The sequence below is a fragment of the Balearica regulorum genome, chromosome 18, assembly GCF_011004875.1.
Source record: "Balearica regulorum gibbericeps isolate bBalReg1 chromosome 18, bBalReg1.pri, whole genome shotgun sequence".
In the NCBI taxonomy this organism is placed as follows: Eukaryota; Metazoa; Chordata; class Aves; order Gruiformes; family Gruidae; genus Balearica; species Balearica regulorum.
Window position 1 is genome coordinate 5391388 of NC_046201.1, and position 71582 is coordinate 5462969.

At 43.7% G+C, this 71582-nt stretch overlaps 2 protein-coding genes across 5 annotated transcripts; one reads left to right on the forward strand and one right to left on the reverse strand.

Annotated features, from left to right (window-relative positions):
- Positions 1-3492: 3492 nt before the first annotated feature.
- PCTP (phosphatidylcholine transfer protein) lies at positions 3493-14813 on the reverse strand. 4 transcript variants are annotated; one of them, XM_075770475.1, is made up of 6 exons: positions 14454-14808; positions 10176-10293; positions 6468-6547; positions 5961-6132; positions 5213-5280; positions 3493-4525 (listed from the first exon to the last, which is right to left on the reverse strand). In XM_075770475.1, the coding sequence occupies exons 1-6, from the start codon at positions 14601-14603 to the stop codon at positions 4502-4504; spliced, it is 612 nt and encodes a 203-aa protein (XP_075626590.1). In that variant the 5' UTR covers positions 14604-14808; the 3' UTR covers positions 3493-4501. The 4 variants fall into 4 exon arrangements, with proteins under 4 accessions (XP_075626590.1, XP_075626589.1, XP_075626591.1 ...); XM_075770474.1 differs by having other exon boundaries at positions 3493-4729; positions 14454-14803; XM_075770476.1 differs by lacking the exon at positions 5213-5280 and having other exon boundaries at positions 3493-4729; positions 14454-14813.
- A 14894-nt stretch (positions 14814-29707) lies between these two features.
- On the forward strand, positions 29708-42117 carry TMEM100 (transmembrane protein 100). Its single transcript, XM_075771016.1, has 2 exons — positions 29708-30151; positions 35077-42117. Exon 1 carries the CDS (start codon positions 29708-29710, stop codon positions 30110-30112), a length of 405 nt encoding a protein of 134 aa, XP_075627131.1. The 3' UTR covers positions 30113-30151; positions 35077-42117.
- Positions 42118-71582: the final 29465 nt, after the last annotated feature.

Sequence of the window (71582 nt, forward strand, 5' to 3'; positions counted from 1 at the left end):
TGAAAATCTGCATGAATCTAATGAGGACAGATAAAGGCAAACTCACTTAAATCTTAATGTAGAAACAGCTTTCAGCTTAACTAGTTGCACAGCTGAGATGCAGGAAATTTTTCACAAGGCTAAAATTAATACCTATATTCAAGGCCCTTCAACATAATTGCCTATTATGGCATGTTCCACTGAAACACTTATTCACAGGATGCAGTTCTTCTTACTTTGGAAATGAAGGTTTCCAGTGGAGAGTTGTTCCCATTTAAAATGTTCCTGTCTCACAGCAGGACTCCAGGATACTTTTGTAATTCAGATTCCAGATGAGAATAATTGTTTATGGTCAAGTTCTCAAAGAACAGGGAATACTGAACTAACAGAGAAAGATGACGTTCTCTTCATGTCTGCATATGTCTCCATATGTAATCCTAATTCGTATATTAATTGGCAGCTGCAGAGAAGAATTAGTAGGATGCTTAAACACCAGCTTTCTTTACATTATTGGTAAGGATTCCTCCTAAGTCTGCAGTTATAAGCCAGAGTGGTATGAAAAAATGTCAGCAAAAGTCATCTTGCTATAGAGATTTGTTCTTGCTCCTCAAAGAGCATTTATTTTCCACATAGTCCATTTAGGTTCATAACAACTTACCTCCTGTTGTAAGCCTTCCTCTCTGTTTTTGTATGGAAGTTTTCAGTGTCTTTTAAGCTTCAGGAGATGAGTGAAAAATAAAGTTTTCTGTCTAAAAGTCTAGTAGTCTTCTCTGATCAGAAGACTACATTGGGGCAGTAACTTTGGTTACGAATTATCCTCCTGTCTAGAGGAAGGCAAATTCATGCTCAGGGTGAGATTACTGTCAGCTAAGTGAAATTTAAATACCATTAGAGCCCATTTGAAAATGTTCTTTACACATAGAAAACTAACATAATGGAAAGCAAAATTGTTGGTGGGAAGATAAATGGTCTACTAGTGTGCATTAATATCAGAAGTCTCCCCCTATCCTCCCACATTTTTGTTCCACTAAATTATAAAAAAAGCCAATGACCTGCTTGAGAAATGAAGTATCAACCAGATGTTTCCTGAGCAAAGAAAACTTGTGTTTCCCTTTACACATCATCTTCTGAGAGGCAGCACTACAGCAATTGCATATCTGACATCATTCACCATGTTGACTTTGGGCTACTCAGAATCTTTCCTTTACTTTACTTTCCAAATCAAATACAATAGCTTCACAGAGAGATCACATGGAAAGAATGGGTCTGAATGATGAGAACACAATGTGGAAGAATGGTTTATATTCACTTTGTTACAACATCACTCCTTATGGAAACAGGAGATGGGTGACCAGTCATCCCCAAAAAGAATCACTTATGTGAAAAGCAACATGCAAAAATATTTTTTCATAGGAGCAGATAATTTTAAAACAAAAGTTCTATATGAGAATAGATCCAAAGCTCATTATGATTTATGGAAAATTCTGATTATTGTGCTTTGGATCAGATGCCTATTTATTGACAGAAACTACAGCATTTTTCTAGTTCTATTTGACTACTAGGAAAACTTCACTAGTCCCTATTAATCTGTAGAATGTGATACCTAGTGATGTGTTAATGGGGGTGGGATATAGAAGATGAGGCTCAATCATCATCTAACAGAAATGCTTCATTCTTTTTATTCAAAGTGCCCTATGTTTACAGCAGATCACTCTAAAAGAACAAACTTTGAGCTCCATTTTCAGGCAAGCTGGTGGAAACAGAAAGCTAACCTTCAGGAGCTACATTAACAAATGACATGTGAAGGGGGTTTCATTTTTTTTAACCCTGTGCACCAGAACTCATAATGCATAATGACTTACAACTTCCACAGCAGGTAAATTTCTGTTCGAGCTATCCAGAAAAGTCCACATGACACACGTGTAATTTATACAAGCTCAATAATCATGGATAAAGCTCTAAAATGCTTTGTGAAAGTCTTTACATCCAAAGACTGAAAAATATCAACATTTAGACAAGAAGCCAGATCACACAAAGCTGGAACAGCTTCTTCCTCTCTAGTAAAACAAGATAGGTGTAGTAACACATACTTAAATAAACTGAAGTGCCACTGCATATTTAAGTCACTATGAGAGCCCATGGGGACCTAAATTTAACAGAAGATCCGATGTTGCATTCATCTCATATCATTGGTGAGTTGCTTGTGAAAAGCTGTTTTCAGTAGCTACTGTTTAGTCAAACGTCTTTTAATTTGTAAAGTTGTGTACAGCACAAGAAACTGTCTGTGCAATGGTTTTAATGAGGATACGTGAGCAAAGGCTATGTATTCTATACTCTCAGTGTGAGGTCTGGAGGAAATCAAGTTTTCAGCAAGATTGACAATGGAGCCATTCAGCCTCTTGAATGCTCAGTCTTACTGTTTCAGCCCACTCCAGACAAATGTAAACTATGTCGTGATGACAAATAACTGTTAATGACAAAGATGCAATCATGAATTTCTGAATATAAAAATGCTTTCACTTTCTCCTGCTTTCATTAAGGACTAAACAAAATTACAGACTGGTTCAAGAAAAAGGAAGAAAAAAAATTACCTCATCTGTACATGACATCTCTGTACACATACTCAGCTCACTAGGTACACATTTCTTGTAAACATTGAAACTCTAAGTTTTAAGGTAGTTTTACAATTACAGGTAGGTTTTGTACTACTGTGGTACAGAGGTCAGTTTTGTTCAGAAGGAATTGGAAATCAATTAGTTTGCATCACTGTTGCAGGAAGATTCATCCTCAGCTAGTCCCCTTTTTAAATTCTGTTGTATCAAGTCTATAATACTTTATTTTGCTTTTTTATCTTCTTTTATGAACAATCTACCTAGTGCTGCCTTTGCTGCTTTGCTTCAGAACAGAACTTGTATCCACATCCTGTTTAAAAGCAAATCGGGTATTCTTGTGATTGCTTATGATATTTGAATTCCTACACACTTAGCACGCTACTAAAATACTTACTGAATTCTAAAGGTATCTTTTTCTAAACACTGCCAAAAAAAAAAAAAGAAATTTGAGAATTTATATACTCAGGTAAAACACCATCATATTCTTGGTATGATGGAAATAATTCATTTTCAGTACACATGAATAAAAATTTGGCTCCAGTTCCAGTAAGTGCATGTGTACAAAACTTATGGAAAGAGAATTATGCTTCAGAAGTACTCTCTTTTGATGTCTGTTCTTTATCTGCTGGGGAAAAAAATGTGACAGCTAAACTTAAAATAGATCAAGAATTGTTAGCACCGTAATATTCAATTGAGTAACGGTCTCCAAGTCTAAGACACTTGAAAAATGCCTAAACTGCTGGCAGCAAGCTCTTCAGAACACACAGAATCCTACTTAGCTCTCATGAATCCAAGTTATTCTTTCAAAAGCCTTTAAAAATAAAACAGCCCATGACATCAGCCTGTCATCTGTGACCTGACCAGCACAGCCACTCATAAACATGAGACGTAACAAGAGTACTGCATATATAGAATAATGATTTATTGGAAACAAATATTTACACAAAGTATAAAGGCAATCACTTCAACCATTTATTTTTTAACAAGACAAAGATGCCCCATTACAAGATTTGTTTAGTAACAGAATTAGATTTAGTAATGATGCAGAATGTATTAAATCCCTGAGATTGAGGCTTTCTCACCTTCTATGCTCTCCATCCTCCACACCCACTCCACCCCCTCCCAAAGCTGCTGCAAATTTAATTTCCCACTCAGTTGTGCTTTTGGTGGATTACTATCCACAGTTACAGCTTCATTCTTTACATCAGCATGAAATTTAAAAATGCAACCAAGCCCAAATTTCACATCAAGTTCATTCTCACTCAGTTGCAGGCATCCAGTTTGAAATTACTTCCAATTTAAAGTTGGTATCCAAGCTGCTTTACAGATAGGGCTACTGACTCTGAAGATACAGCTTATTCCTCTTAAATCAGACATGGAAGCCTTTTTTTCCTGGCTGAACACAGCTAATGTTCTTTTTACTTTTCATCCAGGGGTATTGAGATGTGAATGCAAGGCTTTAGGCACAAGTCTTTTTATATCTGGACTTAAAGCCATCACAAGGAAGCTTAGTAACATAGAGTTCCAGTTCCTACTGCAGACTTCTAGTAATTTACCTAGATGTCCTCAGAATCTTTTACGTTTATAGTGGGCAGACAATTTAAGAATGACAAACTTGGGTAGCAAAAGTGTTTCCTCCTCCATTATTCAGTTTCAGTAAGGAGCCACCCTGCAAGGCCACAAAGGCAGATCCAGGCATAATACATACCGAGAATTTTCAGTTCCAGTTCAGACATTTTTCCTAGCAAGAACCTTGTCTCTTGTCCAAGGATGTAATATTTCAATCAACAAAACTCCTCCAGCTGGCACACGACAATCAGCATAAGCAAAGCATGGGGGACAAGGCTAAACTTAATTACTTGCAAAAGCATGCAGCTGATGTTGGTGTTAACTTGTGCATGGCTAGCTCTTCAGTTGGAGATGGAATCAAAGATCTAATAAAATTCAAGGCATAAACCAACTAAATAAAATTATTTCCAATATTAGAGGTAGATTTTATCCAGTGTAATATATAATAGCCACTCCTGTAAGTGCAGAGCTCTAGGAATTAAACAATTCAGATCAATTTTGACCTATGTGCTCTTAGAATAATTACGGCAAGCTTTTTGCATGTCCTTCAAGAAAGTAGGCACACCACTCTGTAAATAGAAAAGTGGGAAAGTCATTCTTGCATAATGTAATCAAGAAAAACTATAAGCAAAATGAGAATTCCCACTACATAGATCGAGGCCTTCAAACAAATACAGGACAATTTTAAGATCTGGTACAAAGCAAGAGACGATTCCTTTAATCCTTCATGAACAGACTGCATTATTGAAGTTTGCTTGTGTTAAGGCTATTCACATACGCTCTGGAACATGGATTTGTTGGTTTTGTTGCACAAATTTACCTGCCTGGTTGACTAACCAATGGAATTTGATAGGAGTTAAGAAAAAAAAAATTAAGGCAATTGCCATGAGAGCAGACAATAGCAAGACTCTAAAAATGGGACTGCATAAGTGCTAGAAAGCTTTCAGAAAAAAATAATTCTACCCAACATGCAGAAGACCGATATGGATGCAGTGAATACATCATTTGAAACAGCTTAGCCAAAGATAATTGTGCTGTCAACCTTTACTTACCTTGGCAGCCCAATTGACCAGCCATGATGGAATCATGCCACCAGGATTATCAAAATAGTACATATAGACTAGAAATGAGAGAGAAGTTACCAGAAAGTTATCCAGCCATAGTCTGAGTATCAGCTCTAACACCATATGACAGAAGCTGTCAGTGTGCATGACTGAATCACAAAGTACAACAGTTCTGCTCTAAATTCTTCACAAAAAAGTCAACTTGTACTGAAGTGGAATGTGAAATAAGTATAGCCATTTCCAGTTAACCTCTGGGAAGCTGAGTGCGCCATAATGTTAATTGAGACTATTGCAACCATTTTAGGCAGCCTGTCTTATAAGGTTGTTTTTAAAGGATTAATCTCAGACAGAAGTCAATCTCTAGGCAAACCCTTTAACCTATAAATCAATGTCAAACATGATGCTTGTATCATTGCCAAGTTAACCAGACTGCAGCTAGCATCAGACTCTACCCAACTGAACTGGCTGGCAGGAAAAAAAATTGAAGGCTGGGCAGAATGAAGTGGTCAGTAGTCTATTCTTAACTACACAGCCCAACTGTTAAATAAAAGATTCTTAACAGTAGCACACTGCAGTGGACATTTCCAAAACTTTCATTCATTTTAAAGTATTCTAGTGCTCACTACATCCACTTATAGTAACGGTTTTAGCTTAAAGTTTCCAGTCTTTGTGCATTTTGCTAATACATACATTCTTTGGCTATGTGACTTGTGATCACACTTTCTTGATTTCTTACCTTTAGATCCAGTCTTGCCATCACTTTCAATTGCCAGACTTTGTTTATAGCTTTTAACTCTGATAATACCAGGCTTTTCAGGGCACTGAGGAACAGACACACTTTGAGCTAACACAACCCAGATTTTCCGCCCATCGACATCCATCTCTCGACATTCACGAATATAGACATACTGCATTCCAAGTTGAGGAGGCATGTCAAAACAACGTCAGCTTGACATATCATGAATTGACAAGTGAATTCCATTACAAATACCAGCCCCTTCAAGTTATTTCTTATGCTTCTACAGGATTCAATCCTGCAGAGTAATAATTCAGCTATGTGAGCTTTAGTAGTGTGTGGGAAGAGGCACCCACGCTCTTCTTCATGCTATACGCATTCATGTAATATCAGGACTGCAAGATCTTAGATCAAGTGCAGCTGAGCAGTACAATCAGTACATCATTGGGATCCCTGTATGACCAGGTGACAAAAACTACAAGAGGAACAAAAAGCTTGAAAGGATACATCTCTGTTTGAGAGAGGAAAAGGGTACTTCACTTCCCAGTAGATTACTTTTTCACCATCATACGTTTTCTCATATAGTTCTACAGTTGAAAAGAAAGACTGTTAGATATTGCAGTACAAATCAAAATCAGAACCATACATGTCATTAGGAACTGCTCAGATTTCTGACATGAACACATTTTACAGGCAACCCTTATGTCAAAATTGATACATATGTAAAATTCTGTAGAAGGCTTGTTCAGCAACCAAATACATCAAAATAGGTGGCCTGTTTTTCTGCTGCTATAGAATTTATTGATTAAAAAAACAAATGAAAAATACCAACCATAAAACCAGAACAGTTCTAGGGGGAGGCAGAGTCAAATTCCTTTTCAGATAATTAGCTTTCCATCTCAAAGCTTCTTCCTCACCTATGCATATTCTGCATAATTCTGAGGTACAAGTACAGTATGCTTTTTCACAAGCACATCATTACCCTTGTAAATGATCCTAAGTTAACAAGGAACTAGGACGAGCACTGCTTTATAATACCTGAAGAGGTCTTACATGAGGGATTAATCAAGTATGGAAAATCTATTAGGAATCTCACAGCAGTATATACAGGCAACAGTGAACAAGGAACTTGAGCAGGTTATGAGCCTTCATTACACGACCTTCAGTCTGCCTGGAAACTCAATCAGAAGGCAGCTGAATACAAAAAAAAAAATCTAAGAGTAGTCCCTAAAATATGGCAGTGACTCAATAGTGTGGCATGAAGGAGAAAAATTAGTTCAAATCAAACTACAGAGCTGAGTTTGAAAAACTGTCTACCGTACAGCTTCTTCCCTTGAGGCAGTAACTGCTGTTATCAGGGTAATGGACCTGACAAGCCATGGGGCTGAGCCAAGGTGAATCCCTGTCTGCTCAGGGGCTGGTCATTACATGGGTGCAGTTAAAAAGGGTGTGATCCAGAAAGGTGGTTCACATTAACAAAGTGCTCTTCTCCTTTAGAGCAGAGTTCTGCCTAGAGGTGCTATAATCCCTCACAGCCAATGCACACAGCCTGCCACATGACTTCCAGTGGTTTTGAAAATAAGGCTAGAACAGACTGACAATCTCATTGCTAAGGCAAGAAGAGTGCTACAGATGGGAGGTTCTTTCCCTATATAACATGTTCCAAACTAGGCCATTAGTACACCCTGCAAGTCAGCTGTGGCCCATAAAACCAGCCTCTCCTCCAGGTTGGAGCAGTGTTGGATGCACAATGCTCTGTGTTGCAATAAGCTACAGCATTATGCTATCCACCAGAGGTCACTGGAGCATTGGTTTATCAGCTTTACTTTCACTGCTACCTGCAGAGCTTTCCTTTTTCAAGGGAATTAAGACACTATTTTAGACTTCGATGCAGTTTTTAGCTACTAACTCATCTACCTTTGCATCTTTGCAAGCACAGAAAAAACACACACTAAGTCAGTCATGTCCCACCTGTATTCACTTTAGTCTGTCAATACTAGTGGACAACTTCTGATCAAAGCAGAATACAGTGCATTTTAATCAATAACCAGATTTCACTTAGCATTACTACAATAGATCACAAGTCCATTTTATTCATAATAGGCACAGCTGCATTTGTTGCTTTAGCAGTCAATTATTACTGTTAAGTTGTTGGGAAGTATGATCTCAATCAGGATGGTATTGCAATCAGGAGTAGCAAGTTTCAATATTTCTCAGGCCCAACCATTTTGTATCATGCCACAGAAGGATGTGATACCTCAATCGCTACTCTACAGTTTAGTCACAGCTTCCCTGCTTTATTGGCAGCTGCAGCACAAACCAGGCCTTGGGATGTCCACATCTTGTGGATATCCAGGAGCCTGCTTTGGAAATAGCCAGGGTACTAACAGCAATGCAACAACAACAGCAGGCTGATACCAACATTTCTGAGGCCTCAGGCAAACCCTTGGCAAGGACAGATCAAAGCACGACCCTCTGAAGTACTCACAGGAATCCTGCCCATATCTGCCTCCAGTCAGGCCTTCAGAAAGAGTTTTGCTGAACAGAACTAGAGGATAGACATTAACTCCTCTCATGCTTAGTGCAGGAGCAGTTACCTTTTCAACTTAAAATGCAAAAAAACCTCTGCTCACATTTTTATTTCAATGCCAGCCAGCAATTCAGCAGAGAACTCTTTTTTGGAGTGCCATTATTGCATAGCTGTAAAAGCAATAAGGAATACAAACAGTAAAACAAAGAGCAAGAAGGCTCTGAATGGAAGTTTTCTGGGTTTTCTCCCTAAATGTGAAAGGAGAAAAACCCAAGCTCATATTGTTTACACTGAAAATGTTGGCTAGCAATATTTCATCATATACAGTTCTAAATAATATGTAAGTTTGTGTCAATTTTTAAGCTTAAAGGAAAGTGTTAACATTAAGTTTATGCCCTGCAAGGGTTAACTTCTGTGAAACTCTGGACTTTAAGTACCAGTACAACTATAAATTCACAGATGAATGTATCATGGTCAGCAAGGATATAAACACCAGCTCTGCAACATTATCTAGTTTTTAGTTTAAGGGTGTAGCTTCCCCCAACTGCTTCCTTTCTTTTCTCTAAGAAGGCATTAAAAAAAAAAAAAAAAAAAGAAAAGTAGTGTTTATTTAAGAAAGATTCAGTTCTCCTAAATGCACTTAAATCAAAGACTACTGAAGTAACTTAAGATAACAGTATTTTTATATCCAGTATGATAATGTTGAGTCCCACTCCAGCTCTTTTTGTTTCAGTAATGGCAAAGTGGCCTTTGCTACAAGAAAGCTATTGCCCATTTTGACAAATAACACTTACTAATGAAGACATAGCTGCTTAAGCTTGACCAAGGAGTCAAGTATGTGGTTCTCCTAACAAAACAGTCAAAGGCAGTACCAGTAATTGCTCACCAGAGCTGTCCTAGACTTAACAGGCACAACATTTAACAGTTCTTTGGTGTTTAACACTGTTCATTGTTCAGCAAAACACTTTGGCCATGTTTTGGGTTTTATTGGCCTGAACTGATTTTCAACACAGGCTGAAAAGGGAGGGGCTCCCCAGCTTTAAAATAAATGGATTACTGGATGCCTACATCAGCTGAATCCTTGCCTTGTCACTGCTGACTTCAGATGTTTTATCATCATATGGATATCCAGGTTCAACTCCCTTTTTCAAAGGAAATATTAAATAAATACAACTAAATTAGTTATTCCTTTCTCTGTAAAAGCCCAACGTCATCAACTATTTTCTCAATACACCCATTTCTGATTGTAAAAGGTGCCAAGAACAACCAATGCTTTCAGGAAAAGACATTCCATCACGCATCAAACTGGTGGCAGCCATTGCACTGCTCCACTGCAATACGCAAAGATGCACAAAAGGTATTATCTCCCTTTTTCCCCAGAACATCTACTAACATTTAAGCCAGGAAATACAACAGCTAGAAGCTGCAAGGTGTTGCAGCATAACAAGTGATACCAATTATATGCTTTAACCAACATTGAAAGAATTCATTCCAGCTATACAGTGATTAGATGTTAGCTGTTCCATCTCGGTGTATTTGCAGAATGCAACCTTACCCCAAAAGATACTTAATTCTGGCTCAAAGTCTTTGGATGCAGCAACTTTGAAATACCTTTGAACAAAGTTTGAGTAGGAAAAGTTAACGTGGACATAAAGCTTGCTTTTAAACTGCCTAGATGAGCTTACCTTTAACATACTGATCCCATTGTTTTCTGAAATCTAAATCCATATAGACATCTGCACACAGTTTTGGGGGACAGTCAGCAAGACCACCGAAGATTTTATACTCATAAAGTCCTGATTGCTGTGGAAACAGAATGGAGAGAGGAAAAGTCACACAGGAAAGGGAAGTACTCTGCAGCAGGGAGAACAGCTGAAGGAAATTAGGTGGGGCACATACAACAAATTTGCTCAAGAGCTGTGAAAGCAAGTGTTCAAAAAACAATGCAAGATTCAGTCTTTAACCTCTCGACTTTTTGATCTATACATGAAAGTTTAAATCCAGACAGGCTGACCTGCCCTGCACAATGGCTGTTCCTTCCCTTACACCAGTACCCTTTTACTTCATAAGCAGTTCCAAAGGGAGCATGTTTCTTCACACACACACCCCTTTTCATCCCCAGTGGTCAGTGCAGACTAAATCCTGCCGCACTGAAGCTTACCAGAAGCATTAAATTGTTGTGGCAAGGTCTCCAGACCCTACACAATGTGTTTAACAGTCTCAGCCATTTCCAGGAGGTTACCAGGTACTGCAGGATCTGGAATAAGCTTTCCAGCAAGTCAGGTATGCTTCTCCTTCAGGCTGCGATACAAGAATGCTTTCTAGTGTTCATGCTTACATACAATGCACTATTATATCTGCCTTGAATATTTATCAGCTATTTTCTTTCCAAAAGCTGTCTGCACTGAAGGGGTGGGGTGCAGGATATCTCTTATGTTAATGCTTTTAATGTTTCTTTCAACATACGGAAACTCCATCTGTGCCTACAGAGCAATGTTTGTTCTATTGGTAGTACCAGTTCAGGACTAAATTAAAACAATAAGAGTATTTTGAATATATAGTCAAATTCAAGAATTCCCAAGGAAAGGGAGGGAAGGATTATACACCATTCTGCTAGTGAATGGCTGATTTGTCTTCCCCTCCCCTTCACAAATCAACCGTAGAGGATGAAGATTTGATAATAATGGGACCAAGAAGCTTAAGCTACTCATCTTCACTGTGGCTTCCTGGAAGCATCAATCCCTAGCTTGAAACCTGAACTGTTCAGCACCTGTGCAGCCCCATGCACTCATGTCATCTTTGTAAAAGGCAACAACATTTTTATTTTCACAAGAAAAACTAATTTTGAAAACATGACACTTGAAATTGAGCTGAGACCCAACAGCATATGCCAAAACACTACACTGGTACTTCAAAAATAGTTGATTTAACTTGAATGCTATTTCATTCCAGGTCACTAGTAAAAATTCTATGTAGATTATCTTGCATGTGTGTATGCTTACATTAAGTGTCACATAAGTCAGGAGAAGAACAAACCACAACTCTCCTCACTCTTCTAGTAATTTAGAAGAAAGCCTTACTTCCTCGTGTTATTGGGCTGCTCCACCACCGAAGATCAGAAGTCTTTGTATTCTTTTCCTGGATTTTGATTACAACTGCATCTTGAGAGGTAACAAACCAAGCTCACCCAAAACTTTAATTCTGCAGTCAATACACGAAACTGGCTGTTTATCAGCACACTCACCGTTTCTTTGCATCCTTTAACTTCCTCTTAATCTGTTTGACAGAAGAAAGCCATGCAGTAATTTTCTCATTTAAGCTATCAGAGCTTGCCTCAAAGATTTTGCATGGAATTGTGTGCTTTGTACCTTAGTGAGGACAAACTACACAGTTTCACACTTCCAAACACAGTAAAAACTTTAGGACCACAAACTATTACACTGTATTGCTTGTTTCTAAAGCTTGTACGTTTCACCAAATAGGCAACTAGAAGTTCCTGCAGTACTTTTTAATTGAGGATTATAAAAAGATATGCATACAATATAGGTCTTTAAAGCATTTTTGCTATAGATAGAACCTCCATCAAAAGTTAAAATAGAACTGTAGTGATGTCATTTACTGTCACATAATTCAGATGCACTAAATACAGAGTGCAAGTGCTGCACTACCTAATCTCCTGACTTAACAGATGGGATTCTACCTAAACATTCAAAGCTAGGCTCCAGTTAAAGGTAGGCTCTCAGCTGGTTCACACTATCAGTTCAGTCATTCTTACATCTATAACCTTCAAGCTCTTGTACTGCAGCTCAAGACAGATCAAGATATTATGCTGTTCTTCTCTACCAATCTATTTCTTCAACTGCTAGATAAATCACAGCATACATCATTAAATATCTTCTACTAAAAAAGGTCGTATTTTGGTAACAGTATGAAATAATAAATCATGACTTGAAAAGCAAACAGGACATCTTGCAGGAGGCAAGATGGAAAAAGACATTCAATAAAAACAGCAATTCACAATAAGAAAGTTAAAACAAGAAGGAAATGTTTCAGGTTTTCAGATGCCTATCAGCAGGAGAGTCAATCAGCGGGTTGGAATAGAGCACAGAGCAGGAAAGCCTGGGAGATCTATTTGTGTAGCCTGTGGAGAAGGTGGAAAGAGAAGGCAACAGGAAATATAATTGCTGCCTTCAGCTTCCTGGACTACCACTGCTATAGTGGACTTGCAGTTCAATAAGTGTTAGAAGCCAATTTTCCCAGTAACAACTTTAAGCAAAGACCCTTCTACTAGACTTGGTTCTTCTTCTCATGTGGCAATTTGAAGCAACCGAAAGACAAACCAAGAGACGTATTTCCCAGCAGAATTAGAAGCCTGGATTTGAAAAGGTCTCTTGCATCCTACCTAATCTGTCCATCTACCCTAAATTAGGGTCATTGTATAAGATGCAAAAAACAAACAAAAAAAGACATCTTGATGTTTTTCAGTCAGCTCAATAGTCCTATATAAAAGCATGAGAAGAAGAAGCCTGAGCTACTTTCCATCTAGCCAGCTTCAATTTCTACAAGAGCAGCAAAGCCACAGCAACACAGGCTGCCCCAGTACAAGTCTCATGGGCACCTGGTCCCATTGGTTTAGCAAATTCAGCCTCTGTCTTCCCGAAGTTACTTTGCCTTTGTTCACTGTGCAATGCATTGACAGGTCTGGGATGAGCTCCAGTCCTAACATTTCTCTTTCATCCACTCCAGAAGCAACAGTCCTAGTACCCTCCGTTTCATCAGCACATCTGATTCCTGCGTAGATATCTGGCAGACACCACAGGCTCGCCTTTGCTGCGTGCTCTCATTGATAAGCTTGTGCTGCCATTGCCAGTTACCACGCCCAGGCTGTAAGCAGGGACAGACTATTTACCACCAAAAAAACTCTGAGCTGTATGAAGTGCCTTTTTTTGTTTGTTTGTTTGAAAAGACTTTCCCTACCTTGTCTTGCCTTTCACACAGACCTATGTGTTTGCTTCATTTGCTATTTTTTTTCCTAACATGACCATGCCCAAAATGATTTTTTCAGAATACAAGATTTTCATGCAAAGCACAGCATGAAGTCCAGCTTTATAAGGAGTTGAGAGGTGGCTATGATCACAGACCTAAAGAAATAGGATATTTATATGGACTCAAAAGTCATTATTAAATCATAAATCTGCATCAGAATGGAAACACTATGTTAATCATAAGTCAGTTCTGGAAGCCTAAACTTTTGAACTTCTTAAGAGAAGTAAGTCCTTCCAAAAAAGGGGGGAATTGCATTCCAACCCTTTCTGAACTACCTCCTAACTTTAGGGGGAGAAAGGTAGAAAATCTGTTGGAAAGAAGCTTTGGAGAGAGCGAGAAAGAAGGGGAGCAGGAGTCTGCAGATCAGGAGGATGCTCTAATGTGGTAAGTGCTCAGGGCCAGTGTGCAGGGACAGGTCTCTCCCTCACACACATCCCTCACAGGGGGCTTGGAAGAGGAGTGGAACCCGCAGAGCAAACACCCCGTTAGACCCATGACTGCTCCTGTCACCGAGAGCACTTTCCACGAGGAATTTCTCCAGCCACCACCTGCTAACAAGCTTTAAAAGCCACACAGTTCGCGGGTTCCCCTAGCAGTTTGTAAGAGCGGTGTTTACTGCAGCAGAGCAGCTTTCTCCATCAGCAGTTAATAGCATTACCCTAAAAGCCGCTTTCTGGGAGCCTGGAGAAACTGATCCGAGGCCGATAGCGCCTGGACGGGCAACGGTCCTCAGCCTGACCCGTGCGGGGAACCGGCGGCTCCGGACGTGCCGGCGCCCCCCGCCCGCCCCGCTTCTCAGCCGCACTCCCCCGGCTCCCCGCCCCAGGGGCCCTGCCCCACGCAGGGCTCAGCCCCGGGCAGGGAGGGCCCGAGGCACGGCCGCCCCCCGGCGCGGGCAGCTCCCCCCACCCGCCCACCTCGTCGTACAGCCGGTAGATCCTCACGCCCATGCTCTCCACCAGGAGCTGCCAAGGCCCCCCCGCAGCCGGCGCCGGCTGGTCCAGCTCCCGGCAGGCAGCCCGAAACTGCTCCTCGGAGAAGCCCCGCGGCGGCGGCGGCGCCGCCATTCTCGGCAGCGGCAGAAGACGGCGGCCAGGCGCGGAGCATTGGCGGCCGCGCCGGGCTCAGCCAATGGCGGCCGCCGCCGCCCCTCCCTGCCGGCCGCCCGGCCCCCGCCGCGCCCCGGGGCCGCCGCGCCGCCATGACAGGGCCGTGGGGCAGGGGCGAGCCTGGGAACCGCCCCGGGGCGTGTGCTGCCCGCTGCGGTGTAGCGAGCGGAGGACGTAGGTTTATACCAATGTAAGTCCGCCGGCAGGTGTATGGGCGCATCTCTTGATCTTCTCCGTGCACCCCCAGTTTCGTGATAGGGTCCCGTTTTCCTGGCGGTATGCGGGGAACCCGGCCTTGAGATGTGCGTGCCAACTCTCTGGTGCCAGAGCGGGGCCGGGACCAGTGGTGTGTTGGCCAGGGTCTTGCCTTTTGGATTTCCCCAAGGAGGGAGACTGAATAGTCTCTATGGGCACATCTATTTTATATTTTAACAAGCAGTTTTCCTTATGGACTGCTTACATGAGAATATATGAAGAACAGAAAATGCTGTACAGCTGGTTGGTAGGGGTGTGTGACACAGGCAGACACCCACCCAGGCCCAGCCAGCCGGCAGCTCTGGTGGCAGCAGGCTCTGGCTCGGGTGGACTGGGGTGGGCAGGGTGGAAGGGAACAGAAAGCTTTGTCACTGTGCTGAGCTCCCAGGCAGGAGGAATCCACTGGCAGGGACACACCTCACACCTCACTTAGGCTCCTGCTGATAACACCACCTAGAACAATATGCTACCATGAGGCTGGCACAGACAGCCAAAGCATTCAGGGCATCAAAATGTGACTAGGGCAGGTTTACTCCCTGGAGCTGTAAATCTGTTTTCATTACAGCTTTATTCTAATTCCTGCGAGATATTCCTGCTGAACACTGTCTCTTCAGAAAAATGAAAGCAGCTCTGAGCTATGGGACGTCATCAAACCTACTGACTGACAAAGAGCCTGCCTGACAGCACTAGCCCAAAGCACTTGGTGGTAACCTCTGCACAAGGCTGGCAAAATTTAGCTTTTTCTAGCTTCCCTGCCAAGTGACTGACTTCTTTGACAAAGAGTTCACTTATGTCAGCTGTCCCTTCCAGTTCCAGTCAATTGGTTTGCAAGCAGACCATGAGGATTCCTGGCTGACTCTGGTTTGGACATACAGGCTGAGTGTCAGCCTTGCATAGCCCAGAAAACTTCTGGAGAGTTGTGGCAGAAGGCAAGATGCTATCTCATCATCCCCCTCCTAGCATATAAATTTGATGCCAGAATTTGACCTGTGGCATCTCTCTAAAATAATGTCACTAATGGTGGAAAGTCTCTGCTCATACATTACCTGCTCTCACCTCCCTGGTGAAACTGCTCAGCAGACATTCCAGTTCTTTTATTTTTGTTACATGCTTACCTGTATTATTCTTGGCTGAGCTAAGTTGACCTCGGTGGAGCTATGCTGCTCGCCCAGCTGAGGGTCTGATCTTTAAAATGGAATATGAGAGAATGGGCTGTAGGGGAGACTGATTTCATTTATCTTGCAGAAACAGTAGTTTTGCAGCAATTTTATCAGATTTCTATCTCACTTTAAAATCCGATTCATGCTCTGAAATAGGGCTCACGTGAGACTGAAAGAGTTTGTGGCTCCTGTTTGTACAGAGATGACTTTCACCCAGTGTGAAAAAGGAGGAGTTTTGAGTCAAAGGTCGATGTTTAACACGCAGCAAGGACACGTGTGTAAATGATCCTGTGAGATTACGTGATCCCTTAAGGAGCCTTGTTTGTGCAAAAGGACTGAAGTGATCACAGCTCAGCGTTGCCTATTGTTTTACGGTAAATGTTTTGCATTACACGGTTGTCTACATGGCATCAGTTGTAAGTTGGCTACAGCTGCCTGGCCACTCCCTCCTCCCCTCAGCGCTCTCATGGAAAAAGAGTGATTTATATTGCAAGGCTACACTAGGGACCAAAACTTTCAAAGAAGGCATTACTATGTGACCTTTTTTCTTGGTAAATAAGGATTGGTGATTACTGAGAAAGCACAAACAGTTCTGAAAGGAGACTTTATTTTCTATTTTCATGTAAGTAAGTGTTATTATTTATCACTTGCATGACCATGTATTATCCCTAGCTTAGGGATAGAAGCTAAACTTTGAACCCAAACCCTTTGTTATCTGCATCGCTACATAGTGTGGCTGTAGTCAGGGGTGAGTTCAGACACAGCGGGGACTAACTTCCTACAGTTCTGCCCCAACAGACGGTGGGACAGCAACTGCTTCAGGGCAGCTGGTTTTGGGAACATGAACCCAAGCTTGAGCACAGCTACCGAAGGCAGCCTAGATACAGCACGATCCAGTCCCACACATGGATCAGGGACCTAAATACTAACCGAATGAAAATAGAGGGTTACTATTCTAGGGCAATGAGGGGGAGTTTCAAAAGTGCCCACGACTTGACCCACATACTTAGTATTTCTTAGGTATTTAGCTGCTGCTGCTTTCAGCGGGAAATGATACCTCAAGGAAACTTGCTGATCCGGGCTATCAATGGGATTAATGCACCTAAATTGTCCACCTGTTTTTCAGAATGGAAATAATCTATTAATTTCACTTATTAATTCCAGCACCTAACCTTTCTGCTACTGAAATCAATGCTGAGAAATCCATTGAATTCTATGGTGTGGAATCAAACCAGTGAATTGGACAACCCCTCCATCAGAAAATCATATGTGGCCAGAAATGAAAACAGCAATGAATACTACGTTGAGGTTTTCAGGCCCCAGATGATTTTCAGTGTTTGTTTTGGATATGGGTATCCATATGTGAGAGAGTGCTACCAGCTATATTGTGTTTTCCTGCCTCTGTCTCTGTGTGGCACTGGTGCACTTTCAGAAATTCTTGAAGATGAACTAAAGATGTGGGATTTTGACGGATTCAGCTGCTGTGCAGACATTTATATACTATTGTCATTGCATTTTACTCAGAGCATTCAAAAAACTTTGCAAAAGTGCTGAGTAGTCCTGACACACCATTTATACAGTATGCACATTCATGTTTCTATTATACACAGCCAAAGCAATTATAATCTTCTGCTACTGTTGTTTCATTGACTGCATTATGTAAAAGCCTTTCTTACAAATTGTTTCATGACTTTTGCAGCTTGCAAGAAGCAAATTCTTCATCCAGAAAGCTGAAAACTAACAATAGCATCTCCAACCACAGACAAGCCTGTGTACGGCAGTCTATATTCTCCTCTCCTGTATGAGTCAAAGGGAAATCTGTTTTTTCAATAGTTTTAGAATATGCAGAAAATCTAGCTTGTCTGCCACACTGAGAACTTTATACTATATATTTTATATATTTTATATATTTTATATATTTTATATATTTTACATATTTTATATTCCTGCCTACGCATATAGGCAGGAAGGAGCACCCTGAGTGACAATCATCTCGTTTGCAAAGACCTAGCACCAGACATGCACTGTTTGAGCTGTCACAAGAGGTCTTAAGTGGCCACTTAACACTGGCTTGTAACGGCCTTCTTCATAAAGTTGAACTGAACCCCAAATTATGACTATATCTGTATTGAGTATCTAGTTTCAAGAAAGCTCCACCCAAATATAATAGCTGGAGTTCTGCTGTCTTCCTGCCTTCTAATACTAAATATTTTTTATCTTTGGTAAAGACTTTTAATATGCTGGACTCCTGGTGTCAGGACCCATCTCTCTCATTTGGCCATGTTGACTTTTGATTTACAACTTTTAGCCACAGCTTTTCTGGAAAGCAATGCACTCCCAGTGCAAATAAACTGGAGATTGTGAGGTGCAACCTGTTTTCCTGATGTTGAGGAAAGAGTGGTAATTTTAAAAATTCGCTGTAGGAAAGAAGGGATTGCGCTATTATCTGCATGACCTAAAATGACTCATTCAAAAGATAAGTGAGGCTATTTAGATCTTGACTTGGTTTGGCAAATGGTTGTCACTACCACACCCTCTACTTTCCTAACCTGTTTACAATGGTGTAGAAATATTTTTAAACATTTTCTTTAGCATGTGATACTAAAGCAGATGATATATATGAGAAGCTCTTTTTTGTGGCAATAGTGAGAACTGGTCTTCCTGCAATAGTCCTTTCTTTTCTTCCTTAACTACCCTTTAGCTCAGACTCTTGACTCACTGTAATTCCACAGAAGTCATCTATTATGTCAAACATCTGGGGGTTTTTTAGCTATACGTAGTATTTTAGGTAGATCTTGTGGATAAGTTTAGTCCCAAGGATTGTAGTGGAGTAGGACAAAGGAAGACTCATCAGACAAGGTAAAAGCCAAAGGATTTATTAACATAAGAAATTAGAAAAATTAGAAATAAACCATAGTTTTTTAACGGTCACGATAGTAACATTTGAATGAATTGGCAAGACATTCTCCCACCTGTTGATTGGATGATTTTCTGAAAAATATACTTCAGATGAGCAGAGAGTTCTGGTTTCATAGTACAGATCTTGGACTGAATGTAAAATTGAATGTTTTGTGTTACACAGGATGTCAACTAAGATAATCTGAAGGCTGCTTCTGGCCATAAACCTGTCCGTCTGTGCACCAATAGCCACTGAACACCATAGGCAAGTGGTCATTTCCCTGTAACACTTTCTTTCCCTTCTTACCAATTTTCCCAAGCTGTCTAGAGCCTACAGAGAAGCTTGTTTGAAAGGAAGTAATTCAACTGATAGCCCGTGTAGGTTAGTCGAAAGCTCACACTTTTCTTTCTACTGCTGGAGAGTCAATTACAACTGGCTGAAATGCTCCAGGTTCATTAGACTGACCATTTGAAGAGGAACAGGGTGCGCTTTTTATGCCGTATCTACTGGCAGAGCAGGGAAGCAAGACACAAATGGCTCTTGACATTTTCCACTAGGTGAGCTTGGACAAGTACTTTTTCAGCTCTTTGTCTGGATTTCCCTTCATGTCTTTGTGCTCTGTAAATTCTTTGGGCTACTCAGCTCAGGTCGAAAACAAAGAAAAGCCCTCTGCAGAGGCATGGGAAGAGATCATTCCTACCCTGAAATAAATCTCAGCTGAATCTGCTGGATCCTACTGCAATAGTCTCTAACAAAAAGCACAGTTATGGTGAAATTACATTGTCTTGTGTTTGTTACCAGGCTTCCTCCTAGCTCAGCCAGAAAGCTGCCATGTTGGCTAAAGATTCAGAGGTTCTGTAACTGACTTGTGCAAGATTCAGGATTTGACTTCTGGTGGTGTGGCACATCGCTCTGTTAATTAAAAGCACATGTCCACATAAGGAATGCAGCTCTTCAAATGTGAACCTCATGTAATTATGAAAGCAGTAGGAGATAAGAATAATTGTTTTCAGTTCCAGATGTCCTGTCTTCTTCAGCACTGCAGGGAGATTAAGTGAAAGTTGAGTAGGGCAGTAACAAAGTTCAAATGCACAGCAGGATAACTGATGCTGACCAAAGTCCTGATAGGATATAATGGAGTTCCAAGAAAATTCCATTCTATATTCCTACTCACCAAAGAGGTTTCTCTCTATCGTTATAAGCACATTATCCATTTCATGAGCCTGATTACACAAAGTGGGTGGTTTGCATAGCTATCAACCAACAGTGCTGAACTCCCTTGAGCTGTAAACTGTTTTAATGAGAGGGGAGCTACAGCATTTTATGTGAAGTAGAGGTTTGGTTCTCTGGTTTAACTGGCTTTGTTAAGGCTGCATTCCCCATCACAAAACACATACATTGCATGACATGAAAAGGATGATTTACAACATATTAGACATGTTGAAAGAGTGCTTTCTAAAAGTTCCAGTAAATGTAATCAACTGGTGTGTTGTGTCCATGTGTGGGCTTAGGGATGAAATAAAGGAAAATTCAGTGGAGGGTTAGGGAAAAGGCAAGAAAAACTAATTGACTAGGGAGCCCACGATGGTTGTACTTTGCCAGATTAATGAGTCACTGTTTGCTGTGCTGTTGAGGCCCAGGAGACTGCTAGAAACTCAAAGGAAGCCATTAAGTATTGCAAGTGTGTCTTAGTAGGCAGAGCAACAGCATTGCTCAATTTAGGAGTAAACCTCTGCTCTCTCAATAGTCTGCATGGGTTCCAGAATCACACAGCTTCTTGCTTATTGTCCCAGACGATGGGGCTGCACCTCCTCCAAAGCAGCTGCGTTAAGGCCACAGGGAGGAGATTTTGTCATTTAGGGCAGGTCCAAAAGGGGAACTATGTAGCATTTAAGCATGGCAGTCCAGCATTGTGAACCTGTAACCCCTCACTGCAGCTGTTGCTCAGTCCTGAAGTTTCCTCAGCTGTTTGCACTGAATTTCTACAGGTGCCAAACGTGCTGCTTCGGGTATGTTTGGTACTTCTTTCCTTATATCCTTGGAGAGTCATGCTCAGAACACAGCAGGACCTTAAAAGGCAGAGGTAGTCAGTCATTCCTTTTTTAAAAGGACAGAGTGGTGGTGCCCAAATTGTATTCGACCCTTACTTGCCTGAGAGCTACAAGCCCACCCTTCTAGAGGAGAGCCCACACATCTCTCAGCACTAGAGCAAGACATCCTTCCTGTCACTTTCCATCGCAGCTTTTCTGCTTCACAAAAAGGAGTTAGAATTGCACCAGATCTAGAGGAAAGCATGACTTTATAGTTAGGGTATTTATTTGTACAGAAACGTGAATTCTAAGCCCAGCTTCAATGCTTGTTTATGTGTGCTTCAGATTAGTTCCTGAAAATCCATACTGGGAGTTATTTTATGTAATACTTTCAGTGTTTTATGTAATACTTTAAGTAATAAACTTGGCATGGAAAAGTAAGAATGTACCAGTGGAACTGTTGATGATGTAAGCATGGGAGGGAGGTTCCCTATCAACATAAGAGGACCAAATACTACACTGGACGGACTAGAGCAGAATTAATGTAATAGGAATGGGGTGAAATTTAGGTCATGCACATGTGTGCTAACAGCAAGAATTTCTGATAGGTGGTAAATGGAACTGATACTGGAGAAAAATCTAGATACACTGAACAATCAGAGGATAATTATCAAATGATAGTATTTCTAGCAGAGACAGGAAAATACTTGTGCTTGCATGCAGAATACTGGTAAGGCCACATCTGAAAAAAAAGGATGATTAAAAATAAGACTGAGGGAATCTGATTTTTACCTCTGAGGACGTTAGAGGGTTAATTGCCAAAAGAAAGAAGATCTATTTCAGCCAAAGGCTTATTCCTCCATGTATAATTGTCTATGAATACATGCATCTAGAAACAAGATTGAGGTTCTTAGATATCAGCTAACAGGCATCCAACCAGAGGAGTAGGAAACCCAGTTGGTTTGAGCTGGAACTTGGCAAGTTTAATAAAGATATTACCTGGCACGGCTGCCTGCATTAGGAAGGACTGGAATTAATGGCCCAAGAGATCCTCTCTAATGACAGTTCCCCTCAGATCCAGTTTGCTTGTGATTTCTGCTGAAATGCCGATGTATTTGGATGGATCACTAGCAAATGGGGAAAAAATGCCAGTTTCTTGTATAAAGCTGTGGAGCTCTTCCAGAACCCCCTGGCTGATTCGGCTGGAGGAGATGAACCCTTGGCAGGATCTCCATCACTGGGGAGTTCTTAATGATACACAGGGTGAAATCCTGGCCCCTCTGAAGTTGATGGAAGTTTTGCTATTAATTTCTGTGAGGCCAGGATTTCACCCTGGAAAGGGAGTCAAAAGTACACACATGCTTTCAGAGACAGAGTGGCTGATTAAATACATCTGGTGCACTGCTCTTTTATCAATCATTGATAAAATAGTGCCTTTTAAATATAAACTTTGGGTAAGCTTAACCACAAAATTCAAGCGTGACCTTTTACAAGACTTAAAAGCAAAATTTGTCTGCTTTTTGTCTGAAAAGTACAGAAATCATGGTAAAAAATAACATATACCCCTACTCATCCTCTCCAAACCCCTGTAGTATTTGATGTTCCACTGAAATGAGTGATTAAAGCATAGAAAAGCCAGTTAAAATATTTCTAGATGATACATAAAATGTTATCCTCTAGGGCTGTCATCCAAAACTATGTTCTTCCTCATTTAATTCCTGAACAGTTAAACACCACCTAGGAGTTCATCTGGATTTCAGTATGGACTGTGCTTTCGCAGTACCACCCAGCACTGCCACTTCGGACACCACAGAAGGGCCAGGACAGGCAGCGAGCCCTCCATCCACACTCGCTTGAATCACGACGTGTTGATATTGATGGGGCCGGACACCCCGCATGGTGGTGTGCAGGAGGGCAGGGAGGGCTGGAAAATGCCCTCCCAGGCCCCGCGTTTAACCTGACACGGCCAGGGTGTGATGTGGAGCCTCACCACCATACCTGACCTGGCGAAGCCGGAGACACGCATGTCCCCAGCGTGCGTTATCTCTGAAATGGGCACGTGAACCGTGCAGCGCCAGCCCCGCCGGCCCGGACAAGCAAAACTGCGGAGGGCTGGGCAGCCTCCTTGCTTGCCCAGCCCAGCCTGGCCTCCCAAGGACAGCCTTCCTCCCGGCCGCCCTCCCAAACCAGAGCCGGACCTTCCCCGGTGCGTGCCGCCCCGCCCGCGGCAGCTCCCGCTGCTGAATTTGCTCCGGTCCCTTAATTGTTTCGCTCTCACCAAGAACTTTGTTTACAGTCCCTTGTGCAGCGAGCTGCATCCCCCTCTTATGCTTGCTCCGGGCTAGTGTCCGCCGCAGTCCTGTCCGGCAGTCGGGAGGTAAGGCACGGCTCGGCACAGTACGGCATGGCATGGCATGGCACGGCATGGCACGGCATGGCATGGCATGGCATGGCACTGCACGGCACTGCACTCTGTAGCATGGTCTGGCATGGCTCAGCTCAGCATGGCATGGCACGGCTCGGCTCGGCTCGCAGTCGCTGGACCCGCACGCCCGGAGCCCGCAGCCCGTCGCGGCGGCCGCGCCCCCGCTGGCTCTCGGTGCCCGCAGGGCTCCGGCCCCACTCGTGCCGCGGCAGCGCCTGGAGCCCGGCTCCCCGCGCTGGCGGGGCGGGCTGGGGTTGCTCGGACGCTCCAGGGAGCCTCTCCGCCCCGGCCGGCAGGTCCTAGCACCGCTCTCTCCTGTGTGGCACAGAGCTTTTCTGAGGGGATAAAGTATTACAATTAAAAGCTTCGGGGTGTCTGCAGCCGGGGGTGCTCCCTGCTTTGCAGGTCGCCGTGTGCCCCCGCGGAGTTGTGCCTTTTCGTTACGGGCGGGCTGCATATCAGAAAGCGTGCGTGAAGCTTTCCTTGCCTGTTCGCGTCTCTTCTCTCTTGCATAGGTGTTAGGGGATAGGCGTGACACGCAGTGGTTTGCACTAGGTGTGTGCGGCGTTTAGCAGACGCGTTTGAAAGTTTTGCAGTTTGCAGATAACAAAGTTTGTAGAGGGGTTTGGTTGGCTCCCCTCCTACTCTCCAACTATGTCTGAAAAACGAAAAAGGTGTGAGAGCTTGCATCTGGTGGTTGTATTATGTAAAAACTTGGTGGTGGAAAATTAGTGGCATCCTGAAACTCAAACAGTTGACATGATTTTACGTGTTCTTCTACCCCCATAGTTCAGGGCCTGATCCTGGAGTCTTGTAAGTAAAAACTCTAGTTCTGTATTTCCAGGAGTGTTCACATGGGGAAGAGCTGCGGGATTGTGTTCAGGATTACTGCAGTCTCTTGAATTCCAAATAAAGTCTGGCTCTCCTTCAGCACAGAAGGACTCCTTATGCTCTTTGCCGTAGTCACTTCAATGCAAAACCAAACTGAAACATGGCCATAATGATTTACTGGAATTTTACATAAGCAAAAAAGAGTATCATCTGAAGTATTATGCAAGATACAGAGAATCAGTTCCAGAGCCTAAAGGCAGAAAACTTAAAAGTATCCCACCGGTTCTGAGTAAAATGCAAAAAGGGGGAAAGGATTGTAGTGGCTGAGAAACACCATCTCTTTGCACTTGCACAGAGATACTCAGTATGTGGGAAGCCTCCTCAGGGAGCACCGCATTGAAATGATTCAGAGTTAAAATATTGGAAACTTAATGGATAGATTTCATGTTTCTGCTTCTCAGCTTTGTGGTGAGGGAGAGAAGGAGGAGGGAAGAAACCCTGTCTGTAAAAAGTTGCTCTGTCAATCAGTTTCTTTGATAAAGACATTGATTTTAAAAAATTACCTAAAATGTATGTAGTCAAGGACAAATCCAAATAAATTACGGACAGAGCAATTAATCTTTTCAAGAATGATGCTAGCAGAGTGACTTAGGGGGCACAATTGCACTAGGAAGAGCTTTTCAAACAAATATAACCGTTCTTGTAATATGAGTGGAAGTTGACTGCAAGATAGTTTCAGAGGTCTGCTTTTGTTTTAATGTAAGCTAGGTTATTTATCTAAAGTGGGGCTTTTTTCTGCATTTCCCTCCAAACCTTTCAAAAGTCAAGCCAATTCCTAGGTAGTGTGCACAAGAATATAGTCAAGGAGATAAGCAAGGAGACTTCCTTATTCTTAGTGAACTTCAATAATTGGCTAAATATGTTTCAGCTCTGTTACAGGCTTATTCCAAGGATCATCTAGAGAAGAACAGCAGTAGTCTGTGCCTGTAAATGTTCATGTTTGTGAAAAGTTAGCATGGTCCAAATAACTTAAAAAGAGAAAAAGCCCTTAAAGTTTATCATTATACAAACTTATTCTCATGAGTTTATTCTCATCCCCACTTAAGACTTCTGCTTCAGTGTCGAAATTATCTTCCATAATCATGCACATATAGAAAGGGAATGTTGGATAAGATTAGCAACATAAATCTCTGCTGCTTCCTAAGTTTTACCCAGCTGCTTGGTGATTTCACAGCTGTTTCTGCAGTTGATAACAATTCCCATCGCTCTGCTTTCTGCAGAGCTGTCTCACTGCTCTACTGCAGTCTGCCTTGTCCCTATTTGAGTTATGAATCTTGTTTTAAAAAATTCGATAACAGAAATGAACAATAGTAAATATAATGGACTTATGTTTATTAGTGAGTTCTTCGATTCAGTCAGTTTGCCTTTTTTTTCCTGAGAGGAGTTTTCAGGATTATATTACTTAGGTTTTCTTATAGCAGAATAGATTTAAAAGGGGTTTTTAGTGGGAAGCATGTTGTCACTGTCAGTTTACAGCTAGGAGAATCAAGGCACAGGGAGATGAAGTTATTTGCGCAAAGAAACTGGAGACATAGAAGAGACAAAAAGCCAAGTATTCCAAGTTATGATTCACATAAGTGAGCAATAGAAATGAAGTTAAATGAGATTTTTAACTACAGAAATTCATGTGCCTAGCTCTTTCTGGGGGACTTGCCTGGGTTGTGACACCCATCATTGAGACGTCACATTATCAAAGAAAAATGTTACGTAGGGCCAGAAATGGGTGGCTGCTGCCAAGAAAAGAGGCAGAAACTGCTAGGAGAGCCGGAGGGAGAGCATCTCCTGGTTCAGTTAGGTTAGGAGCAGGAGTCAGCATACAGCGGGAGCGTTTCCATGCAGGAGTTTTGTTCTTAAGAAGCTGATAAATATCCAACAACTTTTCTTGTAGGAAACTTCCATGCTAGAATATTGTCACCTCCAAGTCATCATTCAGCAACATCTGACACTTCAAAGCCCGGAGCAGCTCTTACTGCTGCATGACTCTGCCTGAATTGACATACGAGACATCTTAAGCAGTCTTCCTCTGCTTGCTGAGCCAAGGGATTCGTTACGATGGATTTCTCATGGACCTGGTAGGTGTGCATGCTGATGGATTTCATGTCTTTTCAGTAAATCTCAACTTACATTTATTATTGGGTAAAACATTCCTCTCCCTTATGTCCAGTGTTAGCCACAGATTGCCACAGAAACACGTTCTTCCTCCAAGTCAAAGTAGCTCCTTAAGAATGTATGATTAGTGAGAGGATGCTGGTGTTGCCAGGTGTCTTTGCAAATCTCTTGCTTTGAAATTTCTTACCCTGAAACTTGAACCAAGTCACCTGTTGGCTTAAGTCAGAAGTGACTTTCCTGGCAATGAGGATCTAGTGCCCTGTTTTCTAGAGGTGAATACCTTCATTCACACTTCAAATAGGTTCTGCTGTTTATTTAACTTACAGTATTTCAATAGAGGTTTGTTTATTTGTTTTATATGAATGCCTGTCTCCTTACATCCTATTACAGGCAAGAACTGTGCTCCTCAGAAGTCAACAGGTATTTTGCCATTGACTTAATTTTAGTAGTTTAGGAGATTTTTTTTTTAAATTTCTGTTAGTTTTAACTGTATAAATGTATCTTCTTTCTTCATAAATCTCTGTAAAAGATGTCCAAGAGTTTTAATGCTCATTGGGGATGTATCTGAAGCAGAGGCACAAGGAGTCTAGAGACAGGAGTAAATATACTTAGACTGAGTATTAAAGATATTCAGAATAATTGTGGGTTTTATGAGCCCAATCCAAAGCCTTTTCAAGTTACTGGGGAGTTTCCCTTCTGTGACTGTTAGAGAGAGTATTTGGACTTTTGAATAGTTATTACAATGTATTTGAAACTACGAGACCTTTTATATGGAAAAAGGTTAATTTTTTTCCTCACTCAAGTTTAATAATAAAATATTGAACAAATTGAATTTGGCTAATGGTAAGATCAAAAAAAGGTGACATTTGGGGACCACATTCTTCCATTGTGCTGAACTTCTATAACATTTTATAGATAAGTAATGCAGCAACATGATGGCACCAGTGTGAGTCTCACTGCCATTTAAGTCAGTATTGAAAATGCAGAACTTGGGCTTAGATCCATGTGGGGACAAATCAGTGGCACTCTAGAGCAAACCCATGGTCCTGGGCTCTTTCAACTGCTATAAAAGGTACTTAATCATGCATTAGAATTTGAAGGACAAAGCAACAGAACCTAGGACAACCTAGGATATCTAAGGTGTCGGCACAGATATATTTGCTTTGTCTGATAAGCGCTGATCTGATCCCCTGACTGCCCTTGGAGATACCTCCAAGGAGGAGGTACCTTCACAGAAACACACAGAATCGTGGAGTGGTTGTGGTTGGAAGGGACCTCTGAAGGTCGTTTGGCCCACACCCTGTCCTGCTCAAGCAGGGTCACCTAAAGAAGTCTGCCCCAACTGTCCAGATGGCTTTTGAATATCTCCAAGGATGGAGATTCCAAAACCTCCTTGGGGCAACCTGTTTCAGTGCTCAGTCACCCTCACAGTAAAAAAGTCTTTCCTGATGTCCAGACAGAACCTCCTGTATCTCACTTTGGGCCCATTGCCTTTTGCATTGTCAGTGTGTACACTCGGTTGTGTTGTGCTCAGCGTTGTCATTAGGGAGGGAAAGGCTACTCTGTCTTGTAGTTGTTGAGCCCCTTGCAGGATTAAGCCCTGAAGGCAGCTGTGTACAGCAAGATACAATACTAAGCTGAGCACTCTTCCTTAGAGCAGTAGAACAAAAGCTTTGTCAAACCAGTTCTGAACTTTCCTTGTCTCATTAGGATTCAAGGAAACTCAGATACAAACTCTCTGCCCAAAAACAGAGTACAGCCTGTTTGTGTGTGTTTAAAAATAGTGAAATCCTCTTTCTTGCAAAATACACAGTCCGTTACATGAGGTACTGAGATACAAAACCAAGGGCTGTCCACAATGGAGGAATATATCTTAGCAACAAGGGTGGGAGTGGTGGGAAAGGAAAAGGAGAATACAAGTATCTGGCAATTAACTTCCTAGTCACAGATGTGAAGGTGATAAAAGTGATAAAAGCATTACTGCATTGCCAACGCTCTTCCTTGTTCTCTGAGCTGCATACCATGCTGGTCATAGGAGCAAAAGCTACACAGCCTGTACTGGAGAGTGGTGGAGGAGTCCTGTGAGCTACTCCTAGTAGGAAAACCCAGTGATTCCCCAGTGTCCCAGTCTCTGTTGTGCATGGTGGGGTGCACTGAGCGACAACCTGGCCCAAGGCAGCACAGCCGTGGTGGCCTCCGCATTGTCACTGCAGACTCCAGGGTGGCTCCCACACCCCAGAGTCCCAGGGAGGTGGCAGAGGTCTGCCGTGGCAGCCTGTAGCGGTGGAGAGGCAGGGGCTTGTCTTGCCTTGATCAGGTAGACTCCAGTTCTGCACTGGGCTCCAGGGAGCCAAAAGCTGTTTTGCCTCATAATGCAGATGCAATCAAACTGTGCACGCTCTCTGTAGGACTGAGAGTGTGTGGACGATATAGAGACAGGAGGAAAGCAACCTGCTCTACGATGAGTGAATATGACTGTAAATCTCCCTCCCACACAGTAACACGGATGTGGTTTCATGGACTTACAAGGGGCCTGTTACTTTTGCATTAAGTCAGTTTAAATGGCAAGCCAACAGTCTGGCATTGCTGTTGCTGTAACAGTAGGTTTATCAGCTTTCAGCTGGCGCTTGCTAGGTGCAGGGAACTATCTTCATCTCCATTTCTCCCACATCCATACCTAGTCATGACCGTTTGAATTTTTTTGCTAAATAGCACTTGCCTTGAGAAAAGGCTCACTGTTCAGTCCCGATTTTTGCCGGACCAGTTCTTGCCCATGTTATTGTGATGTGCATTGGAGCAAATCTTGGTAATGTGTGTGTATAGGTGTATATATAAATAGTGTGAAAAAGTGTACGAACAAGAATAGAATTTTTAACCGAAACAACCTATGAACTGTACCTCGTTGTCAGGAAATGAAATGACATTGAAATCTAAATTGCATCCAGAAATACTGAGTTTAGGATGTAAGTTAAAGTGGGATTTAGCCCACAACACCTTAGCCCACAACACAGGCTCAGTTCTTTATAGCACGTAGACCTATGTTGCTGACTACTGTAACAATTGGTTCAGATCCACTGCAATCAGTAGTGTTGCAATTAAGCTTGTGCATAAATCATTGTGGGGTCAGAGTGTCTGCTTGTGTGCGATCCCAAGTGGGATACTTCTGTGTCACCCATTTGTTATGTAACAGTAATGCTGCTTAGTTGAACTCATGCTCTTCTCTCCACAGTGCAACGTGTGTTCAGCAGAGCCTGCTCTAGCCTAAGAATTGACTAAAAGTCAAGACAATCAAGATGACTAACGAACCTATTAAAGAGATCCTGGGCGCTCCAAAGCATCCTGATTCTGTAACCACGGAGAAGAGTAATAACAATGACTGTGTGATAACCACCATCCCTCTTGTCAGTGAATGCCAGCTGACTGCAGCCACAGGGGGAGCAGAACTCTCCTGTTACCGCTGTACCATTCCCTTCGGTGTGGTTATCCTCATAGCCGGCATTGTGGTTACTGCTGTAGCATACAGCTTCAATTCCCATGGATCAATCATCTCAGTGTTCGGCTTAGTCCTCTTGTCATCAGGACTCCTTTTGCTGGCTTCTAGTGCAGTCTGCTGGAAAATCAGGCAGCAAAACAAGAAAGCAAAGAGGCGGGAGAGCCAGACAGCGCTTGTGGCAAATCAGCGAACCTTGTTTGGTTAAAGACAACCAAGAGAAGGCCAGACAGAAGACAGAACTTTTGTAAGTCAACTTGACTATTTATCAGTAGGAGAGATTGCAGATTTTAATTTAACTTTGGAAATGAACTGAAATGAAAATGGAATGGATTAAGAAAGACTCTTACAAACTCTGCAAGTGCTCTTAATATTTTTCTTACTGCAGACTTGGTAATGATTCTCTCCAAGACGGAGGAAAAAACACTTTTCCTTCACAGAAAGCAGTATTGTCATAACTGCAATCATCATAACTGCGTTCTCCAACATGCTGATCATGTTGGAAAGGGAACTTGTGAGAACTAAGAAAATAATTTGAACTGACTTGAAATGCCAGAGATCTCCTTAAAATACACACTGTGACATTTGACCAAGGGAGAAGTCATAGCATTTAAGTGACTACAAGCTTATGGCCAGATTGTCTGTGACTTGAACTGTAGCTCAAAAAAAAAAAATCCAAAACAAAGCAATAACAAACAAACAAACTACAGATTGCTCAATAAGCTGATTGTTATATTTTATGTAACTTCCCCCTCCCCCAATATCTGTGGTACTTTCCCCCTTTTAAACAAACTAATATTAATTTTGTTTTGCTATTGAATAGAAATAGGTAAAAATGTGTAATTACATTGTCTAACCTAAATAACGAGGTATGATTATAGCTTAAAACATGAGACTTTTTTTTGTAAATTGAAGTGGTCAGGTTTAGCACTTTTGATTACTTTGCTATAAAATTAAAAAGTAAATTTCATTAAAATAATATGCAGTGCTGCTAGACCTTTAGAAGATCTTTTTTTATTGCTATCAAGATGGCTTGTATCTTCAACTTTGACTGCTTTTTGTAGAAAAACACCGGTGACAATTACTGTCAACATATGTACTGCTGATCTCTTCCAAAAATCTCTATAGACTATGGATTTTGGTTTGATAGCCCATTCCTCTTGCAGCTTGATTAACAACTCAGTTATTGAAAAATCGTACCAGTAAGTTCTGCAGACACTTACTGGCATAGTCAGTTTTAGACACAACTATTAATAATTACTTATGGAAGCAAAATCATCTGTGTAGTGTGTGTTTTCTGAATGAGCTTCCTAGGAATCTCTAGGAAAAGCAGGTCTCAGATGTCCCCCAAGTGTGTCTGAGATGTTTATTCTGTAACTCTTGTGTTCCAGAGGTCTTCCAACTTTTCTCAGGTAATGTGCAATTGAGGGGCTGGTCCCAAACTGCAGAAAACAGCACATTTCTTCATCTATATCCTGAAGGACAAGTAGTGCTGAGCCAAGTCACAGACTTCCACCCCAGTGTATATGAGGTATCAGAAGGCAGAGGGGCCTTTTTTTTCTATCTTTTTTTTTTTTTCTTCTTTCTTTCTCCAGACTCAAAAGGGCTGGATGTAATTTTTGCTTTCCACTGCTACAGCGAGCGAGGCCTGGGCTAGCGTGCCTCCTCTTTGCCCTCCAGAGCCTCTGGCATCCACGACGGCTGTGGTGATGCCAGTGCAGAGCATACCTGTCGAACAGGTGCCTCAGGGGGTAGCCTTCTGCAGGTCATCCTGGAGCCGTATGCTTCTCCTGCTGAAATCACCCAGGCATTCTGGCTTAGGTGCCACCTTTTCCTCTGCCCTGCATGGTTTAAGCTTGTTACATCCATAACTTATCCCCGGATTTGCAAAGTGCACTTCGTGTTTTAAATAGAGCAAGCTATATGTATGGGAGGGGATGTTTGGAGTCAGTATTTGCGTTGCCACACTCCGTGGTTACCAGACGCTATAATAAAATCACTTGCATCAGAGGAAAGCTGACAACACATTTTAGCACTTCCATAGCCCTACTTAATCACGGCAGGAAGCTTTCCTGCTGCTAGGAGAACATGTTGCGTCACCAGAACATCTGACACCGGTGTCTAATGTCAATCACTTTGCTTAAGGTCATTAAAAATATTAGGGTGTCCCCTTACGATGTACAGGTTTTGCATGAGTGACAATTCATGGGAAATGCATAGCATGATAAATAATGGAACAGGTGGACTAACGTGGTGTCTTTCCTGTTTAAAATGAGAAAAGTGATTGACATTAGCAAAGCTGGATAAGCTAAATAGGGCTGTTGATTTTTTTTTTTCCCTTGGGAACACAATAGTTTTTCTGACTCCTTCTTCCCCCTCCCCATTTCTTTTTCCTCAGTGGAATTTTGCGGGCTGCCGAGGAGAGAATTGCAGGGGCCATAGAGATGCAGTGATTTCCACTACATGCACGTAGCAGCTCAGCCCCATGATTCGCAGGCTGAGCCCAGAGCAGAAGCAGGCCTGTTGCCCTCTTCAGAAGACTTTCCTATACGTGTGTCTTCCCTTTGCCATTGCAGCGATACAGGCGAGCTTGTGTGCAGCGAGTGGAAGAAAAGTAGAGGTGCAAGGTGAGGCTCTGCTCCAAGTCAAAAGGCCAAACTCAGTGGAACGGAAGCAATGGGGTTTTGGGAGCAGTTTATTCAGGAAGGGTAAATAAGAGTGAGTAAGAGTCACTCTGCTACTACAAGAGGAGATTTCCTTTCCCTCGTCTCTGTTCTTTATATTTGCACTGCATATACAAGGACACAGCAGAGTGCTTGCACCATCCCCTGCCTTGCTAATTGTGGAGCATCTAGGCATTAAGGACTGTGTAAGCAGTGACAGACAGCATTGCAGTGACCCTAGGCATGATCCTCTAGCATAGCAAAGCTTCAGACACAACACGGTGTCCCCTAATACCAGCTAACTGACAGGTTGAGAGGCCTCAAGGTAATGCTGCTGAGCTCAGTAGCATTGGCTGTATCCTAGTCAGACAAGGTACACGCACAAGCATCTTCATATTAAGCAATGAGTGAAAATCTGTGGAGGAATTCACTCTTGTTTGTCCTTTATTCAGAGAAGCAAAATAATAACCTTATGGGGAAGAATCCCAGCACCTGGTCCTGGTCTCCCGCAGGAGCAAGGCAGAGGTTGTCAACAGTCAGAGACCTCATGCTGTTAAGGATGTTTTCACATGTTTCATCACTAAATTGCCACATGGCCTTAGAAACTGGCACAGACTTCTCCACTGTGATTTGTATGTATTGATTTTGGGACAGTCTGAAGTAGTAGTAGCATCTTTTCTGAATGGCCAATGATGACATCCAACACAAGCGTCACAGTCTGTGTTTTTTCTTCCTGCAAATCTACATATTACGGGCATTTTCATTACTATCCTCTCTCTCCCTGCACCCAATGTCCTGGTTCCAACACATTCTTTTTAGCCCTTAAAAACCAATCATTCTGGAAAAGATGCTACGTGAGTATAGCGTGGAAGGCTTAGCACCTTCATTTTTCCAGAAGCTGGTGATATTGTTAGATTTGAAATGTTTTTTACAAAGGCACATTTACAATGCTTTTACAAGGGTCAACCCCCTCAAACTGGTCAGCTACAAACAGCAAAATTTCTGCTTCAGCTTTTGAACCCCATGGCCTAACCTGGATTGATTTGGGGTTTCATGCCTGCATGCCGGGTCATGCAATCCACCAAGTCTTTGACACAAAGCCATTTGGAACTCCACAATTGCTGTTTGGTGTTTCTCATGGGAACCTGAAAGGCAAAAGTCAGCCTGGAGGATGCAACCCTGTGGAGATCACAATGACTTTCCAGTTCAGAAACACCTTCCCTTCTGGTGTGAAAAGGCTTTGAATGCGACAAATGGTATTTTGGTTCTGGGAGAGGTTGGGTGGGAGCTGATGCAAATTTTATTGTCACAATTGCTTGTCTCTCCCTTCCTGAAAGCTCTGGCAGCATTGCGCAAGCAAAACTGCCCTCACAAGGATAGAAAATTATCTAATAGGGGAATTGCGCTGGTGCACCGGGCAAATGTTACGGGGATCTTAAATAATAATTTCAAAACCTAAGCACAGGAAATTGTGTCTGTAACTACACCCTGTATTGCTATTGTACACAAAGCCAGTTATAGCCTGGGACAGTATTTTAAAATAATAATCAGTTTGGTATGACAATGCTTAGTATTTGTTCAAGTCAAAACGCCCAATTTACGATTCCCCAGTCACTTAACATGTCATGTTTTGTACGTGACTGTGGTTCTAATACCATAATTTGCCAGGTTTAAAAAAAAAAAAAGAAAAGAGAGAGAGAAAGGTTAGTTTCGTGGATTTGTGTCAAGAATTAAGTTTCTTTGCCTTGGACACTCGGGAGAGCTCCTGTTACCAAACAACGAATGTGCAATATTACTGCAGCTCCACAGAATAGGAACCAGACTCAGAGTACGGAATAAAAAAAGGCCTGAGAGTCTCATCAGAATCCGGAAGGGTCAGGCCACAAACAAGCTCTCTGCAGTATCCACTATTCGTGCCTCAGCTTTGCTTATCCAGAGTCAAAGTCCAGGGCCACCGCTCCTTTAATATCTGAGATGGAGGTTGTTGCATATTATTAAAAGGTTTCATCTAATTTGGTTTTACAATGGGCTCCAAAATAAGAAGAGCAGAACAATATTTGCAGCCATCATTTTGCACATCTATTTCCAATGCCTCTGATGCCTTTAGATTGTAGGACATTTTAGCTCTATCAGTATAAATCTCTGTCAATTACAAAGGGCTTTTATATGTAAAAGTACATTAACATATCAAGAATTGCACTGTATGATGTGAAAAATGATATAAATCCTGGCAAAACTGTATGTGTAGACTAAATCTTACAGGCTAAACCATATGGGAGAACAATGGTCTTAAACTGCAGAATCAACTTGAATTTTTGGCTTTTATTCAGACTGTTGATGTTACTATTAACATGACAGAGGACCTAATCCTTCCTCTTGTGAGCAGCCAGTTGGAGTCCTATTGTCCTAACTCCTGCATCCAAAAATTTGCATTTGCAGCAAACGTGACATTTTTGAAAACCACTTTTTTTTGATTGATTTCACTTCTTAACTCTTCTGTGCTTTCTAGACTAAGAGGAAAAAAGTATTAAACTTTAAAAACGGAGGAAAAGAGGAAAGAAAGAGAACACACAACAGCAAATGTTGGACACTACATAAAGTCATGGAGGGATAGTAGAACTTTACACAAGTGCCTTGCTGAAAGACAGAGACTTTTAAAAATATGTAAGTCTTGTTTCTGATACATCCTTGGCTGTATCCTCAGTTCCATTCTTGTAAAATGCCTGAAGTCCCTAGGTTAACATCAGTCTTAGATCTCACCTCATATTTCTTCTCCTTTTCTGTTTCCCAGGAACCAGTTAGCTCAGCAAAAGGCAGAAGTTTAATTTCTTACCATCTTTGCAATCTGACTGAAATTAAAATGGCCATTTGGGATGCGCAGAGGCAGTGCCCCCCGGTTTTGTAAGCTATAAGGCATTCAGCCACAGTCTACTCTTGAAGAGGTAGGCACTATATAGAGGTAAATATTTCTGTACTGCAGCAAGAGATGTCAGTGAATAATCTAGTGGAAAAAAAAAACCACCACCAGAGCAGCCCTTCACCACCTCTTCTCAGCCACATTCCCTTTCAATCTGAAGGCTCGAGTTTGTGAATAGAGTTAACGGCTTTCCTGGAAAACTGGCCCATGACATTATTTCCTTGTGAACTCCATCCACCTGTCATGTTAGGGCTTGGTGCGACGCCAGCACTGGCAGGAAATAATAGGCAGCAGGATGCTGGTGTGTGTCGATGGCCCTGACCCTCCCATTCCTGAACATGAATAAGCTTCGAGCTCACAAGGCGTCACAGCAGCGCAGCAGCTTCTGGGCCCACAGAAACGCATGGGTGGGATGCACAGCCACTAAAATAACATCCAGCCAGCCGAGCCGCAGCAACAGAGCTGCATGGGAAGAGATGGTGTCACATTCTCGCTGCCTGCTGCTCTTTGTTCTTTCGCCTGCACTCTCGCTGTGCTGTAGATAGTACAATGGCTACTTAGCGGAGAAAAAAAAGTACAAAGTATGCCTGTTTGTGAATTAGCTCAGATTCCCCAAAAGAACACAAAAGCTTCATTGAACAACTTTCACCGCTTCTTGAGGGAAATGCGCTGGAGAGGGAACATAAGCTATCAGCTTGAAATGGTTTGCAGCTAGCTTTTGCCTGATACTGCACCATTGTCCCCGGGAAAGGTAGTTCAGTTCAGTATTTAGCAGGACAAACTCTTGGGAGATTAGATAGTGAATAAGGGGAGCCCAAATCATCCCTTAAATGAGACAGGTTCAGTTTGCGACATGATGCAAACTGGAGTGTGTGTTCTCCAAGACTGCCCTGGCAGACCCTTGTCAATCTAGGTGGTTGGCATCCCCAAATCCTTCATAGAAATTGGGCAGAGCGCAGAGAGGAGGATAGGAAGACTTCTTACTCCCACTTTGCCCTCTGCCAGACCATGTGACAAAATCTGTTTAGGTTCTCATATGGCAAGTCTTCTCTGAGGTATTCAGAGTATTAATCTGGAATATTAGTCCTCTTGCTTCTCATCTCAAAGCTGTAGGAGATAGCTATGCTCTCCTGGGGACATCTCATTTTAAAACCCAAAGTCACTAGTCCATTTTTTACTATCTTGAGCTGTTCTGTATTGGTAAAAAAACAACAAAAAAAGAAAATATCATATACACACACACGTATGCTTCTTTGACTACATGTAGGGGCAAATAGCCTGAGATATGTATACTTCTAATGCTTGCAGCATAAAAATGCACTCCCCCAAAGGAAGCTTCTTCCCAGGACTGATGGCTGAGAGCCAGAATAATTGCTGGAAGGGCTGGGCATGTTGGGGCTGCAGCTGAAATGAAAGTTTGTTTGCAAGCCAGTGCTCACCACCTCTCCCCTCCCTTTGCAGGTTAAGAAATGTCTGATCCCACAAGCTAGATCTGGCTTCTGGGGGTGAGATATCTGCTCCTCTGAATCAAGCCATGATCATTTATTTTCATCTTCCATGTAATGAAAGAGCTGAAATCCCACTGTACTTCACATCATGTAACTGAAGAGCTCCTCAGTTAAGAGTGCTGGGGTCAGATATACAGTCCGTGTGAATAGGCTTAGTCCCACTGAAATCAATGGGGTATGTTACGTATGACTATCTGTGTTGCCACTTCTGGTTTGTTTTTAGCTAGATAGAGACAAAGAAAATGCCATTCTTTGCCTACCAAGTGATGGTGCTTCAAAGAATGACCTCTGCTATCACACAAGCAAAGGGCTTTTCAGCCATCACTCTGGCTTGTAAAATAAATTTGTAAAGAAACATCCTGATCTCTTAGCCATTTCCCTATAAATAGTTTTCATAAGAAAGTCCAATGACTGGATCTGGAACAACACTGATACAGCTTAAGTTTAATGAAATCCAGGCTTGAAGCAAACCATCCTGTCACCTCTTACCCTTTTTGCCCAAAGGCAAGACTGCTGAAGTGAATAATGTCATTCCTGTGCAAAGATCAGAAAGACAGTCAAGCTAATGCTAACATTTCAGCTTTTGGAAGGTAAGTGATTTAGTGTAATAGGAACACCACCTTCATTTGCCTTTTAAAATTAAAAAAACCCCCAACAGCCTAGAAAAGAAGCTTTTCTTCACTTGGCAAAATATTTCAGTCCCTCCAGAGCAGCTGGGACATGACTGGCATCGTAGCCCCAGTTGCAGCCAGCTCCAAGTATTGTGAAAGATGTAAACCATCAGTGTTGGGCACAGCGTTCATATCGTATTCACTGACTTGCTCAAGTTCTGCCCCACCGTGTGCTGACATCAGCGGGGCTAAGAGCAGCCACCTCTTCCCCACTGTAGCCCAGGCTGCTTGATCATGCCAGGCAGGACTAGAGGGCCTTATCTCCAGACACAGAGAAGTGCAGTTGGACTGTAAAATGACCAGAAGGGAAAGCATCAAGCCTGGAGCTCAGGACAGGACAAAAAAAAACATAATCAGGGAGAATCTATGTGCATATGTGTCTTTTGCTGATAGTAATGTTAAAGCAGAGGTGAGTACTCCAGAGAAGGACTGAAGCACATTGGCAACCAGCTTGGAAAGGCTTTCAGCATTGCTGCTCTTTATGTAACTGTTCCCTGGCTAGGTAAAGGGCTTTGATTTGCTTTGTATAAAGCAGATGGCAGTCAGGAGATCTGGGCTCCGCACAGAGTGTTGCCGGACACCCTGGAGCATCTGATGAATCACAGCGTGTTGTTGCTAATGCATTTCTGGCAGTGGCTTTGTGGGACTGGTCATTAGATCATTTCCCATGGGCAACTACCTGGGGACTCGATCAGATAGTATCAGCTTTCACTCTGGTCTTTGGTCAAAATGGTCAATAAAAACCATTCCCCTGGTGGCGGTAAAATCATTTGTGCTTCTGTTGAAGAATTACTACTCAATTGCCTTTGTAATACAAGAAGCTCTTTCCAGTCAGAGCTACAAAATGTAAAACTGGCACCAGAACTGGCCGTTATTGAACAACACAACTGCAGAGGAATTGGCAGACAGACATTCCCCTCCCCAGCAAGTCGTGTTCTACAGCTGCCCTGGATCTCAGCACTTTTCCAAAACTTTGCTGTGTTTTCACAGGACTCAGATCTCTCAATCCTTTAACTTTAGGCATATTTTCTGTTAGCTTCACACTGAGATAGAGAGTGACCAGTGTACAACCGATGGCTGTGCATGACAGTGCAGGGTGCTAAGGGGAAACTGAGGGCAACTGGGATGTGCATGGCCCCCATTTCCCATCACATGAGTGATCAACAGCTGCCTGCCACTGCGGAGCCAACCTTTGTGTACAGGTCCTGCAGTTCTGATCGTCTCCTGTCTCCAGTGAGGGCTCAGCGCAGAGTCATGGTGACATCACTGAGCCAGCCCAGCACCTTGGCCCGAATCCCCCCAAACCACAGCGCTGCAGAGAGCTGGGGGCAGAGCTACCTGCGCGGAGCTGCTTGCACAGCACTGGGTCCTGTTAGAGCCACACAGGGACACAAATTTTGGATATTTTTGAGCGCCATCTACTGGAGTTTCATCTGTTTTCTAATTGTTTGCACACTAAATGTGCTGCTTATATATTCATATGTATACAATACTCTGTGTTAAGAAGTATGAAGGATTTCAAATTGAGCAGAAGAATGAGCACCGCGGTCCTCCCACGACTGATAGCCATCCCTACAGTGTCCCAACAAGCACTTCGCCATGCTCCCATGTTTTCATGGTTCTGATATTATTTAATTTCCTAGGGTCAAAGATTTCCAAAGGCTAGATTTACAGCTGTTCAGAAACTCCCAAGTGATAGTTTTCCACTGGAAAATGATGGTCTAATTAACTCAAAACATTTCACAGAAATGTAACAGTTTCGTTGCTTATTTATGTTTACAGGAAATGGTAATCATTGTATTGATACATTTATTTTTCAACTGCATTGTTTTTAAAAAAACTAAAAGAAAGATGACACAAAACATTTTAATCTTGCTGAAATGAAATATTATACACATATATGAAAGCTCTATACCTAAATCCACACACAGATAAACTCCTGAGACCGAGATTTGCATCCCGATTTGGGAGGGTAACAAAATGAGAACAATCCTGGAAATTCTCATGGATTGAAATTCCAGACTGTGAAGAGCTCCGATCCCTGAATTTTTATTTCTCTATTCTATGTTGTTTTGAGAGAAAATAACCTGACTTGGGAAATTCTGTCTCTCCATTTCTGTCCGTGCACACACTGCTGATGCCTTGTTAAACCCTAATTCTGCCGACGTACTCAGTTCAGCAAAGCAGACTGTTGGCAGTTTCAGTTTCCTGTAGCAGAGGCAAACCTTTTGTACTTTTTCCCTTTGGGCAATTTTCTTTTTCCCAGTGTTAGAAGTGTGCGAGGTCTTTCCAGCTGGGAATTGCACGTTGCAGGCAGCAAGACCAAGTGTACAAAGAGAAAGCAGTCTCGGTACAAGTTACGACACCGACATCTGGCATATAGATTTGATGTCTCTGTCGCCTCCTTTGCTGGACAATGCTCTTGTCCCCAGAGTGAAGTCTTTGTTAAATGCTGGAACTCTGCAAATGTGACTGGCATCAGCTCTGCAGAGTACTTTGAGAGAGTTCTCATTTTCACAGATCCGTCAGTTGAAAAAAGTAAAATCTTCCCCTCGGGTCTCCCTAGCACCAAGCCCCAAACACCAGGTATTTGGGAAGCCAGCCCCTGTTACAGAAGGCTGTAGTCTGACAGGACAGCAGGACAGCAGACATCAAGTTGGGCTGGAGAACAGTTTGGAGCGAATGAGGCAAAGAAATGTTTGGGAGACAGGTAGTAGTCACGGCTAGCTCTCCAAAAACCTCTTACAAAAAATGGCTGGTTTTCATCAGGGGTTAGAGGGCTGTTCAGACTCAGGCACTGTTACCTCCTGACGTTCACACACCATCTGTGGGGGATGACTGCTATTTCCATCTCACTCAGCCACTCAGTGTAGCTGCTTTGGGATGGGCTAGCTGTGCAGAGGGATCATTTTATCACAAGGACAAGTCTGAGAAGGAGCCGTGTGAAGGACACTCTGTGAAGTCACTGTTCATGTTCTTTCCAGCTTAAAAGTGGTAGCAGAAGAAGGGTTGTTCTGTGGGTATGACGGTGCTTGGGTGTTTATATTTAATTTCTAGATCTGCCCTGTAGTGAGGCCCTTCCATGTTCGTGGTGTGTGTGGAACACACCACAGATGGTGCTTTTTGATCTGCCTTGCCGGTGAGACTGCGAGTTCCCCGGAGCAGGGCTGTCTCTGCCCATGGAGGTGCGTAGGGCAGCTGCAAGCAGACGCCTCCGCTGGTCCAGCGCCCGTGCAGCACCAGCAGACCAGCAAGGTGTTCAGGAAGCCAGTTGCTTGAAAGCCCCTGGACAACAAGTATTACGGGCAGGAGAGAAGAAGAAATCTTCATTTCCAGCTGAGAGAGATGCTGTGTGCCAGTTGTTGGTAGGGGTGAGGTGGGCAGAGCCGTTCTGCATGCCCTGCGCATCACAGGCAGAAGGAGCAACAGTATGAGTTGTATTAAATGGTCTGATTAGATTATTTTTTTTCTAGCAAAATTTAAATCTACATTGAAACAAAGTTTTCCCTTGGGCTAGTGCAGCAGTTCAGCTGAACATAAAAGATGCTATTGAAGCAATTTTTGGCATGGAAGAGATTAAGTACCGTGAAGTCAGAGCTAAAAGCTTGCAGTTCAGCAACATGCATAGCATGAAATTACATTCCTGAACATGTGAATTATATCATGGTCAGAACTCATGGCCATCTGACAACTGCCTTGGGAAGTTTTATATTAAAGTCCTGTCAAGCATTACAAGTGTCCTAAAGTGATGATGGAATGAGTGATTAGAGAGGGGCCTGTAGCATAGCTGGCAGCTGCTAATGAATGGCCTTGAACTGCAGAGAAACACTCCAGGCTCCTAACGGAGGAAGAACATATTCTAAAACATTAGATAATTTTAAAGGATTTTTAAGTCTGTCTGTAAATGATCATGTACATCCACAAAGTGGCCTCTTTTTGTGTGACCAATGAGCATACCTAGATGCTAGAAAGGGAGAAAATAAAAAGCTGTGTTGTTTTTTTGAATGGAGACCTTGATAGCAGGTCCAAAAAGAGAACTCGGTTCCTGTCTCCATCTTCTCTACGTTTACTGTTTCTTGCAGAGAATGGAAAGAAAAGTCTCTGCTTTTTAATAGGATCTTTTTAATATTGGCATGTTTCCATCGCCTTATTTGATATATGAAGCATAAATAGGCAACTTTCTCATGCATGAGCTGTGTTTATATAACACCGTCTTATCATATGATGTTGGAACATTTTGATAGTGTTTGCCAAATATAAGCTTGTGGCTCAAGTTTCTGGATATATTTAAAAATTTTCCAAGATGGGTTCATTAGCTACACTCCCCATTAGGCACTTGCTCCTGATTGGCGAAATTAATTCTGATTTGATATTCTTAAATTTTTCAGACATTATTTGTTTTGTTGTTTGTTTTTAACGTGTTCAATTAAACATTATCCTTGTCCATATAAACAGCCATCATGTTACGCCTTACTCTTTACTTCACTAAAGTAGATGACCTTAAAATATTAATTCTCCAAGTTTAGAAATGTGCCCTGAGCATCACACCTATACAAATATACAATATAAAGAAACTACAGCACTTCCTTCATTATGAATTAATCAGATGATATCTTTGTCTCACTGGTGATAATAACACAGCTTTCAGATTTCCATAAAACCAAGACTGTACCCACAATTATCTGCCTGTTGACAACTACTTTTTCATTATAAAAGGAGTTTCATCTTCATGACAGTTTTACAGAACTGAAGAAAGAAATTCATACCATTCTCTAAATCAAAGTAGGAAACCATTCCTTTCAACTAAAGTTGAGGAACTTTTTAGTAACAGATGCCTCCAGCAGAGTCACCTGGACCCAGGTCCAGGATCCGTTAGTGGATCTTTCCATGAATTCTGTGGGTTTTAGCCAAAGTGCATAAAGAAAGAAGGTTCATTTATTACAAGAACGAAACGGCACTAGAATGCGTTAAACCAATTCAATGGCAGGGAATTCAAGTTTCAGGGTTTTTTTCTCATAGTGAAAGCCATTTGGTTTGGGGCCATCAATTAAGCAATTGAAAAATCCAGCAGACTCACAGTCTGATTACAATCTAATCACATTGCAGTGAAACTGCAAAATAATCACAGTTGCCATTGCTACACAAAAAGTTGCTGTTAGCTGTCAATCTTTCTATCACCAACAGGAAAGTCAACTTCCACACTGTTTACAAGCCTCGCTTAGGGAACCTTGGGCCTAAATCCTAAACAAACTTCCTCTGCAATAATTGCTAACATAATAGCACAATGTGGAGACTTTGTCACTAGAAGTCCATTATTCTTTAAATTGCCATATCACAAAGCTAGCTCACTTCTCTTCAATACTGATTTTGTTTGTTCAGATGCCAGAGGTTCTTGGTAGTATCACAATAAGCTGAGAAAGCAGCCTTTCCAAAAATGAATATTATTTGACTGCATCCAAAGAATAGCAATTAAACTCAATAACAAATCCCTTTATTCCCTGCTCTACGTATTTTATTTAGAAACCATTGAATACATTTGTTCAGATAAAAGTCACTGTGAGGACCGCACTTTGGGATGACTTTCTGCTATTTTTCAAACTCAGCAAAGAACACAGAGGTGCTTAAGTTTAAACTAGGGTGCTAATGCTCTGCTGAACCAAGCCTCAGCTAATGCACGTAACTCCTGAACCAAACACTGTTCGACTTCTTGTACCTCTGCCCTCCAGTCATAGTGCAACTGGTCAAGCAGAAGGGTGAAATGAGGTGTCTTTCAAACCACACATTGTGGTTCGTAAATGAAGGTTTCACAACTTATGGTCACTCTGATGTATTTTTCCCATAGGCCAGGGAAGGAATTTGCATACAATGAGAATCTTTTTTTCTAAGTTAAAACAAAAGACAGTCTTATTTCATGTCTTTCAAGGAAGGTTTGGAGGATAGCCATATACATTTTGAAATCCCTGGGCCAGAAATAAGCTATTAAAACAGATTTTGCAAGACGTGTTTTATTTACAATAAAGGGAGGGAATGGATCTCTTGTTCATTTTGTATCCTAAGAGTAATATTTCATTAATCTCTTTCCAAAACAAAAGTAGAACAAATTGATTGCTTTAAGTTCCTTATTCAGGAACATTCCAATAACATCACACCTTACACTTTGGCTTCTGTAAGAGCTTTTTCCTGAGCTCTTGACAGCAGGGTTCTGCCTTTTTGCTGAGTTAACAGCATGTTCTCCAGAGTAACGATTCTGGAGGCAATAAGGAAACTGCAAAACGGAACTTGGATACAAGATACAACAGGCTTGAGACCTCAGACAGACTGCTGCATATCTTGTATGGCCAGTCTTGAATTTCATGTTTTAAAACTAAGGAAGAAACACTCAGAATGGCCATTGTGCCCATTGTAAGGGTCCTTCCACTTTTCTCCATGAAACAAATTCTCTTGGGATTCTATGCACGTGCCTGCGTGTGAATGTGTGTGTGTGTATATATATATGTATAAAAAGTCCAACCTTTAATATTCTCCCTTCAAGAAATGACACAATCTTTCAAAGTACTTTTATAATCAGAAGCATCACTTCCTTTGCACTTTAAGGCTAGCAATTGATTAACTGAATTATTTACAGCTGCCAGTGATCTTAATTGGTTTCTAATTAACCAGAATGCATTAGAAATGTAATTGCAAGTCAGCCTGAACTCCCAGTAAACTGAAGGCTCTTGCTGATCTCAGTAGGAGATACAGATTTGTAAGACTGTGATTTTTTTTTTTTTTTTTTTTTTTTTGGAAGAGCTACTTCTGTAATTCCTTAGTATACTGAAAATATGGGTTCAATTACAAATTAAGATGGTAAGCCACTCAAATAAAGGTGAGTTCCATGCATGGCCTAGTGTCTTTATCAATTTTGCATGGTAATAGATCTGGAAGAGTGCCACTGACTATCTTGTTGCCTCGCCTAAGCAATTATCATTTTTGGTGATATTTATTGAGCCTCTTGGTACACTTTGAGAATGATTTCTAGTTCAATTATCTGCTGAAGCATAAGAAAGCTGATTAGAAAATATATTTTCCCTACAATGTGATGTTTTCTTTTATAAAGATAAGCATACAGGGTAGTTAGTTAGCTTTGATGCTAAGTAAGTTTTCCTATGGGATCCCTTAGTTGCGTAGCAGATTTAGTTTTGCTGTTTCAGTAACAGAATGCCCAAATTCTTCTGGCTTTCACAGGGAATTGGTACCTATAACACACTGTGCTCTGAGCTGATGAAGCAATATGTTACTTCTAAAATCTCCAAATGATTCTGTATCTTTCAAGTGTTCTGGGCAGGATTACATCCTCCACAGCAGTATACCTATACGTGGGAAAGAGAAATGTAACCAATTCCCCTGCTGACCTTTATCTTATTGTGTCTATTTAAAACAGGAAAAGCATGCCCATTGGCTCAGCTAATACCTTAAATAACTGAAAGACACCCTGCTATTCCCAATTCCTGACTATTTCCTTGTTTATTTCCCCCCCGGCTAGCAGCAGCTTGCATATATGTTTATATATGTATGCAAATTTTCAATTGCAGACAGGTCTTACCTAAGAAAACAAAACAATCTGGGTAGCTCTTGCAAAAGCTCTGCAAGGTTAGGTCTGTGGAAGGACTGAACCATCTCGTGCCAATGCCGTAACATTCCCTGAGCCACTGTCTGAGGTGGGCGATCACTGGAGCCTGTGGTTGGTTGGGACTTCCCATGTCCAAGCATCCCAGCTGACTCAGACGCTGCTTCCCTCTGGAAAGCTGAGTGCTCCAGCTTGATGCTGTTTTGAGCATCTGGATCCTCAGGCACTCCTATGAAATCTGAAGTTTGTGGTTAGTCTGAGGGATCTGGGTGAGGTGGAAAATGAGCTGAGTCTGGAGCAGCTGAACATGCTGGTGTGTGTCTGGAGTTCACTCCAAAATGCTGAAGTCAAATGTTCTTCTGTAAATTCCTCATGCACCAGGGAGTAAATATGGTCGCCTGGACCTGCAGGAACTGAACTGATAAGAGCCATAGGCCCGTGGATCTGGGAGTCACTCATGCAACTTCTCAAATCCAAAAAGCTGAGGCAGATCCTTACTGCAGGGTCTCGGGGCAGCATTCCCTGTGCTTCGTTAGCTACGTTTGGTGCGCGTCCATTTGGCGCTTGTAGAGATCCAGCTGCTTTCCAGGGGTGAGCAGCTGACTGGTGAGACAGAATGGCAGATACGCTATAGCAGTATGTGCAGATGGTTGTTATTTCAAATGGAAATGTTTGGGGTTTATTTGTCAAGTATGTTCCCGAGCAGATAAAAGGACAGCTCTCTGTGTTGTTTGTAGCAAGGCTTGAGCACTGTTTACTGAAGAAGGAAAGGCTGAGAAGGGACTTGGTTATCATGCAAAGTGGGGCGGGAGGGATGACTGGAGAGTTAGCCTTTGCCTTGGCTGATGTTTGTGGGAACTGTGGCTGTGGCTCAAGAGGGTGGCATTGTAACTAGACTCATCTGCCTGAACGTGTGGGGAGCAACGTTGCTTCCTCTGCATGGATGGCTCCCATGGGGAACAGCTGGAGAAGGTGAGGCACTAATGAAAACCAAAATTCTGCTTTTGGTCACATTTGTTCCTTCCAGCTTCCCCCTGTGAACAAGGTGACCTCCAGCTCTTCGTCTTGCCACGTCACTGCAGCCTGACGCGTCCTTGGTCTTTACCCTCTTGCAAGAGTTGTCAACTGTCACTTTAACAAGAGGAGGCTGCAGAGGCGTTGGCTGTCGGCAACCTCTGAGCTTTCTGAGCTGCTGGTTCACATGGCCCCCAGGGCAGGGTCCAGGGGTGTGTTTTGGCACGTCCCGTACAGTCTGGACCTCTCCCGGAGCTGGTAGCCAACAATCCTTGTGGTTTGCCAGACAGAGGTGGTGGAACTGTCATTATGAAACATGTAGTTTTGGGAAAGAAACTTACTTGCAAGAGTGACTATTTTGGAGTGAGTCAGTAGATCCACATCAGCACTGATGTGAGGCAAACGGGAAGAAGAATCCTTCCAGTCTTGTGTAAAATCTCAGCTCAATTTATGTTAGAAATACCAGAAGCTTGCAAAGACATTTACTGACATACGGGCCCTGTGTTTTAAGGGAAGGCAGCAAAAAGAAGTCATTGTAGAGTTAAAAATAATCTACCACCTTTATTACATGGAGGAAACATGGCATGGGATGAAAGGAAGAGCTTTATTTGCTGTTGAAGATGTTAGATTCCATGTGGTAGACAACATCCAAAAATATGAAGTCACTTCCAAAAAACACAGCTGCTCTGCAAGAGCTATGATTTCCATATGACTGGGTTGTATGAGAATATCTCGGTGGCAGTCTCAGGACAGGAATGTCGTCATGAACACTGCTGAACTTTAGAGATGACTGGATTGTTTTTCTGGTAGTATTTAGTGACACTATTTTGTAATGCTAGCCTTTTGGAAAAAAGATATTCTCCTGAATTAGCACATTACGAGCTTGTTTAATGAATGTTCTGCCTTTAAGACATGAGATTAAGCAGACTGTTCTATTGCTCTAAAACTTTTATTGGTTTGATTTATCTTAAAGGGTATATTCTCGCTTAGGCTGTTGGCAAATTAAAGAAATTACTGGATGAAATCCTGGGAATGGTGTTTTGCTCAGGATCAGCCTAGAGGCCCTAGATGAAGGGGCGTGATACTATCCCAAGGGACAATTGCCGTAAGAGTAAAACTCTGTGTACTTCATTGCTACTGAAAGTCATTAGGACTTGGCATTGACTTTACCTTCCCCAGCATGTTTTTGTAGCTGCACAGTGGAATCTCACTCTGAGGTAGAAGGCAGTATCCTCTTCCATTCGCATGCTGAATTCTGTTATCATAACATTTATGTTTTCTATCATTTGAAACAGACCTGGCATTCAGGTTTCATTGTAGAAAAAAAGGTATTTTTTTGCCCTTCACTCTTGCAGTATAAGAGCAGTAGGATTTTTTTGTTGTTGTTGTTTAGACACTTGTGTTAAAACAAATTTGTCAGCCACTGCTCTGAAAGATTGATCGATGACTAACAGAACCGCCTCCAGCTGCTTGTGAGGTCTGGGCTGTGCAAACCCCCAAAGAGCCTAAATACACTCTGCATGTGGGAGAGGAGCCTCGGCTGCCGTGCAATCACTTATGTCAGCAGGCACGGGATATTCCAGCACTGGGCAAGTAAATATACCAAAAATGAGTGGGAGAAAGTGACAGCTTTGGGAATGAAGGTGGTAAACATGTTTGAATGTAATGTACACTCGAGCGGTCGAGGGAGGAGGACTGGTGTGGGCGTGGAAAAAAACGACTGCTGTGTTCTTGTGGGGATGTAGTCAGCCCAAGTAAGTATGGTTTCTTAAATTGCTGACGAGTCTTTGTAAACAAAGCTTGCATGGACTGATTTGAAGCTTACAAGAGGTCATTGACTTTAATTATGGTTCAGCAGAAGTAAAATGTGAGCTAGAGGTACTTGAAAACGGGAAAGCTCACTGCTCCTGGCCCAAGTAGGTATTTGGATTTTGTGGGTGTTACTGAGCAGGCTTTCCTTGTGTGCAGTTTCCATCATATCACAGCCCACAGCTGGTTTGTTTGGGCTCTGTGCACTATGATAACAACTTCCCCTGGAGCTATATATGTAGGCAGATAGCACGGAATAGTGTTACTTGCTATAAATTTACAAAGTGTGTCAGCCCCTGAGTGAGTGACTTCAAAAATGTCACTTCTGAGGACAGAGTGCTTCAGGGAAGGCATTTAAGAGGCAATGTGGGATGCTCTTGGATTTTGCAATTTACATACCAAATATAAGTGACTTTAATGTTCCAGGCTTAGACCAGAGCCATAGATAGCGATTGTACACACTCTTTCAGCGGACGTGCTAGCTTTCTGATCGTGTCCTATTTCTCTCCACCCTCCTTTGTCCAGATCCAGTGTTTGCTAGCAAGGCCTCTAAATTGCTGGGTTTATATCAATATTCAGATTTTTCCCTTCATGCAAACAATGGAGGACTTGATCAAACGTCTATCTTGGGAATTCCCTACAGACCTCAAAGGACTCTGGAGCTAGCTCACAGGTGAACAAACTGTTTCAGATAGAAAGGTTATGTTACGAATGTAATCCATGCAGGGCACGAAACAGTCTGCTGCACACAAATCCCTGAGCTGCTTCCTTCTGTTTCTTGCGTCCTCTTTAAGCTGCTAGATAACTTTCCAGCAAGTGATTAGTTTCTCATGGAGAACAGCTTGTATCTTAATCTTTTTATTGTTAAACCAACACCCTCTGATTTGCCTCATCAAATGCAGAAATTGTAACGATTCAAGAGAGATGTGGATGCAGGCTCACAGGGCGCTTGTCCTCTGCAGACAGTGTGCTGCGTGTTCAGTAGCATGCCTTGGCTCACAAACTTTCCCAGCAGGAAGCTTATAATGAAAGGGTTATTGAGCAAGAAACAGAAAGATTTAAACTGAAGTCACTCCCGACTGAACAGGACTGAACAGCTGGCTTTGTTTTTAATTTCTGCTATCAAGAAGGGATTTGGGGGTGGGGGTGGTGGAGAGGAAGTTTTCCCTCCTTCATGTAAAGGACATCCATGACCTTCAGGTGGTTAATCACAGCATTTGACTGCTCACTTCTAACACTTCCCCATCTATAACAGCTCTGTTCTGAAAAGTAGTGAAGTGCTTTAAAATTGTCCTTAATTGTGAATGTAATTGCCACCCCCTCCCCAAAAAAAGCTAACCACAGCCAAAGCAGAGAGAATAAAGGACTGGCCCTGGGAATGCTGAATATTGGAGCTTAGTGTTGGAGGCGAGCTGGAGCCCAGGACACAGCACTCCTCCTCGCTTTCTTTCCTGATGAGCATATATTTTTTGGAGGCAGAATGTGTGTGTCAGGATGGAGGGGAAGGGTGGAAATCTGGGGATGGAATTGTACTTGCCAGCTCTTACCATGAATTAATTGTATTTGGCTTGCCCAGCAAGTATTCATTGCCTTGAGAGAATACAAACAGAATGTTGCAAGACTGAACTATCCCAGCTCCAGCTGTGATGCTTCCTACCCCAAGCACTCCAGCAGAAAAACTGTGCTCTATCCTTGATTATTTTTTTTTAAAGCACTTTATAGAAGCACTAACGATCTTGCACTTGATAGATGCCTGTTACCACTGTATCCATCCCCAACTTCTCCCCTTCTGTCTGCAGCATGTCCAGTACCAGTTGGTTAACTCCTTCACCTCCATATGTGGCTGCATTTCATGCAAGATCTGCAAATGGTGTAAAGTTCATTAAAAAAAAAAAAATACAGAGCTATTAATGTGAAAGTTGCTCTGTCAGTGTTCAGTATATCATTAATGTGGCATCTCTTACCAAGTGTTGCTGCGCTTCTCACATTCAAAGCATTGCCATGAATTCCTACCATGCAGAAAGGTTGGCACTTTCCCACTGCTTGGGGGTCTGAAAGTGGCTGGGCAAAGGGTTGAAATCTCTGGCAGGCTGGGAGCTATGGCAAGAACCAGCTGCCTGCCCTCCTCAGGGTGGGAAGGGGCTCCTGGCTCTTCTGCTGCTTGTAGATGACAATAGTTCAGACAGAAACACAGAGTAAATTATTTATATCTTGCATTAAAGCTACTGCTTCTGGGTGACAGCTATGTTTTCTTCCCTCTATACCCTGTAATACAAGGAGTTTCAGAACGAAAACCAAAAAATCCCACTGAAAACCCAACAGAGTTTTCCATGGTAGAAAAGGGAAAGGAAGTTATTCAGGCTGATAGTAATCCTGGGTTTATCAAAAGAATAGGAGAAGCTGCTGTTCTCCTTTAGGAGTCCTCTGTACCTGTGAATTGCTTTAGGCTCAAAAGCTTCCACTGCTACTGCACTTGCATTACAGACCCTCGCCTGGCTCACCTAGGGCAGGGGTTTAATTTCAGTAGCTCTCAGCTGGAAAAAAAAAATGCCTCAGTCCTTCTTATAGCTGTGTGGCTTTCTGAAAACTTAGTTTGAATGGGCAGCTTCTCCCATGGAACATGTGCTACCCTGCTTCTCTTGTCCCCTCTTTTTGTAGGAATGGTGTTAAAGATGTACCTTCTCTGTTCGGAAAGATTTTCCTTCTTTCTTTCTCTCTCGGCTTGCCATGTGACGCTCTGAACTCAGAACAACTGCATGCTTGGCTTGTAGTGCCCGGTCTTCAAATCCTTAATGCACTGGGCAGTGAGATTCCTTTGGGATGCAACATTCGTGCAGTGTTTTGCACCTGGAAAAGTTGGAAGATAATTGAAAGTCAAGCCCAATTAAGGGGAAAGTGTGCTCCAAGCTGTGGCACCCATATCTGGTACGCGATGATTTGTTGTATCCCTGAGGATGCCTTCCACAGCTTCCTTGGAAACAAACTAAAAACCCAGGGACCAAAACCACAAATGGGGGCAGAGCTGTTTCTGGCTGCAGCAGACCTGGGCCCAGTGGGCTCTGGGAGCTTGGAGGCTTTTTAGGCAGATGGTGAAGCAGCAGTTTTGTGGTCCTCTCTCAGCATCCAAACCAGAGCTATACATATGCTATACATTCAGCTGGGACAAATGTCAGCGATACTAAGCCTAGCCCTGTCCGTGATTACTGGTGGGCAGGCAGTGCCGTACAAGGGTAACAGCCAGGGCCATGCTGTGTGTGACTCCTAACCCTGGTACCTGCAGGAAACCTGTGCTGCTGCCACGCTTCAGCAACGGGGCTTTAACCTGTGATCTGGGTGATTTTTGGTGTCTAGATTGGAGGGTACATGCTATATGCCCTTGTCTGTTGAGGTCTGATAGTCTCATGGGGCACGTACGTCCCCTCCTAGTGTCCACGCTCAGATCCAGAGCCCTGAGCCTTCTCACTTGCCTCCCCTGGCCCCTCCAGAGCCCAGCCCACTTCTATATAATAAATAAATCTGTTTTCTTTTGCATTGAAAGGAAAAGGGCTAAGCGCTTCCTAAAACCAATGGGGTAAATTGTTTATTGTGCAAATTTCAATAAGGGTTTTAACAAGGAAGTGGTCTGTAAGCCCTGATAAACATTGTGTGGTAGATAGTGGTAGGAAAGGGTTGCGGTTCCATCTGAATGTATACACAGACCTGGGTCTCTCATGGGTATGTGAGAACAATGAATTATATATCACGTACTGCAAGGCTGGCTCCGGGGCTGTGGAACGCCATCTCCCATTGCTGCTGGCACCGGCGGCTGTCGGGAATGGGGTGCTGGGTTGGCAGGACCTGTCTCTGACCCGGGGCAGCAAGGATGTCAGTTCCCACTCGTTAGGTGATACCGTCAGAGATGCTAACTGCTGCGGCAGGCTCTCCAACAGAGACAACTGCTCCTTAACAGTGCAACACGACGGTGAGCACTGACTGGGGATAAACACAGGCAAACAGTGAGGCTCAGTCTGAGTTGGGTCTTACGTGTGTGTTTGCTGCTCTGGTGCCTGAAGCAGGCTCCCTCCTCGCATTGCTCCGACAAGATTGAGAATCTTGGCTCGCAGCTCACAAATCCTGAAGACAATTTTTTTGCCTGACTGAGGACTATTTACATAATTATGTGCTTGAAGAATTTGGTTCCAAATAAAGACATGATTTTAGCTATAAACACACGTTATCTTTCTTCAAAGCATCAAAAGCTCCCACAAAGTAAATGTCTAACTTTATTTGCTTGAGTTAGTGTGTGTCTAGAAACTTAAAAATCAGTGATGGAAAGATGGCTCAAGTGAAATGACAGCAGGAAAAGTTCAATATTAAAATTAAATATAAAATGAATGTTACCTACGAAAGATTACCCTTTTTCGTATTGTTAAGAAGGCTCATGGTACATGGCCTAGTGGTTACAGTCTAGGACTTGCAAATGTTTATTCCAGCAATTGGCTTCATACCAAAATTATTTGTTTCTCATTAAAATGTAGATAATTCCTTGCTGTAACCATTCTCTTAAAAGAAGGGGGGGGGGGGGGGGAAAGGCAAACAAAACTGGAACTGGTGTGGCCAGAGCAGAATCTCATTTGGAAGATATATGAGAACCTCATAGGATGTTGATTTGTATTGGCTCCAAAGTCATTTATGTAATAGTTTCATTGACATATTGAAAATCGTACATCATCTGTAGCTCAGTTTTTTCCCAGTGTTGCTAAGAAATCCCTGGACACTGGTCAAGTTCTCTTGACAAATGAAGAGAAAATATTTGGTGTGCTAAGATCATGCTGGGAGAGCTTAAATAATTAAGTGCATGTTCCTGTGAACCCATAGTAAAGAGCTGCCCTTCACTGTATGTGCAGCTGCACTAATCCTGGTGAAAAAGCGTGAACAGAAACCACTCCCGCGAGTAAAGCGGTGCGGACGCGGGCACAAGCATTGCTTTTAGAGAAGGATGAAGGTGTGTCTGATGCAGCTGCAGAGGGTCACAGTGCGGATCACAATGAGGTAATAGGAAGCTCTGTAGTTTCTCTTGTCCAGATGAGAGAAGTGTTTGTTTAGGAGTGTCCTCCCCAGAGCTGGGTAGCGGCAGAGTCACAACACTTAACTTGCATTTCGGAGGTAGAGCTACAATTCTCCCGGGGTAGGGGTGGGAGCGTTGCAATCAAGGCTCCTGCCCTCAGCTTGATAGGAGAGGTGGAGGGGAAATGATTTTCCAAGTCACTCCTAGGAGCTCTGTATTTTCATGTTAAAAAGGCAGGCTTGACGCTGCCAAAGTGTTGGCTGGAATAGGAACTCGTCCAAGGCTGTTTTGCAGACAGGAGGTACTGGGCGGCTGCACTAGCTTCTTCGGGGCATAACTTTTTCTGTTTTACTAATTTGGAGTGTTCTGAGGATGCATTTGTGCATCAAGACACTCCAACGGAGCTCCACAAAAGCAGTTATGATCCAGAGACAGGGCAGCATACGACAGCCCAGCTGCTACCGTGCGCAATACCCAGTTAAATGTGGGTGTGAAAGTCATCTTGTTCAAGGACTTCAGGGGTCAGTTGGAAAAGCTGGGGAGGAGGTTTTGTTATCACTAGAGTACTAGCGTAAAACCAGGACTAAGAGACTGAAGAGCTTCTTGAGGGGCAAAGGATATTACGGCAAAGCGGGGGTTTCCATGTCACCTGCATCCCAGTCCAGCAACGTGGCCATGAGGCAGCAGCAGAAAGGAGCAGCGAAGCCCCGAGTGCTGGCAGGATTACATCCTAACCCCCGAAGGACGACTGCAAGCCCCAGACAACTGTTTGTTGTGGGGTTGCTACTGGAGTCTGTGGTATAAGGGAGTTTCTCAGGCATGTTGGTGAGTCATCCGATACAGGAGGAGTCTGAGACAGGAGCCACACGTTGCCCCCTCGCCCAGCAGCCGATCCTGGACGGTGGCTGCTATTTAAACCAACAGCAGAAGTGTCAATGTATCTGTGACATTTTTTTAAAGATGGCTGAGGAGACCAGGAGCTGACAAATGATTCTTCCACTTCTCCTGGCTAATTTTGGATTAGCTGCGTTTACAAACAGGTGCTGAAATGTCCCCAGGTCCCAAAATTCCTCAGTGTGTTTCTTTGGGGTTTCCAACACCCAAACCTGTGGAGTGGAGAGCAGTGAGCTCAGGTGTGTCGGTGCTCCATCCTTTGCCATGTATGCAGGCATGTCACATGGCATCAGGCTTGGTTTTAAATCCCTTCTTGGCCGATCTCTTAGAAGGAATCTAAGCACCTTCCTCCCAGCTGCTCTCTTCTGCCTGTGTCGTCGGTGTAAACTGGGTTTTGCTCAGTTCTGGCCGGGTGCTTTATGTAAAGGTGCCCGATATACCCTGGAGCTTGACCCAGCAGGGAATTGGTGTCGGTCACAGCAGCACAGCTCCCAGCAGAGCCTGAGATGCCAGAGAAATGACCATGAGAGTTGAGCTAGCAGGAAGCTGGATGTGGTGAAATGGCTTTTACCACAATGAGGCATGTCCAGGAGGAGGGAGTCTTCTAGTACAGACTCACCAGAGTCCATTGCTCCCAATTGAGCATTTGCTGCCAGGATCAAGGGACCCAGCACCGAATGGGGAGCGGGATGCCCAGCCAGACAAGGACTGCTTCAGCCCTGCTCAGGGATGCTGAGGCTTTGCCCCAAGACAGAGCAGGAGCAGAGCTGCAGGATGTTCGGCTGCTTGTTCAACCCTCCCATGCAGCCTGCTGCCGAGGTGCATGTGGAAAATGCCGTGTCTGCAGCCATTTCTGAGAGCATGTTTATTTCTGAGATATTTCCAAAGAAAATACACAGTTTCCCTGGCTTTGTGCTGGCACAACTTCTGTGGAAAGGGAAAATGAAAAACAAACAGAACTCCTTTTCAGAGAGCTCTGGTGCAAACCGCAATGCTGTCCAGTGCTGCTTGTGCAGCTCAGGGCTTGCAGAGGCAGTCGCTTCTAGTGGTCATCAGGCAGCGTTTACTGAATGGCTGCAATTAAACTTATTTTCTTTTTCCCCACTAACTCTGTGCCAGTGCTTTTGGTCCCACCCTGCTTGAGGGAAGATGCAATCAGACCTCTCGGATATCCCTGATCTTCACCTCAAAACATTGAGTGAGAATGAGCATCATCTCCTCAGGGGCGAGCATCCACGGAGCTCTTGTCATGGGGAGAAGCATGGCCAAAGTAAAAGCAGATGAGTCCGTCGGTTCAGAGCAGCGTCCTGGCGGACTGTAATGTGGTGGGACTGTCCTGGAGACCTGAATGCAAACTGGCAGGCAGTTTATGCAGAGGAATAACATATATATTGAGTTTCCTTTGAAAGTTTACTAAGTTCTCAAGAAGTCAAATAATTTTGCAGCTTTTAACATGATTCTCATGGACCCTGATACTTTTTTAATTATTTTTTTTAAATCCCTGTAGAGCCACAGCATCTGCAACTTTCACAGATTTCTCATCAAGGTAACAGTCCTGAATGCCATTTCTCCCACAGGAGTCAGCTTCCTCCCAGGGCTCCTGATGCTCCTCCATCTCCCAGCATGTAGCATGAATTGAGTCTCTGAGTTCAGCAGTGATGTTACCAGTGTAAATGACAAGAAAAAAATCCTTCAGTGGCTTTTCAAAAGAAGTGTAATCTGCATAATTAGACACTATTAGAAGGTTTATACTTGACAGCATGTGGTATTGAAGTATGTCTATTTATCAGTCTTTGACTTCCTGCAATGCTTACCTCAACTGTACGTAAATATTATTGGTGTAAGGCCAAAGATATGAACAACTATTAAATCAGCTCTAGCTTCAAGTACAGACCTACGCAGATAACGTTAAAGGTGAGAGTGTGGATAAGAATTCAGAATTTGGGGAAAAACGCAATGTCTTTGACTAGCTTGTTTTCCACGCTCCTTTACTGGATATTGATTGAAGGAGTCTGAAGAAAAACAGTGCCTTAAATCAACATGCTATCAAGTAACAACACTGCGGAAAACAGAGCTCCTCAGAGCTGCTGCAGGCCTGAGCTGCCCTGGGAACTGTACAAGCCTAAGAAGTCAAAAGCACTGACCTGAATAAGAATGAGACCATTTTGGGCAGCTGAAATTTAATGTGGAGCCTGAATAAATGGCCTTCTAGTTCACTGGGAGTAAATGTGAATAACTTACTGTTTCTTGGCTGAAATTGTGGTGTTAAGAGCAGACAGCAGCATTACACAGCACGCTTTTCATTACTGATGTCAATTTTGATACGGTCCCAGTGGGACTATAGAAAACTCTGCCCCATTATGTTTCAGAACAATAGGATCACTGCAAAAGAAAGACACCAAGTGCGAACGTGCCAAGCTAATTCCTTTCCAACTTCAGCTTGAGCAAAAACATTCAGGAAACAACATCCTCAGATCTTGAGGTGGACAGAATCAATATTCAGATATGTGCGATGTGGCTTTTTATGGCCTTGCTTGATGTTGGTATCCCAGTTTTTGCAAGGATGACACATCCCTTTGCTCTTCTGCAATGCCATTACATGTGTGTGTTTGAGCCCTGCTTTTGTGTGAGCACTGAATACCAACAGCGTGTAGGAAGGGGTGTTGCGGGCTATGGTGCTGATCCATCAGGTCCTGTCTCCAGTAGTGGTTGCTGATATGAAGGTATAAGATGTGGTGTTTGGATGAAGGTTTATTTATAGCATACATCTCCATGGGCTGCTCTCTGGGATGGCACAGTTGTTAAGGAAGTGCTGATGTCTTATTGCCCTGACTTGTAATAGCCATTGGGAGTTCCACTAACCGAATGGTAGGTTTATGATTAAAAGGCAGACTCCTCTTCCTGTAGCCATTTTCACAGAGAAATTAACAGTGAATGACCGGGACACTATTAAAAGGTGTTTAATGACTGTGTTTGTAAACTGTGAGTTGATTATGAATAGGCAGTTGTTGCCAAGCTGTTGACTTGGGGTGAGCCACCAGGTTTAGTGAGTGTTGCATTAGTCCTCTTTTTTTTTCTTGGTTTTTTTTTTTGTTGTGAATGGCTTGGGACAAGAACTTGTAGTTTCTGTCAATAAGAAAGTAACCAATGAGAAAAATAGAAAAGCTTTCTGAATACAAGCCGTCCTCATCTAACTATGTCATGAAGGTAATAAATACATCAGAGGGGTAAGCACCAGGGAGGAAGAAGAGCTATTTAAACAGGACAATGTTGGCACAAGAACAAATGAGTGTAGGCTGGCCATAAGTATACTTGGGGTGGAATTTGGAAGAAGATCTCTGGCCATCAGAGAGAATTTCTTTCAGTTAAAGGAGTGTGGGAAAGAAAGTGGTATTTTTTCCCTCTAAGATGAAGCTTACTAAGGATATATAAGCAATTACATGTCACAACTGATGTCTGCAGTTCTGCAGATCCCTTCCTGATCTGTGCTCCTATTTCAAAGGATAAAGACAGATTTTCATCACCCTACTTCAGTTAATTTTTGTAAAGAAGGACTTCCCGTGCAGTTCCTTGAAAACACAAGCAATTGTAATTCCAGCTTTGGACAAAATACTTCAGATTTCCCATGACTTTTCGAGTCTATTCAGAAAAACAGAGAGCACCAGTCAAAGAGCAATGTGAAGAACAGCTAGCAGAGCTAACTGGCATCATTCTGCACTTCGTTTTTCCAGTGCTAAAAACAGCAAGTCATTGGAAACTGGAATTTGCAAAGAAAACCATGTCAATAGATAATAAACTGCAGGGAGAAGGTAGTAAATCTATCATGTCTCATCTCTGTAAACCAAATTATTAAATCCTCAAGTTTGTTCAGAGGGCTGCAAGTGTGGTTTATATTTAGAGCTGGTATGACTCTTCCATGTCTGAAATGTAAAATTTCATTGAATCCTTTGTTGCATCCTAAAGGCCCAACTGTGTGTCGCTGGATCACCCCTTCAACCTGCTCACAGCTGCTTTTTCCTCTTCTTTAGCTGGCAGTTCTCATACCTCTAGTTGATATCAGCCTCCCTGTTAGTCCTAGATTATCTCCATTCTCACCACCTCTTCTAATCTCAGTTTTAGGAACTACCTGGTTTAAGACAGGGTAAAAGAACAGAGGCTTGTAGGAACTAAAAAGTCTGCCTCTGGTCCCTGTTTGTGGACCTTAACATAAAATCATTGATTACAGACTTCCACCCCGAAAGCCTGTCTGCTCCATCCTAAACAACTGAGTTTCAGAAGATTTTTTTCCTTCCTTCTTAACCCAGTAACATATTTGAAACTAAATATGAAACTAATTTGAAACTAAACTACTAAAATTGGATAGTTTCTCTGAACTTACCTTAGCAGCATAGCTATAATAATGTCACCTGACAATCTATACGAATAGTAGCAGAATACAGAAACAACTGTAAACAAGCAAGTTTAAATTGATTTAAACAGCCTCTGCTACAGAGAACTGAATGTACAAGCCATTGCAAGCCATTAGGAAAGCTGATAAATTAGAAGATATTTTCCTATGCCTTTACAATCAGATTTCCTCCCATGATATAACCTGATTTCACTTCAACTCCTGCCTCTTGCAATGATAAATTACCTAGTCTTGGAGATGTTTATGGTTCTCAGTTCATTGAGGGTGAAACAGATGCCAGTGCTCACATCTTCCAGTTGTTCTCAGAAGATGCTGTTACTGGCCACAGGGAAACGCTGTCAGGAGGTGATCCATGCTAATAAATATTTGTAGGAGTCCCTAAGCAATGGGCCATGTATGCAGAGCCTCTGAGATAGGTTTTAATGAATTTTTGTACCAGTTTCCCTCTCCCTCTTTCCATTTTTCTTTTTTTTTTTTTTTCAAAATGTACTGAAGGAATAAACTGAAAAGAGCTGTATATGTTATAAGCCCATAAGGAAATGAGCCAGAAAGTGATAGGGTAAGTCTGAGTTATTAAAGTCAGGTCATACCCTGAAGGAGATTACAGCAAGACAAGCCAACATAAATATACACTATATTTCTGCCATATGTCTTTGTTACCCTGGGTGGCCTGCAGTCAATTAACAGGGCAAGGGGAGAAAAGTAGAATACATGAGTATTACAGGATCCTAATCCAGCTGGTTGGAATCCAGTTCTCATTAACCGATTAATTTATATTCCTTCTCTGGACCATAGTTTGATATGAGTCTGGTGTAAATCTGGAGGAATTACTCTACTTACGTCTTTTACTGAATTCAAGTCCCACAGCTGTCAGAACCTGCCCCTTTTCCTCTTCTTTTGTTGAACCATAGAATCACAGAACGGTTTGGGTTGGAAGGACCTTCAAGATCATCTAGTTCCAACCCCCTGCCATGGGCAGGGACACCCTCCACTAGACCAGGTTGCCCAAAGCCCCATCCAACCTGGCCTTGAACACTGCCAGGGATGGGAGCTTCTCTGGGCAACCCGTTCCAGCCTCACCACCCTCACAGTAAAGAATTGCTTCCTAATATCTCATCTAAATCTCCCCTCCTTCAGCTTAAGGCCATTACCCCTTGTCCTATCACCACATGCCCTTGTAAACAGTCCCTCTCCAGCTTTCTTGTGGGCCCTTTTAGGTACTGGAAGGTGCTATAAGTGTATTAGGAATGCTATTAGGAATGTTCCTAATGCCCTCAATAACAAAAGGAGGTTTTCAGTCAAACAAGAGTGCCAGTGATAAGAAAAGCCATGTTAGGTTAAATGCAAATCTTGCACGGCCGGTCTATTTTACGGATTTTCAGACCTTGATCCCTGGATAACCCTAAGGGAATGCTTACAAAGGTTTTGGAGAAAGATGCACAATGCTGGAAGACATTAACATGTTGGCCACGAGTACAGAGAGCGTTATCTCTTAAGATGTAGAGCCAAATTCTGGTTTTCATTAAACTGGTGCAAATCTGGAAAACACTGCTTGCAGTGCTGTCACTCAAGATTTGTTCTTGGTGTAATAACAAACAGAGAATTGGTCCAAACATTAAACCATGAACCCACACAGAGTTAAGCTCTGCTGTTAATCTGGGTATATGCAGGTGTAAGCCTCATTTGCTTGGGGCAAAAATGAGGGCTGAACCTGAGCCGCTCTGTGTCAAAAACCCTAAAGACCTTGCCCATAATGTGGCACCTTTAAGCACCCCATGGGAATGTGTAGCCCTGGCCATGTTGCTCCAGCCCGGGAATAAACTGGGGCTGCACGGTTTGCCGCAGGGCTTGTTTCTGGCAGCAGCTCAAGGCCAGGCTGTGTGAAATGGCACCTGGGGTGGCTGTCAGACCTGCTCCAGGAGGGACACTGTGCTCACTCCAGGGTGCTCTGGGGCAGCTCAAATTCAGGAGTAACTTCTCACTTCAAGCGATTTAGGCATTCCATGCTTGAGAGCAGCCTGTGGCAAGTGTGCGTTGCAGGCTGGGTTTGCATGCTGGAGCGTGCTTGTCTCAGCCTGCAGTTTGGGCACGTGCCCTGCTCTGAGCCAGACCTGCACAGGGACTGGGCTGAAAATACAGTGAAACCAGTGCCAAAAGGGAGCAAAGTCTGGCTTCCCTGCTTGGGGGGGATTTCAACCCGACTTAGAAATGCTGCATGGGGAAGGGGAGCTGGAGAAACCTATGCGGGCCAGGGCTGGGAGCTGCAGTGTGCAGGGCATCCCTTAGGTTACACCTGCAACGGGAGGTGAAGGCTTCTTTCATCCTCCATTGCAAACCCCTGCATGCTCGTACCCCAATTTCCTGCTGGAATCCTGGCAGACCTGGGAAAGGCCATTTTAATGAGCTCAGTAAAGGCACCAAACGAGTTCTGGGCCACCACAAGCCTTGTGCACAAGGTGCAGCGCTGTCCCTCTTCCTCATCCTCCCAGGGAACTCACACCCGTGCCTGCCAGCACTGTGTGGCTGGCTGCCGGCAGGGCAGAACAGGGCAGGGTGGCCAAGGGGATGCTCTGCACTCGCCCTGCTCCATCCTATGGCTGTAAAAATAAATAAACACGTGGGGGTGGGGGGGGACCCTCCAAAAACATCACTCACTTGTTTTGCTTGCCTATCGCAAATCTAAACACAATATTTTCTCATTCCTGGGCCTGTATCAATTTCTGACAGTACAATTGGAGGCCAGCGCCCAGAGCGTATTGTCTTGAGGAGCTTACCAAGGAAATCGAGAGTTTGGTCAGCAATTGTAAATATCCTCCCGTAATTGAGTTTGTTTGTTCTGCAGCGCGCTCCGGCGTCATGGGCTGTGGGACACCCTGGCACCAGGTTACTGGTGGGAAAGATCCGCTGCTCAGATAAGGATGGGAATAAACTCCACCCACAGAAATGCCACAGAAAAACCCCTGATTTATCCATTAATTGCTTTAAGGGGTGGTGAGTGCGAGTACAACAATGGGGTATTGACAATAATATGCCTCATTGGCAGGAAAAGGGCTTTCCCCTTGCTCTGAGGCTTTAATGCGCTTGTTCTTGGAATTATTAAATGTTTGCAAATCCTGCACTGGCTCGGGGATGCAAAATGAAAGACAAGTACCCAGCAGAGAAACCACATGTTGGAACGGCCGTTTCCTGCTTGGGATGAAACAAAACGCTTCTCTCGCTGTGAAATATGCCCAGCGCCACAGGCTGGGAGTCCACTTGTGATTGAGTTGTCTTGAGGGATTTTTTAGGTTTTTTTAGGTTTCTTTTTTTGTGACATGCTCCTTATTTGTAATTCACAGTGTAGGTGGTGTCCTGGGTTCTCAGCAAGTACAAAGAAATCTGTTTGCAGGAGAGAAACTATTTACAAACCCCAGCCATTTTCTAAAAGACTGCACGTGAAGATTAGCAGAACCTGGGTTTCAGACAGCAAGGGCTGTGGGGAGAGCTGGCCTGGCTGCTCTGCGTTGGGGTGGCAAGGGGGCGAAGGAGCAGGCGGGGAGCTCGACCCTGGCGATTCCCGAGACACAGTAACTGCCGGGGCTCAAATGAGAATGAGTGCTAAAAAAAATTGCTCTTTTAAGTCTTTTGAGAGAGATGGCCGCAGGTCATGGGGCTTTCACTCCTGATCTGTGCTCCCATGAGGAGCTCTAGTAACCAACACACTGATGCGATGCAGTACGTTGTCTGCCCACAGAGGCTGGTAAACTGAGGCACGGCTCATCATTGAGCCCTCCTTAAAGATAACAAAGATCCCAAAGGATTAAAATCCTCAGCAATGGCCAGGCCTTTGGGTATAAGTGATATTCAGCCAGTTAGGGCTGTATTGCTGAGCCCTCCTCCCAGGGCATTCCCTGCACCGGTCGGCCTGCCCACGGCGCGGTGCTGGGAGCAGCAGCCGAGCAGCCTGTCCCTAGAGCTCTGCCTGCACCTCCAGGGCCCGGCAGCACCTCCCGCTCATGCTGGCAGCGTGGGACTGCTGTGCCTGTGCAAAAGAAAAGGAGCTATTTTCTGTGCCATTTGTCTTCATGTGAAAGATGTGAGTGCCGCTGGGATGGGCACACTGGAGGCCACCGCTGGCCAGAAAGAAGCCACCTGGCCCTGCACACAGCCGACCCACAGTAGCACACTCCTTCATTAAGGGTTTTCTTCCCAAAGCCCAGTATAAACAGTCTCCACACTGATGAACACATTAATAAATCAAACCCAGCTTCAGTGGACTTCCTAGGGAGGAACTAGATATGATAGACACACAAGAAACATCCCTGGGACTCCTGAGATCAATCTCTGCATGCTGCTAGTGCCATGCCATGGTCTCAGACTCATCTGCTCGCTCAAGGCTGCTCAAGGTGCACGTAGTCCCATGGGCAGGATCTCAGGGCTTTGCTTTAAGTCTGAAATGGCTTTTAAAGAGACTTTCTGTGTTTTACTCTGCCAAGGAGATGAAAACCTTTTCAACGCTACAGAAGTGGCCCATGGCAGGCAGTGGGTATCAGGGTACAGTTCAGTGGCAAGTCGTGCTGTTTCCACAACCAGAGGAAAAAAAAATGGCCTCAAGAGGTATTTATCTACTAGGAACTTAGTTTCAATATATGTTCCCTTGCTAACGAGTCAGAGATTCAAGTCTGTTCCCTATTACACAGCATGAATCTAGAAAGCACACCAGATCCTGCTCTCCATTAAATTAGGTTATGCTGTGAAAGTCAGTGGAGTTTTTCCAAATGCTCATTGACGTAATTGAGAGCAGAATAGGGCCCAGCAGCTCAGCTGACAGCAGTTGAGTCAGTGCAACTTAACATGACCAAACCAGAGAGACCGTGAACAACCGGCTCTTTGTTGTTTTATGACCAGCCTGGACCACTATAAATGTTGCTTCTCCACCTGGTACATAAGGTGACCAGAAGATGCTTCGGTCCAGCAGTTTCTTTAAAGCCCTAATGAAAGGCTTCAGAATGATATGTACATCTATCTGCAAGCGGCTCGATCCCAAAACACGGATGGGTATCTATGGAAGTAAAGTTGTGGCGAGGCCTCTGTAGCCATTGCCATGGGTAGGACTGGCTGGTGGGCTTGTTGTGCCACTGAGCACTGGGAGCAGAGCGACCTGCATCGGCTCAGCGTGCAAACGTACAAACACCTGAGCTCTCGAAGCCTGCAGCATCCAAAGGGGTGGGCAGAGGTGCAGGACCAGAGCCTGCTCCACTCCCTTTAACGTTGGTGGGACTCGCTCACAAACAGCAAGAAATAAATTACCCTGTCAATCTGATATCACAGTGCTGACTGCTGTGCAGATAGCAGATATCCGAGGTTTGTGAGGCGGAGAGGTTGGGCACGTTGTATATCTTTTTAAATGTCTATGGTTCAAAAGGCAGGGCTCTATTGTTTGTGTGTTGTGCAGGCTGTTCCCTGGAGGATATCCTGTCTGAGAGACCCTGTGCCAGTTTGCTCCGTGGCTGTGGAGGGGCTGGATGGTCAGCGTGAAAAGAATTAAATAATGCCTTGTAAAAGCAGTGATTTATCTGCAGGGTTGAAGTGGGCGAGGAAAGCCTGAGGTTTTGCCTCTTTTGCTGGGTTTTTAGCGATGTGCCCACAGTCTCTACAGACTGCTGGGCACTCACAGTACCCACACAGGTGTACGAGGATGTTTTATTATCAGTGTTTATTTGCACTGTCTCCTGCAGGGAACACGGCCACAAAGGGGAGCACCCAGCTGCAGCAGCATGAGCGAGCCCCAGCCGGGCATCTCCGTGTGTTGTGGTGCCATTTGGCAAATGCTCTGGGAAAAGCCGTTAATTCCAATGAAACTGCCCCACTCGAGGACTTGTGTCATTTCCCAGCTCTGACTTATTTAGTCTGCCCTGCAGAAAATATATCATTTAAATTAAATAACACATCACGTTATTTTGTATGTGGAATTCACCAAAGACAGGACAGTTCTGCTCCTGCTGACTTCTCCCAGCAGCGGTTCAAAGGATGTGCTCTGCCGTGAGCCAGCGTGGTCCTTGGAGGGACAGATCCCTGAAGAGCTGCCTTCAGAGCGAGCGGCTGGTGAGGCTCTGGGCAGTTTGGGCTCCTTGCCCATCCTGTAACTTGCCCCTTCGATGCCAGTGCTTCCAGTTGCACCATCAGAGCTGTGCATGTGGGGATGTGGGGTGTTCCCAGTTTGGAGGGGATGGTCCGGAGGTTGGGATGGGACGGGAACAGGCCCTAGGGGGTGTGGAAGCAGACAGGCTGTTCCCATCGGCTCTTTGTAAACACAGGCAAATCGTTCTCATGCATCTTTTTCCAGTGAAAAGTACAGATTTGGTGACATCAGGATGTTTTCTGATCCTATGCTGTGTTTGCTGAAGCTTTTGTTTAGATGTTTAGGTTTTTCTCTAAAAATAACTTCAATGTCCTCTTCTAACATTCTCAAACTAAGGTGGTGCCCCATTTTGGGACAGGGTGGTGGAAATAGCTTCAGCATTTCCTCCAATTGAGTAATTAAAAAAAAAAGAAGAAGAAAACAAAAGAAAAAATTAAAACCCAAAAATTTGAAATACAAAATTTGGATTTGTTGAGCTATTTTTTCAGTCAATCCAAAATAAAATTTCAGTCTTGCCACCTCCTCGGAAGTGCCGACTCTGCACTGACACGTGCCAGGACAGAGCTGACTGCTGCCGTCAGTCTCTGGCGATGGCTCTGGGAGGGTGGAGGCGAGGGATGAGCCCCTTGCATTTGCAGTTTAAGCCCCGTTTTGTGAGCGAGGCCACGGGGACATGGCAGTGCCCATCACTCCATCCTTCCTGGCGGTTGCGGAGCCGCAGCCTGCAGCGATTTAGCTTGGCCCCGAGAGCGGCAATTTATCTGGCCTTTCCCTCGCTTTCCCAGTCAAGTCAGTCATCATTAAACTCGCCTGACCTTAGCTTGCTCTGTTAGCTGGATGCTGGTTCCTAAGCAGCGCCAGGGCGATTGGAGAGGATTTGCTGTATTAACAGTTATAAATCACAGCCCCGAGCTGAGCTGCCTCACCAGAACTTTCCTCACGGCTCTTTCGCTCTCCCATCCGGAAAAACAGATGGTCGCCATCCTCCCCTGCATCTGCAGAAATGCAGCACAAATTACACAGGGCGTGTGTTCGTGTGTTTGTGTGTGTGTGTGCGCGCGTGTAAAAGTCAGGCTTGCTTAGCTTTCAGATTTTACAAGAATCGACAAGAATTTGGATTACACTTTCCGCGGAATGGGAAAAAAAATCCGTTATTTGCTGCTGTTTGGCAAATGTGAGAGGGGAAGGGGCACGCAGGCCAGTGCTGCGATCCTCCCCTTGGGCTGCACCAGCAAGGATATTGCTTCCACAGAAGTTTTAAAAGAAATAAGTTGTTTCAGCACTTCATTTGGCTACAAGTTCCTTTGGAATTGGCTCGAGTCTGGCTTTTAATGAGCTGAGAAGACTTGAGGTCTTCTGCACCCAGGCTTGATATTCACCAGAAATTCAGCTCTTTTTTGCTATATACTTCTATGACCAAACTAGAGATGTGAGCAAGGCAAGATTTTAAATTCCCTGTTCGGGAGTTTGTCCATGAAGGTGCGGAGCTGCAGGTCCCACAGGATGCTGTCGTGGGGATGGGGATGGGCCACTGCTGTGTGCTGTGGTCTGAGGAGCGACGGGACGTCTGGGACTCATCTCCTCCCACCCGGCGTGGACGTGGTACCGCAGGTCCTTAATTTTGGCGGGGGGATTATGATGAGGTTGCTGCAAATGCTGACTCATTTGGCAGCTGGACACAGCCTGTGAGTCACTGTGAATCATATCCATCACATCTCAGGATGCATCACTGCTCTTGAAGTCTTTGATGTGATCTATATGTATGATTCCTTGGAAACAACTTCCCTTAATTAAATCAAAGGAAAAGCATCACTGGAGTTCAGAGCCTCAATTAGCAGGAAAAGCAAACTCCACACATAAGCATTTCAACCCACTTCTGGCAGGACACACTGAGCTCTGCTTCATGCAGCCAGGAGTTTCCAAATGGCACTGAGTGTTGCAAGTGACACGACGAGGCTGATTGCAAAAATTGCCTCAATATAGCTTAGAGATGACCAGAGACAAGCAGCCAAGCTCAGGTCTTCCTCACGCAGCAGCTCCGCAGGGCAGGGCTGCCACAGGCTATGGAGTGTGAGCGGAGAGGGTAACCTGGTACCTGTGGTCTGCTCCAGAGGCCGTCGACAGCATTGGTCAAAATCCCAGTGCTTTCAATTGACTTTTGCAAAGATTGCAGGCAAGTAAATATGCTAATTGGCTAATTCAGCAAAGCACTTAAACACATACTTGAAGCTAGACAGCTTTTAAAGTGCCTTTGTGAGCGGGAGCCAAGACAACCAGGGAACATAGCAGATCATTCTTCCCTGGCCTAAAATCAACAGCGACTTCGGCACGTCCAATACAACGGCCATTTTCAAATCCCATTTCTTCCTTCCCCTCCCGCGTGAGCCAGGAAGCTCAGTTCAGAGTTGCCAAACTCGCTGCAGTTGTCACCTCCACGCTGGAGCCGGTGGCGCTTTCCTGCCAGCCTGGCCCCAAAGCGGCCCTGTCACTAGTCATCGTCCCGAAAACCACGCTTTAACCCTAATAGCAACCCTAATTTTATCCATACTACTGACCCACTCTTTCTTTTTTCCCCAAGTCTTTCTGATTGCTCAAGGCTGCACGCTTTTGGCAGGTTTTTTTGACGAGCAGGGTTTGAAATGCCATGGGCAGCATTGCCGCTTGGGTTGGACCGGGGTCTGCACATCTTGCCTGAGAGCCCAGGTAGACCTTGGTGCTGCGTGGTGCATCCGATACTGCAACCCAGCAAGAAAGGCCAGATCATTCTTTGTGGCTCCCACTCTGAGTTTTGATAACCCTATTCACTTTTTTCCTCCACATTTTCCTTAGTGTATTCTTCTGGTTCAGCCCCAGCTGGAGTGGGAGAGGTGGGTAAAGCCTTTAGCAAAACCCTGCCCCAGACAAGCGCCAGGGCTGCCCAGTGTTTCTGGGTTCATGAATACAAGAAAGTGGGAGTTACACATCTCATCTCAATGAGAAGATGATAAATACTTTTCCTTCTTGGATATTTTATTACCAATGATTAATGTAATTAACAAATGCCTGCACTTCTTCCACTCAGGCAGAGTGTTCTTGTCTTGGTGATTTTTGGTTTGGGTGGTGGTTTATTTTGCACAACAGCTGCTAGGAGGCAGCAAAGGCTGTAAACCCAGCCATAAATCCAGACTGTCAGTCTCTGTGCCTAGTTGTGAAAAGAAAATGATTGTGCTGTCTGCTTCATTGGCTCCACTTTCCTTCACGTGAGGCAATTTCCTTTTGCAGTTGAGTTAAGCCATCCAGGGAGATGGTTGTTGCAAGAGCAGCTGTGCATTAACTGGGATCAGCGCATCTCTGATTTTGACACTTTTGGTATTACAGATTATTGCTTTTAGTGCTTTTTTAATCAGGGGAAAAAAGTACATAAAGTAGGAAAAGCTACTTGGTCTCCAAACAACGCACACCAGGTGATACTCAAATTTCCCACCCGCTGTGTCAGACCGTGCCACAGCCGACATTTGATAGAGCATCTCAGGGACAGAGCCTTTCCCTCAATAAGAGATTTTGCTCAGAAAGGGAAGCCAGAATTCCCTTTTAGCCGCTTGTCCCTGGGGTACAAATCCTTACACAGTGAGCACCTATGAGACGCATCAGTCCTTTAACCCTGACTGGGCTGAAGGGCTGGTGGAAACACCGAGTGTAGGGAGGCAGGAGGTGGGAAAGCCTGGCTGGTCTGGGGTTCAGGGTCCAGACACCTTCCAGCACCGCTCTGTCCCTCAGGGGCGGGCTGGGATTGGGAGCTAGAAGTGGAGTTTTAAGAAGTGATTCTAAAGAAGCCACATGCCCCATGTTCGCTTTGGTGCATAATCTGGTGAACCCAGACAGAGTCTTTCATCACTCCTGTCACAACAAATGAGCAAACAAAAAAAAACACAGTATAAAGAAAAGTGTTTGGTGAGCAAGAGAAATGGAACAATTTATTGCCAGTAAGTAAGAGAAAATAAAACCAAATGGGCTTAAGGGATACCAGAAAAACAATCCTCCGCATTCTTCTTACCAGAGAGGCAGACACATTGCAGGGGACTGAGGCATGTGATTCCTACCAGAGCTGGTGTGGGTTGTGTGGCTGTCTCCTGGCTGGCTGAAAACATCACTTCCAATATGTGTCTGTGAGGATCTGTAAATTATGGCAGGGAAGACAGTCTGGTTGAGTTCACAGCCCTGATCCAAACGAAGATGTTATTATTTCCTACTCTGCTTGAATCCTTCTTGTTGCCACTGGTACAATACTCAACTGTTGATGCTCAGGTTATATTTACTGTGAATCAGGGAACTCAGAGGAGCCCCTCTGCCTGCCTCGGGGCTGAGAGGGGCCCTACCTGCTGTTTTTATTGGATTGCAATTACATTAACATCTTGATGGTTGGATTTAGGATTTCCTGCTAATAAAAGTGTGGTGGTGTTAATGGGCCGGTGATCAGGAGACGGGATTAAGGGGGCATTGCCGCAGTGGCTGTGCAGGTCTGGGACACTGTGCACACCCCGCAGCAAGCCCTGAGCACCTCGGCTGCAAACGTGCAGGCAGAGCATCTGCTTTCTGCAGAGTGGTTTGAGTTACTGTGTAATTCCCACTTCCTTTTGCGACTTCTGGGAAGAAAACCCCAGGCTGATGGTGCTGTGGGGCAGTCCTTGCTGGTACGGGCAGTGCTGCAGTGGCATCGCTGTGGTGGTGTGCTGAGAGGCAGCTGTGGCTTTCAAGAACATAATCAACACTTCAGATTTACCTAAGCATGGATGTTGTTTTGGGTTACAGCAAGGGGTGTGCTTGAGGCAGGGCAGCTGTGCTGGTCTGGCTCCATACACGGCTGCTTTTATCCCGGGGTCAGGAGAACCTCGGCCCCACTTTGATTCAATCACTGAACTGTGTTTGCAGGATCAGGGTCGAAGTGAAACACGAGCAGGCCTGAGGTTGCTGCGCTAACAGCCTCTGTCATCTGCTCGGGGACAAATGCAAACTGTTTGGCCGCAGAATACATAGTTTTTATATGTGTGCATGGAATTACTAAAAACAAAACCATCAATTTTTACTTTTTAACATTTCCAAATGTTTTTTCTGTCTAATCTGTTGCAAAGTGCTGGTGCTGCAAGTTTGGTCTTTTGTGGGTTAAAAGGAATGAGTGGCTTGCACAGGCTTTCATATGCTCCTTCTCTCAGTTTGTGGTTGTTGAGTTCAGCATTTTTGGTGTGTGTGTTTAAGGAGTGATTCACTTATTTTTGCTCAGGACTAGCTCAGATTCAGCTAGGAGCAGGCCAAGGAGGATATGGGTTTGGTTTTGCAAAACCTCATCAGTGACTTTCAATGTGCTAATCCAAACCCAGAACTAAAGGGTGGCTTGGGTCCAGCTTCCAATTTATCTAAAATGAAGTGATCGAAAACCAAAGCTGAGGTTTGGGAACATCATAGATCTTTTAACCTTCTCTTGCTCCATCATTTTATCTTCTCTTTGCAGAAAGAATGAGCAGGAGACTTTCTAAATGAGCATCAAATACCAGAAAATTTTGATGGCATCTTTTTTGATGATTTTTTCCCGATGGTGACTTCTTTCCAGCTGGTTTCGCTTTTTGCAAAGCTCAGCGACACACTGCTTTGGAGGTGTACCTGCTCAGTGACACACTGCTTTGGAGGTACCAGCTGGGGGGGGAGCCTCAGCATGGAGCAGATTTGCATCCGGAGCAACACGGGGGCAGTGGGACTGCAGAGCCGGTACCAGTTTGCTCACGCCCAAGGAAGAGCCTGGGCTGTCCCAGGGGACAGGAGTGAGCCCTCGGCAGTCCCAGCCACGCAGCCTCTCCCCAGCCCAGCCCTGTCCCTGATAAACCCTGGATGTAACTAGGCAAAGGGACATTGTCCCGTTTTATGGCTGGGAAACAAGGCTGAGAGGCAGAAACAGTTTGCCTAAGGGGACATGGCAGAGCCAAACGCTAAATTCAAGGTTTCTAGCTCTTTTTCTGCTCCCTCTGGCACAGGCTCACCTTTCCTTGTGGGTCTCGGGGTGGGTGGGTACAGGAGAGAGCTGTGATTTCAGCCCTATTCAGTGGCAGAGGGATCCTTTACACTCCCACATAGGCAGGCAGTGCACAATATAACCCTTTTGGCCCTTTTTTCTCCCATCCCTCCTGGGTACATTCCTGCGTAAGCGGAGCAGAGCCCTCTGCACAGCCCATCGCCCGTGGTGGGGAGCAGCTCAAACAAAAGAGTTCGTGTCAGAGGATTTTATTTCCACTTCAGCATTTCAGATTTCCGAGAGCCTCCAAAACACAGCACTCCAGTGTCTGCGAGTGAGCATGAATTGAACATCTGGTAAAGGTTAGGGTCAAACATATAAATGGGGGAAGCACAGCACATTTCATTAAAATACTCGATCTGTGACGTCAATTGAGCTGATCAAGCCCTTCTGTGTTGCAGTTAGGGAACCATTAACTTTATCCAGTGGAGAGTGTTTATATGGAAAATATGAAGCCAGGAAGTTTCTCCTGATTGTGATATTAAGGCTATCAAAGGAGCCTGCTCTCCCCTTTCTTTTTTTAATCTCTACGTGTTGCTTTTCCACCCCGTTACCGTAACACCAGCCTCTTCCCTGACCCCTGCGGGGTGCCACTTGCCATCTCCTCGCCAGCCGAGCCGCTATTGCTGCCTTCTGCTTCTCATGGACTTGGATGCCACCGGAGCCTGCGGAGCCATTCTCAGTTGTCCCGTTTTGCAGGGAGTTGCGTGAGGCAGCTTCCTACCACACATGCACAGATTGGCCATAGTCCAAAGTACACTTGGAAGAATTAAGATTAGGTTTAGGAGTGTAATAAAAAATAGCTTCCATGGGAACAAAATTTCTGCTCTTGCAGTTGTTTAAAAATCAAGACAGTATGTCTACATGGACATAAAATATCAGGGGATCGATGTATGACACCCTGGTGTGCTCACAGAGCACTTACAGTTGTTGGTCTTCTGCGTAAAACATTGAAGGCTTTACATTTTTCTCCAGTAATT

Bases quoted from the DNA above. Each gene is read 5' to 3' on its own strand.
- PCTP (XM_075770474.1), bottom strand. From the start codon at position 14,603: ATGGCGGCGCCGCCGCCGCCGCGGGGCTTCTCCGAGGAGCAGTTTCGG. The intron at 6,548-10,175 runs GTAAGCTCATCT...TTTCAACTGTAG, and splicing joins ATGGGATCAGTATGTTAAAG to AACTATATGAGAAAACGTAT. The intron at 4,730-5,212 runs GTAAGTAAAGGT...TTCTATTTACAG, and splicing joins TGGTCAATTGGGCTGCCAAG to AGTGGTGTGCCTACTTTCTT.
- TMEM100 (XM_075771016.1), top strand. From the start codon at position 29,708: ATGACTAACGAACCTATTAAAGAGATCCTGGGCGCTCCAAAGCATCCT.